The sequence below is a fragment of the Coffea eugenioides genome, chromosome 10 (assembly GCF_003713205.1).
Source record: "Coffea eugenioides isolate CCC68of chromosome 10, Ceug_1.0, whole genome shotgun sequence".
NCBI classification, from domain to species: domain Eukaryota; kingdom Viridiplantae; phylum Streptophyta; class Magnoliopsida; order Gentianales; family Rubiaceae; genus Coffea; species Coffea eugenioides.
Genome location: NC_040044.1, coordinates 4,478,093 through 4,547,288, shown reverse-complemented (window position 1 = coordinate 4,547,288; position 69,196 = coordinate 4,478,093). Strand labels below are relative to the sequence as shown.

The window sequence follows — 69,196 nt, the reverse complement described above, 5'->3', positions numbered from 1 at the left end:
ATTTGTTGTTATCTGTCCACTTACCAATTAATTAGTATAGTATATGTTGATTTTTGTTGGTAATGAAGTAGAAACTCTACGTGACCTACAAACTCCCATTGCATCAGCTACTAACAATTTCCTCAAAGACAAACGAGGATTCTCAAATTCTGTATATCCGACTGCAACTGCAAAGTTTGCTTGCCACATGATCTGCACATGTGTTCCCCTCACGCTAAGTATTTTTCACGTTGCATAATTTTCTCATTATTTTTCCCTATTTATTTTGCAAAGTATCTGATTTCTAACGTGAAACATGTTTCTTGGAATCAAGTGATATATGCAGGCTTATATAACCAAGAAATGCAACCCGAAATGTTGTACCATGTTATTCTCCTAACTCAAGTTTCTACCTCTGGCAATTCTTTCACCATCTGCGAGTTTCCAGTGTTGTCTTTAACTAGCTGAACTTATAAGCTGCTCTCATCTAGTTTCATGGAGCCTGATCTCTACTCTCATCTCATCTTCTACTTCTTCTGTGTTCTCCTTGTCATCCTCAAAAGGTTGCTGTTTCATATTAATACCGCTAACAAGTTACCTCCAAGCCCGCCTGCTCTTCCATTAATTGGCCACCTTTACCTCATCAAGAACGTGCTGCACCGGTCTCTAACTGAACTATCACATCGATATGGTCCAGTTTTCTTCCTCCGTTTTGGCTGCCGATCTTTCGTGGTAGTATCTTCTCCATCTGCCATTGAAGAATGCTTCACAGAGAATGACATTGTATTAGCAAATCGTCCTCACTCTGTCGCTGCGGACCATTTCAGCTATGACTACACAGCATTCGTCTGGGCTCCCTATGGCCATGTCTGGAGGGCTATTCGCCGCCTCACTAATAGTGAAGTGTTCTCATTCAACAGCCTTCAGAAGTCATCCGTCATTCGGGAAGGCGAAATTCGGATCATTCTCCAATCGTTTTACAGAATTTGTAAGAGAGGGAGTCGAAGTATCGATTTGAATCATTGGGTTTCCGTTTATACGCTTAATATCGCGATGAGGATTGTGGCAGGGAAATGCACAGTTGGTAGGGAGGATGCCGGGAATGAGTTGGGGAAGAAAAAGCGTAAAGAAATCAGGGACATATTTACCACGAGTATTACAATGAATTCATGCGACTTTTTTCCAGTATTGAGGTGGATTGGTTACAAAGGGCTCGAAAGGAGTATGATCTCTTTGCAGAACAAGAGGGATAAATTCTTGCAGGGCCTAGTAGATGAAATTCGACGGGATAAATTGGACAAGGAGAAGAAGAATGCCACCTTGATTGGGAGTCTTCTATCCCATCAAGACCAAGAACCTGACTTTTACTCGGATCAACTTATCAGAAGCATTCTAATGGTATGTGGGCTATGCAATTCTCTCTCTCTCCATGTTTCTGTACTTCTTTCCATTCGAGAAGATCATAGCAATTCTTGAACTTATTAATTCAAATGAATCTCGTAGTTACGGATGATTTCATGTATTTGTTGACTTGACTTCAATAGAGTTAATTGGATAATGGACATACGATTCCTACTAAAGCAAACCCATATAGAGCACGGGAAATCCAGGCCAGCTGATTTTATGATCCTGTACTAGTTCTCTTAGCTGTTGTAGAGTTGGAGTTAGGCAAGATTCATGACGTCTATAGTCCTCCTGATTTTTATTTGCCTTTTTGCTTTTTTTATTTTTATTTTTATTTGCCTATGGTCCTCCTCATTTTTATTTGCCCTTTTGCCTTTTTTTTGGGGGAAGATATTCATGATTTTTGTTGAGCTGTAGTCGTTATCACTCCAGCTGCTCCAAAAAAAAAAATACTCAAGTTCAGCTAACATGAGCAGAAGGCATTTATTTAGTCTTTGTTGAATAAAGTAGGGGTGTTGTTGACTCGAGTTGAGATGAAGTACCACCGTACGTGAACTTGAACTCGATTACTATTAGTGCTACTTGAGTTCGATCTCGAACAAGTATAAAAATTTGATTTTAAACTCGACTCGACATGATGAAAATTAAATTTGAACTCAACTTGTTTGAGCTCGAGTAAACCGCAAGCCTTGTTAGACTCGAGCTACTTGAGCTCGAGTTTAAGTTTGAGTTTTGAGATCAAACTGAGTGGTTTTTTTTCCTTGTTTTTAATTTTTTACATTTTAGATTTATCATATTATCATTTTGCCATTCATCACTTTTTTGACTAAACATTATTTCATGTAAATTTATTAAAATACGAACTCAGAATAGTCATTCTATAATTAAAATATATTATATATAAATAATATAAATGCTCCATTAAACTTGTTGAATATTCGAGTAGTTATTACTAATATTCGAACTTGACTCGTTACACGAAACGAGTAGCTTGAGCTCAAACTTGAATTCGATCAAATCAAATTCGAGCCAAACTTTTGACCAAACCGCTCGATCACCTGCTCGGTCCCACATACCTAGAACAAAGTCCTTCTTGCAGTGTATCCACAAGTATCACTCGTGGGTACTCTCATAGTCTGTACCAATTCCTGCTTCATGGTAATCATACTTTTTCCTTGCTCCATGTATACGAGCAAGCTTTAAAATGATTCCGGAAATACTCGGGACTATTTACTGATATTGGGGATAAGCAATCCTGGAACTTCATGAGAAAGTTGGCTTCTTGCAAATTATGTAGTGGAAGATTACCGCCTAAAGTCCGTGCTTGTTTTTGCATTTTGTAATCTGACCTTAAAGAATGCCTTTTATTTGATAACTGAACTAAATAGTGATTTCTCACTAATACTGCATCTTCTCAAGTGCTTTAGCAAGAATCACAAGTAGTAAGAAGTGCGACTTTGAGTTTTTGGCCAAAGGCCGTCGTAGTTCTGCCAATTTTATAGTCTTGATTGTTGGTCTTTGAGAACACGTTTATTTTTCGGAATCTAACAAAAAAATGCTTCAGATTATGTTTGTGGCAGGAACTGAAACATCTATCGTGACAACTGAATGGGCTATGTCGCTTTTATTGAGTCATCCAGAGGCAATGAATAAACTGAGAAGGGAAATTGACAACAATATAGGACATAGGAGATTGCTGGATGAATCTGATCTTCCAAAGCTTCCGTATCTGCGCTGCATTGTGAACGAGACAATGAGACTGTATCCTCCAGCACCTCTTTTGCTACCTCATTGTCCATCGGAAGATTTCACCGTTGGGGGATATGATATCCCAAAAGGTTCAACGCTTATAGTTAATGCTTGGGCCATGCAACGGGATCCCGAAGTCTGGGAGGAGCCAGAAATGTTCAAGCCAGAGAGATTTCAGGCAATGGAAATGGAGAAAGAAAGGTTCAACTTTGTACCATTTGGGGTGGGAAGGAGAGCTTGTCCTGGAGCCAACATGGGCATTAGAAATATTTCATTGGCAGTGGGATCATTCATTCAGTGCTTTGATTGGAGAAAGATTGAAGAAGATGAAATCAACACAAGCTATACCACCAGAATTACATTGTCCATGGCTAAGCCTTTGGAGGTCATGTGCATTCCACGACAAGAATCAATCCAACTCCTCTCCCAGTTATGAGAGATTTACCCAATATATGCGTTCCAAAAATCGAACTAAGTTATGGGAGAATAACCCAATATATGTTCGAAAAATCAAATTAGTTAGCAGGTAAGTTTAATCCAAGATATTGTGTCTACTAAAGAAAGAAAAATGTACTTTTACTTTTCAAAATAGGGTTACAAGAAACCATCCACGAGAGTAATACAATCAATAGATTATATTATATAAATAGTAGCAATTACAACCAAAAAAAAAAATAATTACAAACCCGTACAGTACAAATAGTGGGATTAGAAATTTACGTATAACGAGCCTCGAACTAGAATCTTTAATTCTTATAATCTCAATTTTGATCACTAAACTAAAGCTATTTTGGGATTTAAGTTTTTTTTTTCCATGCAAATCTAATTTCCAACAACAAACTTAGTCAACAAGATATGAGACATGTACTTCCCATAGACTCATTTCAATTGATTAAAGATGCAAGCGTCATTTAGAAGAAGAAAGTGCCCTTCCGTGTATGGAAACTACAATATCAAAGTATTTTGAATCCTATGTATTAATCAAAAAATACTTGTTGGCTATTTGGATTTCGAATTACAAGCTGAATTTGAAGCTAATTTCAGTAGACTAGTGGATTCAATTCTGCAGAGCTACACAATTCGACGAAACCAAATTTGATTTTGAAAAAAAAAAAAGACTGAATACCAGAAGATTGGAGATTTAAAATTTCATAGCCAAATAAAAAAGAAATTCTACGACCTAATTTGGGGAAGAAGGGCTCGGGTGAGACAGCGGCATGACGCCCCCGGGCAGCTCAGTCGGTCACGCTTTCCTCTTTAGGGGCGTTGTCCGGCCTTGGGCAACCAAAGTTCGAGTCTGCCTGGAGTTACCGTGTCCGGAGTGGAGTGGGGCTTCCTCTCTCGGATCGCAGGAAATTAGTCGAATCCCGTAAAAATTGACCCGGACACTTCTGTGTCGAAAAAAAAAAAAAAAAAAAGACAGCGGCATGACAACCCACTTTCTAGGAGTAGGGCCGTCGAACGGGTCTTGTCGTCTGCTTCTGAGTCTCTGACCCAAAACGAAAAAGAAGAAGAAAAGGTACATGGAAAAGGGCAAAAAAAATACCTGCTCGTGATTCTACAGTAAAAGGTTCTCGGTTACTTAGAGTGTGAGAAAATTTTAGTGTGCAACCTCAAAAATTTATCCGACAAGGAATTTTGCAACCGGAAAATCATTCAAAATGTAACTCATATTTTATTAAATAATTTATTTTATTTTTTACTTTTAAAATATTAACTTTATATCCCTTACAAATTTAAATTAATAAAATTTAGTCTTAATCTAAGATTTTGACCGCTTTTTAACCTGAAATTACTACATGACTGATATGCAGTCATTGTTTATATGCAAAAAAGTTAGATCCCACTCTTTTAGTGGCAAAATGAATATAGATTAGGTCAGAATCTATTTTTTTTAGGAAAAAAATCAATATAGGACAGATAAGAACTTACTTTTCTGGAATAAAAATGAATATAAATCTAGTTATTTGTTTAACTATAAATGGAATCCAATATTTTTGTCCCAAAAAAATGATCATGTTAGGTTATGTGATGGTTTTAGAGTAAAAAGTAGTTGAAAACTTAGAATGAGATCAAATTTTATCAACTTGATTTTATAAGTGATGTAAAGTTATCATTTTAAAAATGAAGGGCAACAAAATTCTTGACGAAATATGATGGACTTTTTAATGATTTTTCGTTTTACAACTCTTTTTTTTCCTAAAGAACCAACATACACAAAAGAGCAAACTACTAAATTCTCCTCATTTTCCGTACTAATCCGTGTATTGAAAGTTCTTCTTGGCATGTTAGTGGAAAACTATAGGGATGGCAATGGGGGCGGGTGCCCGCGGGGGGTTCTCGGGACGGGGGGGGGAATTTTTTCCCCCAGTTTAGAAACGGGGCTCCCCCGCCCCATCCCTCGCCCCGCCACCCGCAAAAAAAAAAAAAATTATATATAGGGTTAAAAACAAAAAAGCCTCCTGTGCTAAACCTAATATACAAATAAGCCCCCTATGGTTTCAAAATATACAACGCGATACCTCATGTTTTGAACTAAGTTGTAATCGTGACGGAAATTGGTAAAATTAACGGGACTGATGTACTGAAAGCTAAATACAAATTCTTTATACTTAATTTTTAGCAAATATTCCTATTGTACCCCTTAGCTCCCAATAAAACTCTAGCGATGCTTGTGTACAGAAATCGATTTTCTACTTGATTGAGAGAAAAAGAAATCTTCTTTTGTTTTCCCTTTTCTCCCAAAAAAACCAAACAACCAGCAGCAATCGTACATCCATTCATACTCCCCTTTCCAGTATCTTTCCAGTTTTTTACGTCTGCACTCATGAGAATCCCTATTTGGGTTCTCTTGCTCGTCACTCTCTGATTCTTTTCCACTCCACTTTTATACGAAAAGACTCCAGACTCATTCTTTTCTTGAATTTGTGTCCCTGATTTTTTTCTTTGTCTGCATTAACTGCTCCAGCCTTGAATTCTAACGCCTTCTACTCATCACATTGATCAATCCTGTCTGGGCTTCGGTTTTTTTATCGATATTTCCATTTGGGTTTTAGTGGGCTTCTGTTAAATTTTCTCTTTTGTGATATTGTTTCCCCCCTGAATTCTTCTTTTGCTGCAGTAACTGCTCCAGTCCTTAATTTCAGCTCTACAATTCTTACTGGGTTTTTGTTTCTTGATCAAAATTTTATATGCGCTTTCCTTGAATTTCGACGATACCAGGGAATTAGTGGGGTTGGTGGCTTAAAATCATCAGTCTTGAAAAAAGCCAGGAGCCAAGAAGATATAGGGAAATGAAACATGTCTTCGTCGTTGGGGAAAACAGTGTCAGCTTGTTGGCGACCTTTGAGTCAATATGTACGTGTGAACAGGGATGATAATAGCAACCGCAATATTAACAATGAAGATGCTAGTATCACTATGTTAGGCGAGGAAGATGACCCCTCGATTTGGTACAAAGATCTTGAGAAGCATTTTTGTGGAGAATTCTCTTTTGCTGCGGCTCAGGCCAACAGTAATGCTTTTAATATACTGTAATGCTTTTAATTTGAATGAGGAGTGAACTGGTGCATGTTTGTTCTTTTGCAAAAGTTTTGGCCAAGAAAGTTGCTAGACTGAAGGAAGAGAGAATGGAGAAAGAATAATTTGACTGTGTTCAATATGCTTTTGGTTATTTATACAAGGGTATTTTGGTCCTTTCATCAGTTCTCGTTAATTTTACCGATTTCCGTCAGGGTTACAAGTTAGTCCAAAGCATGAGGTATCGCGTTGTATATTTTGAAACCACAGGGAGCTTATTTGTATATTAGGTTTAGCACATGAGGCTTTTTTGTTTTTAACCCTTATATATAATATGTAATTTAATTAGTTATAAGCTTATGATAATGATATTATTAGTTAGATGTATTATATAATGTATATTAGTGTATGTAATATAATTGATATTATCAATTATACGAATAATTAGACATGTCTACTAATAGAATTTATTAATTAGTTATACTAAATTTACTAATACATTTATACTAAATTTCTAATTACACTTAATAGAATAACACTTTTTTCTCAAAAAAAAAGCACAAACACAATAATGAATTAGTGATTGTATTTGTACCAAAAGTGAAAACTTAACTATTTTAGTTGTATTTATTTCATCATGTTGGATTGTATTCAAATAACTTTTGTTTGATTGTTTTTATGAGTTTCAATTGTAAAATTAAAATGAATAATAACTTGATGATGTGTTGATATTTTAGTACTTGATTATTTATTAAAATTTAACTCTAATAAAATTTTATTAACCCCGCGGGAAAAATTTTATTAACCCCGCAGGTACCCCCGCGGGGAAAGCGGGGCGGGGCGAGGGCGGGGCGGGGAGAGTGGGAGGCGAGGGGCGGGGCGGGGGAGTTTGTAGGCAGCGGGGCGGGGGAGGGGGAGGGGTCCCCGCCCCAACCCCGCCCGTTGCGATCCCTAGAAAACTACCGGTGACTTTGACTCTTCCTTGATCTAGAGTCAAAATCTGCAAGCTTTTAATTTTAAAAGACCTTTTTTCTGCAATTGATTGATGTCGACAATTATTTGAGATATTTCAATGTGTAATTCTTGCCAATTGCTTGTCTGAATTAGTGAGCTTATATACATCAAATGACAAAGTTCCTCCCACAATTAGGTCATGAATTTCCTGTTTCATGAATAATTAACATTATCCAATAACCAATAACTTTGGCCTTATCAGTTTGACCTTTTAGCACACCTCTGTTCAACGCAAGAGGGGACAAAAATAGCAGAAGTTAACGAAGAAGTCTCTGTGTGATTTTCAGATTTAGGCCATGGAGAATCTCTGCTACTACCTCGTCACCATCTTATTGTGTTCTTTACCTTTACTTCTCATCTCCAAAAGCTTGCTTTTCAACCATGTCAAGAACAAGAAGTTACCACCAAGTCCACTAGCTCTGCCAATAATTGGCCATCTTTACCTTATCAAGAGCTCACTCTTCCGAGACTTGACTTCATTATCATCAAGATATGGTCCAATTTTCTTTCTCCAATTCGGCCGCCGTTCCTTTGTTGTTGTGTCATCTCCATCCGCCATTGAAGAGTGCTTCACCAGGAATGATATCATACTTGCAAACCGTCCTCGTGGCATGGCAGGGGACAGGTTTTCCTATAACTATACAGTCGTTGGGATAGCCCCATATGGCCACTTGTGGAGGGTTCTTCGTCGCCTCTTGGTCGTTGAATCTTTCTCTTTCAACAGCCTCCAGAGGACTTCATTTATCAGGGAAGAAGAAATTAAGATGATTCTCAGGTCAATTTACAGAATTTCAAAGAATGGAAGCCTAATAAGAGTTGATTTGAACCATTGGATTTCAGTTTTTACACTCAATGTTATCATGAGGATGCTTGTTGGACGATGCTCCATCAGAGAGGAGGATGCTGGAGAGGAGTTGGGGATGCAAATAATTAAAGAATTCAGGGAAATGTTTGCTTCAGGGATTGCGCTGAATTTGTGTGACTTCTTTCCTATATTAAGATGGATTGGCTACAAGGGACTGGAAAAGGAAATGATCTCTTTGCACAAGAAGAGAGATAAACTCTTTCAGGGTTTCATAGACGAATTTCAATGTTCAGATACTCTGCTGGACAAGGATAAGAAGGCATTGATTGCAAATCTGCTTGCTTGTAAGGAAAAAAAATCTGATTTTCTATCAGATGACATCATAAAAGGTTTTGCGTTGGTAAGTGCAAAATGTAATTTCTCCGTCTTTCTTACTTCATGAGCTTATCCCACTTTGCTAAGGCAGTGAAATTTAGACTAGCAGAATATACTCTTTGCCCACCACCAATCTGCATTTAACTTGTTTCACTTTCTCGATTGCTATCTTCAGCAATATAATGTTAATATGGTTATCAATTAAATTCATTACGCTCCAGTGAGGCAACAGTAAGAGCTCTATATGAGCCTTTAGCAATTGATTCTTTGCCTGTGGGAGCTAACTAATAGAAGGCGGCATGCATCAGTTATAGCCTCTTCGTGTGAATATATTACCTATTCAAAACTATCCTAAAGATACATGTCAACATATATTGTACTGGGGCGAAAATTACTCCTACAATTATATCGGACTGACCCCGGAAGAATCAGGCAAACTTGTATTAACATGTCCTGGTAGAGTGACAAATAAAGCTATTCTTAAGAAGAACATCTTGTTAAAGAATTCTTTTGGAATCGGAATAAGTGTTAAAAGAATTTTATTTTGATGTTATTTCAAGAGTAAAGGTTGATAGTTTAAATAGACTTGATCTAACCCGATCATTGAAAACTGTTTATCAATCGATTCTTCTTAAAGAGAAGCTAGGATCCGTTATAGGTGATAACGAAGTTTTGGAGCTTGTGAATTCCTTTATTTTCTCTTGGCTCATTCTGATTATGATAATGAATTAGAAATAGACTCATGTGGAGTTAGTGTTCCTCCAACCGGCTTTCTTACAAAAGTCCTGCATAATTTAGCATCAACTGACTTGGATCATGAGTTTAATAAGTTGTATCCGTATATAGCATAGAGTCGTTATGCCATACTTTGGATTCTGATACTAAGATAAGATTAGTAATCAAGGTCAAAATCTGATACTTTATGCTTAGTTTTGTTATGTGTTATGCTAGTGGATAAGATTTCTAGCATGAAATTTTAATTAGCAAAATTCGTGAAAACAACCACCCTTAATTTCACAATCAATCTTATGAAATGATAATGGCTTCAGCCTTGATGCATTTGAGCGCATTGGTTGTCATTTGCCATCATCCTTTCCCTTGCTTGTGCTTGGCAAAGCTTTTCAGAAGGATGATCCTGTTGGACAACGTATTTAAAAGCAACCTTTCTGGGATTAGTTCCGACCCTAATTTTAGCCATATTTATTTTGACTAACAAAAGCAACCGTTGATTCAGATAATGCTTACAGCCGGAAGAGAAACGTCCACACTGACCACTGAATGGGCTATGTTGCTTTTACTGAATCACCCGAAGGCACTACAGAAACTAAGGACTGAGATTGACAACAGCGTAGGACATGGAAGGCTGGTGGATGAATCTGATATTCCAAAGCTTCCCTATCTTCGTTGTGTTGTCAATGAGACATTGAGACTGTACCCCGCGGCACCACTTCTGATACCTCATCATGCATCTGAAGACTGCCGAGTCGGGGGGTATGATATTCCAAAAGGTACGATTGTTTTAGCTAATGCATGGGCCGTGCATAGGGATCCAAAACTCTGGGAGGAGCCTGAGAAATTCATGCCAGAAAGATTCGAAGGGAAGGGATTAATGGATAAAGAAGAGTTCAATTCCAAGTTTTTACCATTTGGGATAGGGAGGAGAGCTTGCCCCGGAGCCAATCTAGGCATTCGGAATGTCTCATTGGCAGTGGGTACATTCATCCAGTGTTTTGATTGGGATAAAGTTGAAGAGGATGGTGAATTGGACGTTAACTTTAGCAACAGAATCACTCTGAAGAAGGCTAACCATTTGGAGGCCATATGCGCTCCACGCCAGGAATCAATCCAACTTCTCTCTCAACTTTGAAAGCCAACTAGAAGCAGTGAATTGTGGTAGCAGAAGCTATCATGTTGTTATCATGAAGTGGCAGGCAAGACTATTCTTAATTATTGTACTAGAACTTAGCCATCCTTTGTGTATAAAATCTTTATTTCTGTTTACAACTAATATTCGATCTGTGTGTTCACATTAAACAACTTGCTTAATGCGCATAATGTGCAAAAGGAATAAATGTACACATCTCTCAAATCACAAGTCACTTTAGCCAAGTTTTGTGCGAGAATTTGTGACCAAATCTAAAAACAATGCTAACTTTTAACAACTGTACCTATTGTCTTAGAGTGTTTGTTTCTAGGGGAATGCAAGTATCTTAGTGACAAAATCCAACGTTGGTGGAAGGTCATACTAATTCTGTGGCAGGCAGGAAGATATCTATGGAATCTCCTCTTTTGCCATCTATACATATCAGGCTAATGTTGCTGTCGCTTTGGCCATTGATTTGATTACTGCCTATATCAGATCGATAAGAGTGAAAGTGTGAAACTTACATAGCTACATCACTTGCCTTTGCTTCTCCAGCATGGCTTTGGATTCAGAGGTCCTCTACTGGACATTAATCTTGATTACTATTTCCAATAATGTCGATTGATATGTTCTCGGCAAAGTTGCCCGCGGACATTTGTCAATATGTGCCAATAATGAGGTGGCTTGGTCTTGGGAAAACGTATAGGAAGATGTTGAAGAATTACCAGGGGAAGTTTGACGATTTCATGCACGATCTGAGTGAGGAAAGTTGAAGAACTGAAGTGATTCAGCCTCATCACCTGATCAAAGCAAGACCATAATCCAATCATTATTGTCTTTGCAAGAATCTGACCGAGTTCTACACCCTGGATATTGTCAAAGGAATCGTACTGGTAAGACTTCTAGTATCTATCTGCATCACAAGCCAAACAAGATCATCGCTGTAACTATTGGAACGTTCCTTAATTTTTTCAAGTTAGGTGATGCCAACAACCACATCTATTCTCTTGTTTTCTTTCAATTGTTTGGATAAATCTTTTATCTCCTAACAGTGCCTATATTAGTGGGTTTAGATGCACGTCACATATACAAAATTTAATGTTCAAATTCAAATTAAAAATATTAATCCCCATCATTTTGGAATCATTATTATAGGGTTGAAGTCATTCAATTATTCCAGCAAACTAAATTGAAAAAAAAAATCTTCAATTAGACTAAATTCCAAAGAAGCCTAACGGTTCATTAGATCAGAGATTCCAACATTTAACCTCATTTTGTCAGACCCCTGGGTTTGAGCTCGTGGAATACAGAGAAGGGAAGTGAACGGCAGAGGAAGATTTGGGGAAGAAAAGGAAAAGTGATGGGAAAGAAAAGAGAGCCAAAGCAAGAGAGAGAAAGTAATTCAAATTGTATTAAGTCTGATAATCTTTCCTTCTATTACACTTGCTATTTATAATGGCAGCTAATAGTAGAAACTAAACAAACGTGAGCTAACAGAATAACTAATTCTAACTAACTACCAGAATTAGTCCAACGGCACCGTTTCATGTCCTAGCCCTTATTTTGTTTTATCACTGAAACGCATACACTAAAGAATAAAACGACAAATTATGCCTTAAGTTCCTGACAATCTCCTCCTCATAAAGAAAGCTTGTCCTCAAGCTTTAAAATCTGGAAACATTTTATCAATGAAACTTTTATCCTCCCAGGAGGCCTCCGAGTCTGGCAAATGATTCCACTTGACAAGATATTGTATAACTGGTTGCGAATCCCGCATGACAACCCTGCGTCTAAGCACCTGCTCTGGTTGCAACAAACATTGATCTGAGGAGTCCAACTCTGACAAGACAGCTTCAATAGGCTGACTGCCACCAATCGGCTTCTTAAGAAGTGAAACGTGAAACACCGGATGAACTCTAGCTCCAGGTGGTAATCGTAGCTTATAGGCTACAGCCCCCACCTTCTCAATAATTTGGAAAGGCCCATAATACTTGGCCAACAGCTTTAAGCTCCTTCGGATGACCACAGTTTGTTGCCTATAAGGCTGTAACTTAAGGTAAACCCAGTCCCCCACCTGCAAAGTTCTTTCTGTCCTGTGTTGATCAGTATAGTGTTTCATTCGGTTTTGAGCCTGAGCTAAATTGTCCTTGATTTGTGACGAGATTTGTAGTCTTTCCTGTACTATATCAGCAGCAGCTGGTATCACAACGTCATGGAAGGGTCCCAAAGGAAAAGGCGTCGGCTTGTACCCATATAATGCCTCAAAGGGAGAAAGTTGTAAATTGGTATGGAAGTTGGTATTGTACCAATACTCCGTTGTAGATAACCACTCACTCCACCGTGTTGGATGCTCACTACATATAGATCTTAGGTACGTTTCCAGGCATTGGTTAACTCTCTCGCTCTGCCCGTCGGACTGTGGGTGATAGGAAGAGCTGTAATGGAGTTTAGTTTCCAATAATTTGAACATTTCCTGCCAGAATCCACTGAGAAACACCCTGTCTCAGTTGGACACGATGACTTTCGGCAACCCATGAAGCTTATACACATTATCAAGAAAAATCATAGCTACCTGTTGAACTGAATAAGGATGAGAAAGTCGCATAAAATGGCTGAACTTAGTGAAGCGATCCACTACCACGAATATAGTATCAAACCCCTGCGATAAGGGCAACTGTTCGATCAAATCCATTGTTATTTGGGACCATGTATACTGAGGAACTGGAAGTGGCTGTATCAGCCCGGGGTAAGGGACATTTTCGTGCTTACTCTGTTGGCATATGTCACAAGATCTCACAAATTGTATAACGTCCCTCTTGATTCTGAGCCAGTGAAATAGTGCTTGCACTCTTTGTAGACACCCTTTTTGACCGGAATGTCCCCCAACTGCAGAATCATGCAACGCCTTGATAAGGTTACCTCTGATCCCTTTAGAAGTCCCCACGTACAATTTGCCTTTGAACTTCATCAGACCTTTGTCCAACTGATAATCTGAGTTTGAAGAAGGATCCAGCAGTAGTTGGGGAATGAGCTCCTGGGCCACAGCATCACCTACGTAACTATCTAATAATTCTTGTATCCAAGCTGGCTGCACTGACGAAATAGTATTCAAAATTCTAGACTCGGTTGAACACCTCTCACTGTGATCAGCTATCCTTCGCCTGGATAATGAGTCCGCCACTCCATTGTCGATGCCTTTCTTATAATGGATCTCGTAGTCCAAGCCTAACAACTTAGTCAGCCATTTGTGTTGCAACGGATGTGTGAGTCGCTGTTCCAATAAGTATTTGAGGGCTTGATGATCCGTTCGAATGATGAAGCGATGTCTGACTAGATAATGTTTCCATTTAGTGACAGCCAACACCAATGCAAAGAGCTCTTTCTCGTATACTGACATACCCAGATTCTGGTTTGCTAGAGCTTTGCTAAGGAACGCTATGGGATGTCCTTGTTGCATCAGGACTGCACCAATGCCCATTCCGCAGGCATCCGTCTCGATGACGAAATGAATCTCAAAGTTGGGCATGCTCAATATGGGAGCAGTCGTCATGGCTTTCTTTAAATCTTCAAAAGCCATTTGAGCTTCAGAATTCCATGTGAACCCGTCCTTTTTCAACAATTGCGTCAATGGTATACTGATTACCCCGTATCCTTTAACGAATCTTCGGTAATAGCCTGTTAAACCCAGGAATCCTCTCAATTCTTTTACTGTTTTGGGTGCTAGCCAGGAGAGTATGCACTCTATCTTAGACTTGTCCATGCTTACGCCTTTTTCAGATATCACATGTCCTAAATACTCCACGGAAGTTTGGGCAAATGAGCGTTTAGATCTTTTGCAGAATAGTTGATTGTCAGCCAGGACCCCAAGGACGATTTGGAGATGTTGCATGTGCGACTCGAAGGTGGGACTGTAGATTAGGATATCGTCAAAAAATACTAACACAAACTTTCTCATATATGGCTGGAAAATCCGATTCATCAAGGCCTGGAAGGTAGTTGGGGCGTTCGTCAATCCAAACGGCATGATCAAGAATTCGAAGTGACCATGATGCGTTTGGAAGGCAGTTTTGTGCGTATCCATTGCTTTAACTCTCAGTTGGTGGTAACCTGCTCTAAGGTCCAGCTTAGACATGTACTTCATCCCATGCAACTCATTCAAAAGTTCATCTATATTCGGTATGAAAAATCTGTCTTTAACAGTCAGCTCGTTTAGCTTTCGATAGTCCACACATAATCTCCATGAGTTATCCTTCTTATTGACCAGCAAAACAGAAGATGCGAAGGGACTACTACTGTGAATAACAACACCATTAGAGAGCATCTCAGTCACTTGCTTCTCAATTTCAGTTTTGTATGCGTGAGGGTACCTGTAAGACTTTAGTTTGAAGGGTTCCGCTCCAGGTTTGAGAGTGATTTGGTGATCTAGCTCTCTTTCTCCGGGGGCAGACCTGTCGGGGTGGCAAATACTTGTGAGTACTGTTGTAGGACCGCTTCCACCTGCTCAGGAATATCTCTTTACTGGTGCCCCCGTGATTCGGCTTGCAAGGCAGCACAGTGCCTGTGCTTCTCTTGTATAAAAGATCTGAGGTCCTTACCTCTTACCAGCTCCATCACAGGTTGGTTGATAAGCCCTTGTAAGTGCAACAAACTTCCACTGCTGCTGAGAGCAATACTGAGACTATGAAAATCAAACGTAATGGGACTGAATTGGTACATCCAATCTACCCCTAAAATAATGTCCCAATTCCCTAAATTCATCATCTTCAAGTCAAATTGGAACTGATAGTCCTGTATTAGCCACTTGACTCTTGGACAAATTGCCCCACTAGTAATATCCGTACCATCTGTCAAGGTGACTGTGAAAGGAGTCACCTCTTGATGAGGTAAGTACAAAGACTTCGCAAGACCGAAGTGAATGAAGCTGTTTGAAGCTCTAGTATCCACCAAGATTTTTATTGGTAGTCCTCCCATGTTACCCAGTAGTATAATAAACTTCCTACTCATGGCTCCATTCAAAGCATTCAGAGAAACCTCAGCTAATTCCCCAACTCTTCCAATGCTTTGGTCTTGTTCCCCTTCAGCATCCTCAAAATCCGTTTCATCCCCTTCTTCCAGATCCACACAGTTCAAGCTTCCTGACTTACAACGATGCCCAGCACCAAACTTCTCACCACACCTATAGCACAGGCCATGTTTGCGCCTATACTGTATCTCCTCAGCAGAGATCTTATTAAACTCTCTTGCCACGTTTTCTGACTTGTTGGTGTTTGGAGTGATTGCAGGAATACGGTAGGAACTGGAGGACTTCTGATTATTAGGTTGATTCTTGAACAATCCGAATCTGGATTCTAACACAACTTTACTAGTACTTCGCGATTGTCTGGCTTGCACTTCTAAGGAACACTCTTGTAGTTCAGCTATTTCGAAGGCCTTCGCTAGTGATTGTGGCTTAAACATTTTCACCATTGGTCTAATTTCCTCTTTAAGGCCACTGACAAAACTGGAGACAAAATAGAGCTCGTCTAATTTAGGATTTCTAAGGAGCATGAGAGTTTTAAGCTCATCGAATTTTTCCTCATATTCCTCTATTGTTCCATTCTTTTGAAGCTTATTGAATTCCTCTACCATATCACGAGAGCCTTTACTGGAAAATCTTTCGCACATTAAGTCACTAAACTCTGTCCAAGAGAGGTGAGGTCTTTCAAGTTTCACTCCTTGAAACCAATTGTCGGCCTTCCCCTCAAGAAACATTTCTACCATTTCTACTTTTTGGTTATCAGGAATCTGGTAATTCAAGAAATATTTCTGACATTTCCTAAGCCATTCCCTAGGGTTACCAGCAGCAAACATAGGCATTTCAAGTTTCGGCAAGATAGGATGGAATTGCTTACTTCGATTCTCTGGTGGCGCACAATGGGTACCATTTTGATTCCCTAGCTTCATGTGCAGCGGTGGAGTTGGCAGCAAGGGATTTGACGCTCGCGATTCCAGCTCAGAGCAACCTCTTTCCTTCAACATCACAGTCAGCAAGTTGTTGAACTTCTGCTCAATCGAGCTGAACCTTTGATCCAAGTTACCCACCAGTGCTTCCAGTCGCGAGCTTTTCTGCTCTAGTTCCTCCTGAAACCGCTGTTGACAAGAGGCCTGCATGCTGGCCATCGATTCCACCACCTCCTGCAAACGGCTGTCTTGCTTCTTGATATGTTCTTCCAAGGTGCGGTACCGAGTATTTTCCGCCATTTCCGTATCAATTGCAGCCAAGGATCGGCTGCTTTGATACCAAATGTCAGACCCCTGGGTTTGAGCTCGTGGAATACAGAGAAGGGAAGTGAACGGCAGAGGAAGATTTGGGGAAGAAAAGGAAAAATGATGGGAAAGAAAAGAGAGCCAAAGCAAGAGAGAGAAAGTAATTCAAATTGTATTAAGTCTGATAATCTTTCCTTCTGTTACACTTGCTATTTATAATGGCAGCTAATAGTGGAAACTAAACAAACGTGAGCTAACAGAATAACTAATTCTAACTAACTACCAGAATTAGTCCAACGGCACCGTTTCATGTCCTAGCCCTTATTTTGTTTTATCACTTAAACGCATACACTAAAGAATAAAATGACAAATTACGCCTTAAGTTCCTGACACATACCTTCGACTAAGTGTTTCTTCTTTATAAATTTTGTTTAGGCATTGGTCACAGCTGGAACAAGTACTTCTGAAGAAGCCATGGAATGGGCAGTGTCTCTTTTGGTAAATCAATAGCGGAAAAATCCTTTATTCTGCTATTGATTGATGTCCCAGTTTTTTGAGACTACCGTTAAAGGCATACTTAATCTATGTGCAATTTAAAAATAATTAAAATAAATTAACACTGTATGAATTTTATTTTTCACATACATACAATTTATATAAATTAAAGAACTCTGATTTATAAGTCTATAGTAATTTGGTACTTAAAATACTTAAGGCCATTATGAGTAATTGTGTAGGTAAAATATGATTAGGTCAGTAAGGTAAAAATTAGATTTTATAAGGATATAAAAGAAAGTTCAAAAATTAGCAAAAACAAAAAATTTACACCAACGCCACTCCTCTAGCTTTATTAGATATATATTTCAATGTATAATTCTTGCCAATTGTTCATCTCAATTAGTGAGCTCATAGACATCAAACGACAAAGTTCCTCCCACAATTGCGTCAAGAATTATTACGCATTATCCAATAACCAATGACTTTGGCGTTATCAGTTTGACTTTTTAGCACACGACTAATTGCACATTATCAATGCAAGAGCGGACCAAAATAGCAGAAGTTAACTAAGAAGTCTCGTGTGATTTGCAGCTTTAGGCCATGGAGAATCTCTGCTACTACCTCGTCACCATCTTATTGTGTTCTTTACCTTTACTTCTCATCTTCAAAAACTTGCTATTCAACCATGTCAAGAACAAGAAGTTACCACCAAGTCCACTTGCTTTGCCAATAATTGGCCATCTTTACCTTATCAAGAACTCACTCTACCAAGACTTGACTTCATTATCATCAAGATATGGTCCAATTTTCTTTCTCCAATTCGGCTGCCGTTCCTTTGTTGTTGTGTCATCTCCATCCGCCATTGAAGAGTGCTTCACCAGGAATGATATCATACTTGCAAACCGTCCTCGGAGCATGGGTGGGGACAGGCTTTCCTATAACTATACAGCCGTTGGGTTAGTCCCATATGGCCACATGTGGAGGGATCTTCGTCGCCTCTTTGTCGTTGAATCTTTCTCCTTCAACAGCCTCCAGAGGACTTCAGTTATCAGGGAAGAAGAAATTAAGATGATTCTCAGGTCAATATACAGAGTTTCAAAGAATGGAAGCCAAGTAAGAGTTGAATTGAACCGTTGGATTTCTGTTTTTACGCTCAATGTTATCATGAGGATGCTTGTTGGAAGACGCTGTATCAGAGAAGAGGATGCTGGAGAGGAGTTGGGGATGCAAATAATTAAAGAATTCAGCGAAATGTTTGCTTCAGGCGCAGGCATTGCGCTGAATTTGTGTGACTTCGTCCCTATATTAAGATGGATTGGCTACAAGGGACTGGAAAAGGAAATGATCTCTTTGCACAAGAAGAGAGATAAATTCTTGCAGGGTTTCATAGACGAATTTCAATGTTCAGATACTCTGCTGGACAAAGAGGAGAAGGCAGTGATTCCAAATCTGCTTTCCCGCAAGGAAAAAGAATCAGATTTTCTATCGGATGACATCATAAAGAGTATTGCTTTGGTTAGTGCAATATGCAATTTCTCTCTGTTTTCCTTACTCCATGAGCTTATCCCACTTCAGTACTTTGCCAAGGCAGTGAAATTTGAACTGGCAGAATATACTTATTTTTTTCCGCTTTATCTGCATTTACACTTGTTATGAACTCATTATTTTGCAGAACTTGTTTCACTTGCTCAATTGCTTTCTTCAGCAATATAAAGCTAATATGGTTTTCAATTGAATTCATTAAGTGATAGGGTGTTAATTGTTGGTTATTTTATTATTAATCTCCCTTTTTATCCTTGCCAAATATTGCTTAATTGTTAATATTTACTCACATTTGGTATCTGGACTTAATTTCAGGAATGAAGCAGAAAACTACCAAAAAGGAGGGACTTTATGGAAAATATGGAGACTTCTAAGGGTTTCAATTCTTGGGCCCTTGAATTGGTGGGGACCACAAGCTAGTGAAAGGCATTTAGTCATTTGGGCTCTTCAAAAGAAGTTACGTAGAGAGACTTGGAGAAAGAAGTACTTTGGAGGCTTTGTCCACATGTGTGGGGACCACCTAGATAACCCTTAGTCATCTTTCTTTTGATTAAAGAGGGATAACGTAGGGAAGGAAAGGGACACATCTAGGGCTTTAGTTTTAGTTTTTTAGTTTAGTTCTAGTTTCCTTTCTTTGGACTGGCATCTGACACACGCCAGGTGTTCGACAATATTCCCCAACGGGGAGATTTTCTCATGAGGCGTGGTTAAGTTTTTCTAGTCAAGGGGACAACTGACGATTTGGTTCGACAACTACTGTGAGATCGAATCTGTTTTAATTGTTTTCTTCATTTATTGGTATTTATATGTTCCTTGATTTTAATTGCTATGGCCTTGTGTATGATTGATTAGTGCGCAATAATTAATTATTCATATAGGCTATTTTTGCTAAATAGGGGTAATTGAATCCGTAATTGTTCGTTATCTTTATCTCAGTAGCAACTGGCGTAATTGGATTTATGTCTGGGGAACATATGATCTAGCTTAAACAAACCCTCGTAGCGTGTTTGTTGGTTAGGATTGGGCCTTTCTAATTATTAATGCAATCTAGAAATTAAATCCTACGGTCGTACCTAGGGTTATTTTTGGGTTAGAGAAATAGCTAACGGTCGTACCTTAGCTATCGAGAAATTAAGGAAGGGTTGGTTGTTTATCGTGTGCATGACAACTATAACTAATCTATTGCTAAATGTTGGAATTATTTCTGCATCAATGATCAGTGCATGAACCATTTCTGATGTGTACCCTTGGCTGGAGTTTCCCCAATCATTTCTTTTAATTAATTATTTTCTGCAGTTAATTTATTTAGTTAGCATTTAATCCAAAACCCCCCATACTTTGGACTCTAGAAGAAACGAATTATCCCCAGTCCCTGTGGATTCGACCCTACTCACCGCTATATACAAAATCTGTATTTTTCTCGAGTAGGTATTTATTATTGCACAGGTTCGGCACCTGTCAATTTTTGGCGCCGTTGCCGGGGACTGGTGTCAGATTAATTTGTTTCTTTTTGAGTTCACCTTGTTTTCATTTTCAATTTATTTTTCTTTTTTTTTTATGGCTGCTAACATTCCATATTTTGATGATAGACTGGACTTTGTTCCTGAATGGGGTTATGAGAGTCATGTTTTTCCTAATGATCAATGGGCTGTTGCAAATTGTGGAACTTATTTTGACTCAGGTTATTCAACTGACACATGCCCCGCATTTCAAGACAATCTAAGTGCTCCAATTGATACTTTCGGAGATTTTCCACCCCAATATCAAATGCAGTATGACCCTTATTCAAACGGGTATGATCAAGGATGGTGGGATAATTCCAATTTTGATTATGCGACCGGACCAATGGATTTTCAACAGCAAGAGTCTCAGCAATCATCCTCCGTGTCAGGTATGTCTCTTGAAGAAATGATGGGATTACTAATTGCTAATACAAATCGATTTCATCAGGAGACACAAGCGAGTCTAAATCGATTTCATCAGAAGACACAAGCGAGCCTTCGCGACCTGGCGGATCAAATGCGTCAATTGACATCCAGGATAGAGCGATTAGCTTCTCACCGTGAAGAATTGCCCTCACAAATCAATATCAATCTTGAAGGAGATGAGAGTGCAATTATCTGGCCAAATGACATGGAACTGCAAGAGTTTCAAGGGAACGGATTTAAAGATGCAGTTGAAAAGGAAGTTGAAGTGCAAAAAATGAGACTCCAGGATCAACTCATTCAAGTGAATGAATCCAGTGAACAATCTCCAAATGCGGTGACATCCCCTCCACTCCTTCATCACTATTCTCCTGACTCTTACTCTTCAATTCCTATTAATGAAATTGACTTTATTATACCAGACAATTTTGAATTTCATGACAGGAATAAATTAAGAGTGGCGATGGCAAGATATCTTGTGCCAATAAATGCAAGTGAGGGAGGAGTGAATGGAGAATGCAAATTATCATCGACTCGTTTGGCGCCATTTACTAGTCCATGGAAGCCCGTAACTCGTATGCCCAAAGATTATTCTATCTACGAGGGCTATCAGGACTATGTAGAGGATGAAGCAATGAGACGAGCTACAAGATTTTATCCTCCGTGAACAAGCATAGCATGTCTAGCCAAAGACATTAAAGAAAGGCGCTTTTTGGGAGGCAACCCAAATATTGATTTTATTATTTTTAGTTGTTTATTTCTTTCGTTTTGTCGTTTCTCCATTGGGTAGTATCAAGGCTAATATCTCTTCCACTGTGACCAGGAAGTGAAATCTTGGCGTGCCCGCGCGGTGTTAGTGTTTTCTGAGACCAGAGGACGAAGACCAATCTTGGCGTGCCCGCGCGGTATTGGACGACCCAAACCATGTTTTTTATCAAAAAAAAAAAAAAAAAAAATTATTATTATTATTATTGTTTATTATTATTACTTTAAAAAAAATAATTTCAGATTTCAGATCTACGTTCAGATAGTTTTTGAAAAAAAAAAAAAAATTTCCCATTTTTTTTCTTCTTTTTTTTTCTTTCCTTCTTTCCTTCTTTCTTTCTTTCTTCTTCTTTCTTTCTCTCTTCTTCCCCGCTACTTTCCCCTCTTCCCCTTTTCTTTTCTTCTTTCGACCGCCATCCTTTCCCCCCGAATTATCAATTCCCCCAATCATCAATCTCCACCACCACAGCAGCTCCACTCCGCAACCAAAGCCGCATGACCTCCGCTGCCCACGCCGCGCGCCGCCACCGTTGCTGTCTGCCCTCCACCTGCGCACGGCACCACCAATCTCTACCCTCGCAGTCCAGTCAGCCTCCCTCAGCAACAGCTCCAAGCTCCAGCGAGCTCTCCACAGCTCGCGCGCTACCCCAGCGCGCCGCCCTCACCATGGCACCAGAGCAACACCAGCGCCGCCGTCCAGCCCTGAGCTCCACAGCCCAGCGCCGCAACAGCTTGCTGCTGCCTCCAACCCCACACGACGCACAGCGCCCGAACTGCCATCGCCGCTCGCCACCAGCGCACCTCTGCAGCCACGCGGCCCAGCCGCGTCTCCCCTCACCAAGCCGCTGCAGTCCGCCGCTAGCTCCTCTTCACGGCCATCAACTGTCCAGCCGCGCCATCCCACCTGTCGATTTCTGACAGGTGGAGGTATTGTAATTTCCTCCCCAATTAGTTTGACTCCCTGCAACTTGTGGTTGGTTTCTGGATGGTTAAAGGAAGGTGATAATTTGGGCATTTTCTGGGCCAATTTTGGTTTGAATTGAGTTTAATTGCTGCTAGATTGTTGTCCGTTTGATTAATTTTTCCCTGTGGCTCACCAGTGGTACTGGTTGAGGTCCTTTGCCTATCATTGTTGCCGCTATTTGAAGATACTTGCGTATTTTACAGTTTAAGTTTCCGCGGTTGAGTTGCTGCCATTGAATTTAATTCTTTCCTGTCTGTGCACCAGTGGTACTGGTTGCGGTGTTGCTTGAAATTCTTGAGATTTGATTGAATTATATTCGGTTGTCGCTGGAAATCGAATTGGATATTTGACTGTCCAACTGGAGACAGTTGTTGGGATTTTGATTGGGAATTGTGTCCTAGTATTGTGGGTATTTTTCTGCGTTCATTTGTTGAATTGGGATATGAAGGTGCCATTTGCACCGGCCTGTTGAAGTAGTTGCCTCTATTTGCCTTGTTTCGGGGCTATTGTTCCATTTCCTCTGCTTATTCTGATTTGATACATCTAGTGAGATTGTTAGGCTGATCTTATTCTGTTTTTGCCTTAATTGGGAACACCAGTGGGAAGTACCGTTGCCCGATCCACCCCTTTTTTTGACGATTTCAGGGAAGTACCGTTGCCCTTCTCTTTATTTTTGTTGTTGGTTTATCACATTGAGGGCAATGTGTGATTTAGGTGTGGGGGGGTCAGTTTTGGGTGCTAGTATTTTTAGTTTTTAGGTTCTAGAGGTTTTTCCTTTGTTTTAGTTTGATATTTATCTCCTTTTTCGTTTATTTTCTTTTCTTTTTTCTAGTGGTCAGCTCTTCTAGAACTACCAAGTTTTGATGCTGGATTGTTGCCTCTAATTCTGCTATTGCCAAGTTTTAGTAATAAAAGGATATCAAGTTGATGTGTTGAGTTCAGGAACATCTCTTTGGTGAATATCAATAATTGCTTAACTTTTTCAATTTTTGTTAACTTTTCTAGGCATAGGGAATGATTGTTGGCATTTTTCATGTGAATTGGTCCAATTATTAATTTTAGTTCTCCATGTTTGGAAATTTGAGGCTGGCTGCTGTTATTTTTGTGATATTTTCTAGTTATTGTGGTATGTTATCATAAATAAGAGGTGACTGTACTCCACTAGTTGTTACTACTGAGTAACCGGGGATCTTCACCTAAAGTGTCGATTCTCGCGTCAAAAGGTAGTAGTTGCTATGAGTGCGTGGTCCCGTAGCAATTAGAGTTGAGTAACCGGGCTCCTCCATCTATCAAATGTTGGAGTTCGCGTCAAAAGGCTCTAAGGGCTATAGACTAAGTCTTTTGTTACTCAAAAAAAAAAAAAAAAAAAAGAGAAAAAGAAACAAAAACAAAACAAAAAGAAAAAAATAATAAAATAAAGATTGTGTTAGTATGTGAATAAGTCAGCTTGCCAGTTTGTGATCTTAATGTCGAGATTTTGGTTAATAGCTGGACCATTTACTGATAAATGTGAGCAACCATTCCTTTATCTTAGATTAGTTTGCTTTAAATTGGAGGAGTTGGTGGTTAGGAGGCTAACCGAGGTGGTTTTTCTTGGATCTTGACCTGTGCCGCTTGATATATGATTTTCTTGGTGTCTTGGCAATACGGTAGTTGGAGTAACAGCCATGGTCAAATTTTGGTGTTCGATTGTGGTTCTCATGCTTGAGGGCAAGCATGATTTAGGTGTGGGGGGAATTGATAGGGTGTTAATTGTTGGTTATTTTATTATTAATCTCCCTTTTTATCCTTGCCAAATATTGCTTAATTGTTAATATTTACTCACATTTGGTATCTGGACTTAATTTCAGGAATGAAGCAGAAAACTACCAAAAAGGAGGGACTTTATGGAAAATATGGAGACTTCTAAGGGTTTCAATTCTTGGGCCCTTGAATTGGTGGGGACCACAAGCTAGTGAAAGGCATTTAGTCATTTGGGCTCTTCAAAAGAAGTTACGTAGAGAGACTTGGAGAAAGAAGTACTTTGGAGGCTTTGTCCACATGTGTGGGGACCACCTAGATAACCCTTAGTCATCTTTCTTTTGATTAAAGAGGGATAACGTAGGGAAGGAAAGGGACACATCTAGGGCTTTAGTTTTAGTTTTTTAGTTTAGTTCTAGTTTCCTTTCTTTGGACTGGCATCTGACACACGCCAGGTGTTCGACAATATTCCCCAACGGGGAGATTTTCTCATGAGGCGTGGTTAAGTTTTTCTAGTCAAGGGGACAACTGACGATTTGGTTCGACAACTACTGTGAGATCGAATCTGTTTTAATTGTTTTCTTCATTTATTGGTATTTATATGTTCCTTGATTTTAATTGCTATGGCCTTGTGTATGATTGATTAGTGCGCAATAATTAATTATTCATATAGGCTATTTTTGCTAAATAGGGGTAATTGAATCCGTAATTGTTCGTTATCTTTATCTCAGTAGCAACTGGCGTAATTGGATTTATGTCTGGGGAACATATGATCTAGCTTAAACAAACCCTCGTAGCGTGTTTGTTGGTTAGGATTGGGCCTTTCTAATTATTAATGCAATCTAGAAATTAAATCCTACGGTCGTACCTAGGGTTATTTTTGGGTTAGAGAAATAGCTAACGGTCGTACCTTAGCTATCGAGAAATTAAGGAAGGGTTGGTTGTTTATCGTGTGCATGACAACTATAACTAATCTATTGCTAAATGTTGGAATTATTTCTGCATCAATGATCAGTGCATGAACCATTTCTGATGTGTACCCTTGGCTGGAGTTTCCCCAATCATTTCTTTTAATTAATTATTTTCTGCAGTTAATTTATTTAGTTAGCATTTAATCCAAAACCCCCCATACTTTGGACTCTAGAAGAAACGAATTATCCCCAGTCCCTGTGGATTCGACCCTACTCACCGCTATATACAAAATCTGTATTTTTCTCGAGTAGGTATTTATTATTGCACAGGTTCGGCACCTGTCATTAAGCTACAGCGAGGCAACAGTAACAGCTCTATATGAACCTTTAGCAATTGATTCTTTGCCTGTGGGAGCTAACCAGTAGAAAGTGGCGGATATCAATTATCACTTCTTCGTGTAAATATATTACCTGTTCAAAACTATCCTAAAGACATATATCAACATATATTGTGTTGTGGACCTGTGGTGAAAATTTCCCTTATAATTATATTGGAGTTATCCCTAAAGAATCAGACAAGCTTGTAATAACATGTCATGGTAGAATGATGAATCAAGCAATTCTTAAGAAGAATATCTTGTTAAAGAACTCTTTTGGACTTAGAACGAGTGTTGAAAGAATTTTATTCTGATGTCATTTCAAGAGTATAGGTTGATGGTTTATATAGACTTGATCTAACCCGATCATAGAAAACTCTTGATCAATCGATTCTTCTTAAAGAGAAGCTAGAATCCGTTATAGGTGACAGCGAAGTTATGGAGCTTGTGAATTCCTTCCTTTCCTTGTCTTATTTTGATTCTGATAATGAAGAAAAAATAGACTTATACGGGGTTAGTATTCCTCCAACCGGCCTTCTTACAAAAGTCCTGCTTAATAAACTTTGGATTCTGAAACTAAGATAAGAGTAGTAATCGAGGTCAAAATCTGATACTTCATGCTTACTTTTGTTATTTGTCATGCTAGTGGATAAGATTTGAGTAGAAGATTTAATTAGGAAAATTCCTGAAAACAACCACCATTAATTTCACCAAAACAATCTTTTGAAATGATAATAGCTTCAGCCTTGTTGCATTTGAGCTCATTGGTTGTCATTTTCAATCATCCTTTCCCTTGTTTGTACTTAGTAAAGCTTTTTCAGAAGGATGATCCTGTTGGACAGAGCATTTAAAAGCAACCGTTCTGGGATTCTTTCCCACCCTAATTTAACCATATCTATTTTGTCTAACAAAAGCAACCCTTGATTCAGATACTATTTACAGCAGGAAGAGAAACATCCACACTGACCACTGAATGGGCTATGTTGCTTTTACTGAATCACCCGAAGGCACTACAGAAACTGAGGACTGAGATTGACAACAGCGTAGGACATGGAAGGCTGGTGGATGAATCTGATATTCCAAAGCTTCCCTATCTTCGTTGTGTTGTCAATGAGACATTGAGACTGTACCCCGCGGCACCACTTCTGCTACCTCATCAGGCATCTGAAGACTGCCGAGTCGGGGGGTATGATATTCCAAAAGGTACGATTGTTTTAGCTAATGCCTGGGCCGTGCATAGGGATCCAAAACTCTGGGAGGAGCCTGAGAAATTCATGCCAGAAAGATTCGAAGGGAAGGGATTAATGGATAAAGAAGAGTTCAATTCCAAGTTTTTACCATTTGGGATAGGGAGGAGAGCTTGTCCCGGAGCCAATCTAGGCATTCGGAGTGTTTCATTGGCAGTTGGTACATTCATCCAGTGCTTTGATTGGGATAAAGTCGAACAGGATGGCGAATTGGACATTGACTTCAGTAACAGAATCACTATGAAGAAGTCTAACCATTTGGAGGCCCTATGCACTCCACGCCAGGAATCAATCCAACTTCTCTCTCAACTTTGAAAGCTAGCAAGAAGCTATGAATTGTGGTAGTACAAGTTGTAATCATGAAGTGGCAGGCAAGACTATTCTTAATTATTGTACTAGAACTTAGCCATCCTTTGTGTATAAAATCTTTATTTCTGTTTACAACTAATATTCGATCTGTGTGTTCACATTAAACAACTCGATTAATGTGCATAATGTGCAAAAGGAATAAATGTGCACATCTCTTAAATCACAAGTCGCTTTGGCCAAGTTTTGTGCGAGAATTTGTGACCAAATCTAAAAAACAATACTAACTTTTAACAACTGTACCTATTATCTTATAGTGTTTGTTTCTAGGGGAATGATAGTGACAAAATCCAACGTTGGTGGAAGGTCATACTAATTCTGTGGCAGGTAGGCAGATATCTAAGGAATCTCCTCTTTTGCCATCTATACATATCAGGCTAGGATAGTTTCCTCCTCAAATGACCCGAAGGACCAGGAAGATCCTTAGACCTAGGTTTACGCGGGCCTCCAATAGCAGGTCAAACTAATCTATCCGATAGACATGCAAGCTTCTTCGTCTTCAGAATCCTTGCAGTATCTTCCCCCTCCTCACCGATGCTATCTCCTATAGCTGAGACAGATATCCGATACCTGAGGGAGCGAGCTAACCTATCAGCTAGGCAGTTCATTTCTTGTTGGTATTGGCCCTTTCTTCGGAAATGGGATGAGGGACTGGGGTGCTGTCGCTTTGGCCATTGATTACTGCCTGTGTCAGATAGATAAGAGTGAAAGTGTGAAACTTACATAGCTACATCACTTGCCTTTGCTTCTCCAGCATGGCTTTGGATTCAGAGGTCCTCTACTGGACATTAATCTTGATTACTATTTCCAATAATGTCGATTGATATGTTCTCCGCAAAGTTGCCCGCGGACATTTGTCAATATGTGCCAATAATGAGGTGGCTTGGTCTTGGGAAAACGTATAGGAAGATGTTGAAGAATTACCAGGGGAAGTTTGACGATTTCATGCACGATCTGAGTGAGGAAAGTTGAAGAACTGAAAGTGGTTCAGCCTCATCACCTGATCAAAGCAAGACCATAATCCAATCATTATTGTCTTTGCAAGAATCTGACCCTGAGTTCTACACCCTGGATATTGTCAAAGGAATCATACTGGTAAGACTTCTATCTGCTTCACAAGCCAAACAAGATCATCGCTGTAACTATTGCAACGTTCCTTAATTTTTTCAAGTTAGATGATGCCAACAACCACATCTATTCACTTGTTTTCTTTCAATTGTTTGGATGAATCTTTTATCTCCTAACAGTGCCTATATTAGTGGGTTTAGATGCACATCACATATCCAAAATTTAATGTTCAAATTCAAATTAAAAATATTAATCCCCATCATTTTGGGATCATTATTATAGGGTTAAAGTCATTCAATTATTCCAGCAAACTAAATTGAAAAAAAAAAAATCTTCAATTAGACTAAATTCCAAAGAAGCCTAACGGTTCATTAGATCAGAGATTCCAACATATAACCTCATTCCTTCGACTAAGTGTTTCTTCTTTATAAATTTTGTTTAGGCATTGGTCACGGCTGGAACAAGTACTTCAGAAGAAACCATGGAATGGGCAATGTCTCTTTTGGTAAATCAATAGCGGAAAACTCCTATATTCTGCTATTGATTGATGTCCCAGTTATTTGAGACTAGCGTTAAAGGCATCCTTAATCTATGTGCAATTTAAAAATAATTAAAATAAATTAATATTATATGAATTTTATTTTTCACATACATACAATTTATATAAATTAAAGAACTCTGATTTATAAGTCTATAGTAATTTGGTACTTAAAATGCTTAAGGCCATTATGAGTAATTATGTAGGTAAAATATGATTAGGTAATTAAGGTAAAAATTAGATTTTATAAGGATATAAAAGAAAGTTCAAAAATTAGCAAAAAAAAAAAAAATATTTACACCAACGCCACTCCTCTAGCTTTATTATATAGACTAGTGAGACGGCCTGCGCGTTGCGCAGGAACGCTAATATTTCCCGTGTTAAGTTGCTTAATTTTTAACCGTTATATATTTCTTATAATGTACAGAGTTATATAATTATTATAAGTCTGACTTGAATTATAAAATAATAGTGCGGTAAATTGGTTGGGTGAATATAGTGTTAATAGTTTGTGAAGTATGGAGGATATTTTGTACTATAGTGGTTAATAAAGTACTGTAATTCAGACAATGCAGTGTCGACATTTTGTGTGGTATGATTTGTATAAATTATGTAGTCTGGATGAAATAATTATAAAGATACCCGTCTATATTTATGTATATCTCTATTACTCACTAAATTCCATAAATATGGGCCTATTTCCTTTTTTTTTTGCACAAATTAAAACATTTAATCAATATAATCACAACAATTATTTTTCTTTCATATTTTTGTAAAATGCCGCTCACTAATATTAGATCATTAATCCACATTAAGATCCATGTATTATACATTGTTTTTGAAATTTAAAGTACTTTAATTTTTTTAATGTAAGAAACAATCTAATTAATCTTGCATGTTTGACTAAAAGAATAATAAAAAAATAGCATACAACATTGCTTTTCAATTTAGAGCAATTTTGAGCCATTATGAAAAATGAATATGCTAAAAATTTTATAATAATTATATATATACATTAAATATGGATATTTATTTAACAATATAAAAGTGAGAGTTGCCCTATAAACAGTGTTTTTTTGTCGAGCGGTTATCCTGCAATTGTTATTAGATATCCAAACTATTAGTAAATAACAAACTAACTATTCTTTTTTATAGAATGAAAAGAATAAGAATAAAAACAAGGGCATTAATAATTTGTAATAATTATATAGAGTAAATATGGATATATAGACTAATATATCTTTATAATTGTATGTTTTAAAAAGTAGTAGGATTAGAAACCATTTTTAGTCCAAACCCTTGACACCTTAACCGATTTTGGTTATTTGTGATAACAATGTTGGACTTCTCTCTCTCTGTTTTTTTTTTCTTTTTCTGCTGTTCAATTTTTAGGAATCGTGCAGTCAAAAGTTACTCCTGAACATGCTAAACAACCACTGCATTCAACAATTTTACAGAACACTATTTTATTTCATTTTTTTTGCAATATATGCATTGATCTTTTTTGCAAACAATTTTATTTCATGTCACAGTAATAAAATTCATTTTTTAAAGTCACTAATGCCAATAATAATTTATTAATTATTTCCTCAATAATTGTGTCTTTACAGAACACTTAACAATTTTATTTCATGTTAAGCCAACAATAATTTATTAATTGTTTCCTCAATAATTGTGCATTTACAGAATACTTCAAAAGCAAATAATTAACCACAAAATTAACTTTGTACTAAAAATACAAGACTAACTTTTAAATTTTGTTTAAAAAGTAAAAAATATCACTAAATTCAACATTCCAACTTAAAGAGCCTAAATAAAAAGGTATATAACAACATTAAATCACATAAATATATTGATTGTATAGTTAGATGTAAGGAATGTAGGCAACAAAGAATATAAAAGGCATCGGATATTTAGTAAAATAAAAGAATATAAATAAGCATGAATAAAAGTAAAAATGGGAAAAATTTAACAAGCATCATGATTAAGAGGAAGGAAAATGTGGGAATTCTCATCTTGTAATAGGTTTCCAAATGACATGAACAAATCAAAAGTACAAAACAGTAGATTACTCAAAGTCAAAATGGCAATTTTCCAACGGAGAAGAGGAGGGTTTCAAAGAAACATGTAGAAACAAAAAGTGAGGCATCCACAAAAGTGAACAATGAGTCAACAAAAAATAGGGTCAGAAGTAGGGGTGTGCATCGAATTCGAATTCGGTAATTCGGAAGTTTGAATTCGAAATTTTTCGAAATTTTGGTACCTGGTAATTCGACCGAATTCGATTTCGAATTCACCAATTCCGAATTCACCAATTCCGAATTCGAATTCGTACCGAATTCAATTCGGAATTCGGTAAATTCCGATTTCACCGATTTCACCGAATTCGGAAAAATTTATATATTATTATATAATATAAAATTTATAATATTATATAATATTATATAAATTTTATAAATATTATATAATATTATATAGTATAAATTTTATATTACATGTATAAAAAATATATTTATATATTAAAAACGAATTTGAAATCGAAATCGAAATTCGAATTCCGATTTGAAAAACTCCATTACCGAATTCGAACCAAATTCGAAATATATGAATTCGAAAAATCCGAATTCGATTTCGATTTCCAATTTACCGATTTCGAAAATTCCGAATTCAATTCGAATTCGATCGGTAAATCGGAATTTTTCGATTTTGCACACCCCTAGTCAGAAGACAACAAAATTGCCAAACAATCAAGCAACTATAGCATGCAGCTTTAACGAAGGAAAAAAGGAATGGCATAACTGAAAAATAAGACAAACCTAAGGCTAAACTAATACTCAAGAATAGCTAAGATGGCCTATCTCTGCGGATCACAATTAGGCAAAAATGATGCAAACAAAGAGGAACAAAGAACAAATAAATTACAAAGAAACCACTCAACTATAACATGCATCTTTCGGTCTCCTGAGTAAGGCAGAAACAGGAAATGGCATTAGAGAAAAATGAAGGACTACTAAGGCTAATTCTAATGACATAAGGAACTGCCAAAGACTGATGCAAATGGAGTTGCCGAAAAGCCAACAAAACCAACAAATAGAAAAGCCATCAAAGTTGCTGAAAATTACGTGATAACCGCTTGACCAAAATGGCACTGTTCATTCTCCAACTCCCGCTTTTATATAGTTAGATATTTCAATGTATAATTCTTGCCAATTGTTTATCTCAATGAGTGAGCTCATAGACGACAAAGTTCCTCCCACAATTGCGTCATGAATTTCACGTTTCATGAATTATTACGCATTATCCAATAACCAGTGACTTTGGCGTTATCAGTTTGACTTTTCAACACATGAATAATTGCACATTATCAATGCAAGACAGCAAGAGGGGACAAAAATAGCAGAAGTTAAATAAGAAGCCTCGTGTGATTTTCAGCTTTAGGCCATGGAGAATCTCTGCTACTACCTCGTCACCATCTTATTGTGTTCTTTACCTTTACTTCTCATCTCCAAAAGCTTGCTATTCAACCATGTCAAGAACAAGAAGTTACCACCAAGTCCACTTGCTTTGCCAATAATTGGCCATCTTTACCTTATCAAGAACTCACTCTACCAAGACTTGACTTCATTATCATCAAGATATGGTCCAATTTTCTCTCTCCAATTCGGCTGCCGTTCCTTTGTTGTTGTGTCATCTCCATCCGCCATTGAAGAGTGCTTCACCAGGAATGATATCATACTTGCAAACCGTCCTCGGAGCATGGGTGGGGACAGGCTTTCCTATAACTATACGGCCGTTGGGGTAGCCCCATATGGCCACTTGTGGAGGGTTCTTCGTCGCCTCTTTGTCGTTGAATCTTTCTCCTTCAACAGCCTCCAGAGGACTTCAGTTATCAGGGAAGAAGAAATTAAGATGATTCTCAGGTCAATATACAGAGTTTCGAAGTATGGAAGCCAAGTAAGAGTTGAATTGAACCGTTGGATTTCTGTTTTTACGCTCAATGTTATCATGAGGATGCTTGTTGGAAGACGCTGTATCAGAGAGGAGGATGCTGGAGAGGAGTTGGGGATGCAAATAATTAAAGAATTCAGCGAAATGTTTGCTTCAGGCGCAGGCATTGCGCTGAATTTGTGTGACTTCGTCCCTATATTAAGATGGATTGGCTACAAGGGACTGGAAAAGGAAATGATCTCTTTGCACAAGAAGAGAGATAAATTCTTGCAGGGTTTCATAGACGAATTTCAATGTTCAGATACTCTGCTGGACAAGGGGAAGAAGGCATTGATTGCAAATCTGCTTTCCCGCAATGAAAAAGAATCAGATTTTCTATCAGATGACATCATAAAGAGTATTGCAATGGTTAGTGCAATATGCAATTTCTCTCTGTTTTTCTTACTCCATGAGCTTATCTCACTTCAGTACTTTGCCAAGGCAGTGAAATTTGAACTGGCAGAATATACTTATTTTTTTCCGCTTTATCTGCATTTACACTTGTTATGAACTCATTATTTTGCAGAACTTGTTTCACTTGCTCAATTGCTATCTTCAGCAATATAAAGTTAATATGGTTTTCAATTAAATTCGTTAAGCTACAGTGTATATGAACCTTTAGCAATTGATTCTTTGCCTGTGGGAGCTAACTGGTAGAAAGTGGCGGATATCAATTATCACCTCTACGTGTCAGTATATTACCTATTCAGAACTATCCTAAAGACATATATCAACATATATTGTATTGTGGTGAAAATTACCCTTATAATTATATTGGAGTTATCCCTAAAGAATCAGACAAGCTTGTAATAACATGTCATGGTAGAATGACAAATCAAGCAATTCTTAAGAAGAATATCTTGTTAAAGAACTCTTTTGGACTTAGAACGAGTGTTAAAAGAATTTTATTCTGATGGTTTATATAGAGTAAAGGTTGATGGTTTATATAGACTTGATCTAATCCGATCATAGAAAACTCTTGATCAATCGATTCTTCTTAAAGAGAAGCTAGAATCCGTTATAGGTGACAGCGAAGTTATGGAGCTTGTGAATTCCTTCCTTTCCTTGTCTTATTTTGATTCTGATAATGAAGAAAAAATAGACTTATATGGGGTTAGTATTCCTCCAACTGGCCTTCTTACAAAAGTCCTGCTTAATAAACTTTGGATTCTGATACTAAGATAAGAGTAGTAATCGAGGTCAAAATCTGATACTTCATGCTTACTTTTGTTATTTGTCATGCTAGTGGATAAGATTTGAGTAGCAGATTTAATTAGGAAAATTCCTGAAAACAACCACCATTAATTTCACCAAAACAATCTTTTGAAATGATAATAGCTTCAGCCTTGCTGCATTTGAGCTCATTGGTTGTCATTTTTCATCATCCTTTCCCTTGCTTGTACTTAGTAAAGCTTTTTCAAATGGATGATCCTGTTGGACAGAGCATTTAAAAGCAACCGTTCTGGGATTCTTTCCCACCCTAATTTTAACCATATTTATTTTGTCTAACAAAAGCAACCCTTGATTCAGATAATATTTACAGCAGGAAGAGAAACATCCACACTGACCACTGAATGGGCTATGTTGCTTTTACTGAATCACCCGAAGGCACTAAAGAAACTAAGGACTGAGATTGACAACAGCGTAGGACATGGAAGGCTGGTGGATGAATCTGATATTCCAAAGCTTCCCTATCTTCGTTGTGTTGTCAATGAGACATTGAGACTGTACCCTGCGGCACCACTTCTGCTACCTCATCAGGCATCTGAAGACTGCCGAGTCGGGGGGTATGATATTCCAAAAGGTACGATTGTTTTAGCTAATGCCTGGGCCGTGCATAGGGATCCAAAACTCTGGGAGGAGCCTGAGAAATTCATGCCAGAAAGATTCGAAGCGAAGGGATTAATGGATAAAGAAGAGTTCAATTCCAAGTTTTTACCATTTGGGATAGGGAGGAGAGCTTGTCCCGGAGCCAATCTAGGCATTCGGAGTGTTTCATTGGCAGTTGGTACATTCATCCAGTGCTTTGGTTGGGATAAAGTCGAACAGGATGGCCAATTGGACACTGACTTTACTAACAGAGTCACTATGAAGAAGGTTAACCATTTGGAGGCCCTATGCGTTCCACGCCAGGAATCAATCCAACTTCTCTCTCAACTTTGAAAGCCAACTAGAAGCTATGACTTGTGGTAGTACAAGCTATCAAGTTGTTATCAGCCAAGACTTGTACGAGAACATAGCCATATTTGTGTTTACGACTAGTAATAGTTATGTGTGTTTCACGTTGAACAGCTTGAATATTGTGTACGATGTGCAAAAGTAATAAATATATCCCTTAAATCGCAAGTTACTTTCACCAATTTTTATACTAGACTTCGTGACCTAATCTAAAATACAATAATATTAACTCACAACAACTGCTCCCTTTATATCTTATATATAGTGTTTGTTTCTAGGGGAATGCAAGTATCTTAGTGCAGCTAACAAGTACAAATCCAACGTTGGTGGAAGGTCATACTACTTCTGTGGCAGGTAGGCAGATATCTATGGAATCTCTCCTCTTTTGCCATCTATATATATCAGGCTAATGTTGCTGTCTCTTTGGCCATTGTTAACTGCCTATATCAGACAGATAAAGTGGAAGTGTGAAACTTACATGGCTACATCACTTGCCTTAGCTTCTGGAGCATGGCTTTGGATTTGGAGGTCCTCTACTGGACATTAATCTTCATTACAATTTCCAACAATGTCGACTGATCATATGTTTTCGGCGAAGTTGCCCACGGACATTTGTAAATATGTGCATATAATGAGGTGGTTTGGCCTTGGGAAAAAGTGTAGGAAGATGTTGGAGAATTACCAGAGGAAGTTTGATGAGTTCATGCACGATCTGATTGAGGAAAGTCGAAGAACTGAAAGTGGTTCAGCCTCATCACCTGATCAAAGCAAGACCATAATCCAATCATTATTGTCTTTGCAAGAAGCTGACTCTGAGTTCTACACGCTTTTCCCCAACATCTGCACTTATTTCTCCGAGACCCAACTTAATTGATTGAGTGTAGTTCAATTCTCAAGCAGTCGTCTTTTCTCCCTTTCTCTTTGTAAGGATTAGAGCCAACCCTAAAAAAAAAAACCACCTGGTATTTTCATAGGAAACATGAGGAATGCCTACTCTGATAAATTAGCCAATAGATTATAAAATACTACTCCAGTAAACAAGTTTCTGTAGTAAATCAATCTCTTTAGAAACCTCTTGTCCACTCAGGATGTTCTAAACTGAATTTGAACCTTGGACTTGGTTATTAGATCATCAATCTCAATCATCATCATCATCATGGCTATTGTTAATACTTAATAGCTATAACTTTTTATTGATGACACGAATATACAATTTGCTCAACTGTCGACCACCTGCTGGCTACCGTACAGTTTCCTCGCATTCAATATTGTGTTGCATTTCTTTCGTTCTGGGCTGGAAATTAGCATCTAAAGCTCCACAATGCACAAACCCGAAAAAAGACACTACTATGGTTGACAACCAAATTAATCAGTGGAGTCGATCCAGTCCCCATGCGCTTCATTTAAGATACAAGACTCTTCATTTATTTGTCTCCCGCATGAATTATATAGATATATGTCCATGTCGAGTCGAGTGGGAGAAAAGTAACTAAAGGAGACCCAAGCAATAAAGCCTAAATACAATTTGATGCAGGTGGAGTTAGCCCAAAAAAATAAAAGGATCTTCCTTAGGCTATACACGTTTTAAAGAGCAGCTAAAGGTTGACGAACCAACAAACGATTAAACATAAAATATAGAGTTTCATGAGAACAAGCAAAAACTTTCTATGTACGTTTTGTACATTGTTTTGCTTCACCAGTCAACTGTTTTCAGGTTGAGAAACAAGCTTATTTGCTTTCCTGCTTATACACGCTCAGTAATTTAAAAGAACTGACAAAATCGAGGTTGAAACAGGATAAAGCAGTATCATTCGAATAATACTCTAACCATAGCAAGAATTAGCGTGACAAACTTATTTCCTCATAAAAAACTAGTGTTTGAACAAGAGAGATATTAAGTTTGTTGAGACAATTAATCATTTTTTTATGTCACATACATTAAATTGCTACACTATATTTTTCTGCAACAATTTAAAAAATTACAATCCAAACAGGCTGTCCAACTTTCAACAGATTGTCGAACATTTCTTTTTCCGTGCCTAAACGCACTGGCTATGTCTTGTTTGGAAAGAAAAATTACTACGTTTTCCGTGAATATATTTTTTAATCATCTTTTTACTTCACATATATTAAATTTCTACAGTAATTTTTCTACAAAAAATTGAGAAAAATGCAATCCAGCATATTTTATTATGATGTAAAGATTACTTGTGAGTGAATTATAGGCTCTTTCTACGATCCATGAGCCATCACTTCTCCGTCTCACAAGGAGAGAAAAGTGGACATTCATATGGAAATCGAATAACTAAATAAACTAAAGGACATAAAAAGTAATTTCTTAACAGACAAGGAGAAGTTAATTATGTCTTGGGCTGAATATGAATCTTAGACGTCCGTATTAAAATTTTCTATTACCAACCACTACCACTATCATGCTACTGTCCAAATTGCTATAATTTTGGATACAATTTTCTAACTTGTCCACCAACCATCCTACCATTTCTTTCTGGACAATTTATCTTATCCATTTTGTCATGTGCTCCACATTGTCAACTGAAGCCCTGCAAATCCGAAAGGAACACTGTGGTTAACAGTGTAGTTGACCCAAAAGAATCAACAGAGTGGAAGCACCGTGCAGTATTCATTTATAATAGACATGTGAACCCTGCAAATGGATCCATATCTTTCCTTTTTTTAAAAAAAAATTATTGCTGTTTTGGGTCCATATCATTCAATGTCTTTGCTTGTATTTTTGCTTTTGATCTTTTTTAACTTCTTCTTTTGATTCAGGGAAATGATCTGTCTTCATTTGTTGGCAAAACTTTACGGAGCATTACTTCTTAGCAAGTTGTATCTGTTACATATATATATATATGTATATGAGAGAGAGAGAGAGAGAGACCAAATACTTATCAAATAGCCATAGAGATGTTGCCTGGGCAAAGAGAGGGGAAATTGGGCAAGAATGGAGTTGACTTATTCTCTTACTGCATGCCTTGCAATTTTCGTTCTATTCATCTTCAACATTTTGCTAAGAAAACTAGCATCTTGCGCAAAAAACCAACCCCCAAGTCCACCTTCACTTCCTCTTATAGGCCACCTCCATCTTCTGAAAGAACCACTCAACCAGACTCTACAATCACTTTCGGCTAAGTATGGTGAAATCTTGCTTCTCAGGCTAGGCGTCCGTAAGGCCCTTATCGTCACCTCACCATCAGCAGTCGAAGAATGCTTCACCAAGAACGACATCATCTTTGCGAACCGCCCTCGAAGCCTTTCATCAAAACACTTCAGTTACAACTACACCACCATCAGCGTAGCCCCTTATGGAGATCATTGGCGAAATCTTCGCCGTTTAGCAGCATTGGAGATTTTCTCTCCAGCTCGTATTGCTGTTTTCACAGGTACTCGAAAAACGGAACTGATGCTGCTATTAAGGGAACTGATGCACAAGTGTAATGAAGGTGGAGGATCAACAAAAGTGGACTTGAAGTCTAAGTTTGTTGAGCTTGCTTTCAATATTCTTTCGATGACTATGGCTGGAAAGAGGTATTATGGAGAGAATGTGGCGGATGCCGAGGAGGCGAGAAAGGCGAGGTTTTTGATCAGGGAAATGCTTGAGAATAGTGGAAGGTCGAACCTTGGGGATTATCTGCCTTTCTTGAGGTGGGTGGATTTTAAGGGATTGGAAAAAAGATTCACAACTTTGATGCAAAGGCTTGACAAGTTCATGCAGGACATGGTGGATGAGCGTAAGCAACTTTTAGCAGCTGGTAGTAACGGAAGTGCCACCATGATAGATCATTTGCTCTCGTTGCAAGAAAATGAACATGAATATTATTCAGATGAGCTGATAAAAGGAATTATAATGGTAACTTCTTCATCCTGCAATCTTCATTTAATGCTTTAATAAATAAATAAATAAATAAATATATTTTTTGTTTCTGATGTTTTTTAAGTTGGAATCGAATTGTACTCCCTCTTGTCTTCTTTTGAATTTTGAGAATCGGAATTCAGTAATGTGTTCCTATTGATAGTTGCTCATATATTTAATACTTTTTTTTTTTTTTGTCGAAACGATAGATGTCCTATAACCTAATCTAGCCTAGTCTAAGGGGAAGGGGAGGGGGTTCGATGTGAGTACAAACTCCATCAATGAAGGTCAATTAAGACCGCCACAAATTGTGGCAAATTTGTGGGAGGCAGTGATTGAACCCCTGACCTCCAGCATCACCTTTAATGGTGATGACCACTGGACCAAATGGCCAGTGGCGCTCATATATTTAATACTTAAATGGTACAACTCATGTCATTTACAAGAAGTTAAGGGATACATGAGTACAAAGGTAATGATTATGTTTTGTTGAAGGTGACAAATAGTTTAGACCATGTAAAAGTTTAGAACACAAAACTTTTAGGATTACTCCCTCCATGTGATTAAATGTTAATCCTAAAAGTTTTTTTCTTTCAGTTAATCCTAAAAAACACTAAAAATTGTGTCATCTTTTGATTTTTCAAATCTACTCTCACTAAAGTATACTAAAGATAATTACTTTAGTTTAGTAACTTCTAATAACTTTTACTTCCAAATTTTTTTGTTGTAAAAAAAAAAAATCATAACTTTTTTCTTTTGCAAAAGAAAAAATTGTCTGTTTCCGTCGAAAAATATTGTCGTTTTCCGTGATCACATTTCCCTATCACCTTTTTCCCTCACATATATCAAATCGCTACAGTAATTTTTCCATGAAAAATGACGGAAAATGCAATCCAAACACAACCTTATATTTCTAATAACTTCCATAGGGTGTGTTTTTCCCATTAGTTTGTACTCTGTAGTGTGTGTGTGTGTGTGTATATTAGTTACAGCCTTACAGGCCAATTTGACAATAGACAATTTATGTGTAGAGGATTCCTACCTCAATAGCTCGGGGGAGTCAACTGAAATTATTTTATACCTCAAGTATGGCAATTTGTGTAATATTCTGTTCATCTTGCAAATTATACAGGTATTATTGATTGCTGGAACAGATACACTGTCAATAAGCCTGGAGTGGGCAATGGCTCTGCTCCTCAACCAACCTGAAGCCATCAAGAAGATCAAAGCTGAGATAGATGCTCATGTTCCAGAAGACAGGCTTTTAGAAGAGCAAGACTTGCCAAACTTGACTTATCTACACAATGTAATCAAAGAGACCCTGCGTTTGTATCCACCAGTTCCCCTTCTGATCCCTCATGAGGCCTCTGAAGACTGTACTGTTGCGGGATATCATGTATCGAAAGGTACAATGTTGCTGGTGAACTTATGGGCCATCCACAGAGACCCCAAGCTCTGGGAAGATCCAACTAAGTTTATACCAGAGAGGCACCAGGAGAGGAGAGACGATGGATTTACAATGCTTCCTTTTGGTGCCGGACGGCGAGGATGCCCTGGTGCGGGGATAGGAACTAGGGTGCTTGGATTGGTTTTAGGAACACTTGTTCAGGTGTTTGAGTGGGAGAGAACTAGTGAAGAGATGGTGGACATGACTGAAGGCAGGGGCTTTAGCATTCCAAAAGTCAAGCCCTTGGAAGCTATATGCCGACCTCGACAAGCAATACTTCAACATCATTCTTTAGTGCCACGTTGAAAATGAATGCTAAAATTAAGGATATTGGAATAAGGAATATAAGTTTTGCTTATAAATCATCAAAACTGTGTTATTGAGTTCCACCGAAATGGTGAAATGGGATATGAAACTTTTTTTCAACTTGGTTATTTTGTTTTCCATGTTTTCTTTTGTATTCAAGTCCCTGTATTTGAAAAGAAGGCACCAAATTAGACAACCCTGGGCCGTCTAGCTCTGCAAATAACAGGTCATCTACATGATCTATTCAAAGTTTGAAACAGCCCATTCATTAGACTTTAGATGGACTCTGTCAAACCTATGGTTCTCCTATGGTTCTAGAATCTAGGCAGCAGTGGTACTTTCTTGCTTGGTTACCAACAGGGAATTCAGGCTAGCATCCTTGGCAAGGTGCTCCAGCCCTATTGGCTTTTTGGCAATTTGACATCTCCCCTTTTCGTTGCATGGTACGCTAAGTAGCCATAACAGAACTACACAAAAGCAAATTAGTGGTGTCAATATGTTCTCCAATCTCATCCTCTTAAGTTGACAAATTGAAGGTGTACTCTTTCTAAGAAAAGATATTCAGTCTTTTCACATTATTCTAGAACTATAAAATTTTCTTACCACCACCATTTTGACAAAACTGAACCAAATGCAAAAAGTAGTGGTAGTTTCTTCTCCAGATGCAGTAGGAAAAGCTTCACAGTGGGTACATTCATCCAGTATTTTGATTGGGATAAAGTTGAACAAGATGGTGAATTGAACATTCCCTTTAATTATCTGCAGAATCACTCTGCAGAAGGCTATCCGTTTGAAGGCCCTATGCATTCGGCGCCAAGAATCAATCTGACTTCTCTATCAACTTTGAAAGCCAACTAGATGCTGTGAATCTTGACAGTACAAGCTATCAAGTTATTATCAACGAGTGGCAGGCAAGAAAAACTTGCTGAAAAAAAAAACCGATGTCTCCTCTTCATCATATATGTTTCAAGCTGCAAAGATTCCCAATCTACAGCATGGCACGTTTCTTTCTTTGTTTTGGGTTATTATACAAATAATCCAATCTTTTTCTTATAGTCGATAGCTGGTGGTGACTTTTATTTATCAGCATCTCAAGTCCTCAACTCAAAGTTGAGTTGTTTCCCTTTGACAAAGCAGGATTTTTGCAAATCAGGCTCACAGTGAATTGTTTTCCATTCTTACTGAGTCATTGGTATCTGAAGAAGCGCTGAGCTTCCCCTGACCGAGCTGACCTGATGAGCTCGGGGTGCTGAGGAGAAGAGCGTGTCCTAAGCCTGCAAAGCGAACAGGAGAGTGATCTAACAGGGGAGCCCCGAAGTCGTCTCCGAGGGCACTCCGACGATCAAGTTAGTTTTCCGGTGAGTGAGATTCACGGGAAGTAAAGCAGTCGGGAGTAGTTGATGTATAGTGAGCGTACCTTGTGTAGTTGGTGTGCGTTACCATTTATACCTGCTCCAGAGTCCGACCTCCCGTACGTTTCGGGGCTTGCCCGGTATGACCTCAATTCCGCGCTGAGGGGGATTCTCTCCGCTCTCTGCGGGATTGTTCCCTGGACCCTTTCGGAGCCCTAGTGGCGGTGTGTCCCAGGACGGTTGTCCGGGGCCTGGGGTCCAGGCCCAGCTCTTCCCTTCCTGGGCTGTCGCGTGTCTAGACCCAGGACGGGGCCTCCACACTAGCCCCCTAGATTAGGTTAGACCTCCAGACAGACCTAATATATACCTCTGCTACGTGGGAGACCAGCGCCGCGCACCGCTCTGCCAGGGTCACCTCTGGCACAGTGCTGTCACTAAAAAGCTGCGCCCCTGTCTTTTCAGTTGTCGCGTCTCTTTGGTCTCCGTACCGTTCAATTTCAAGCAACCGTTTTCCCCTAATTTCTCCTCCTATAAATAAGGGTCACCAGATTTCACTCGACTCTATTTGTCATTTTCTCCTTCCTTCGTGCATTTTCAATTTCCAGCAACAAGGCTTCCGGTTTCCAGTGCCCAGATTCCGACGATTCCCCCATCTTTCCAGTCATCAGTAAGTCCTTTTCCTTCTCCTTCCGCACTCCCTTGCCGCCTTCTGCTTTTTATGTCGGATCGTTTCAGTGTTACTTCCTCCGCATCCCAAATTCCGGCCCGTCGCAGAGCCCCCAGAATCCTCATTTCTTCCTCATTTTCGTCCTCATCTTCATCGTCGCCTCCTCCTCCTCCTCTCTCTTCTTCTGCTTCTAATCCTCACTCCCCCATTCCTGACCTGCTCGAGCCCATCGATATTATGAGTTCCCCATCTGCCCACTCCCCTTCTGCCCGACTCCTGGAGGAAGTGGCCGAACTCGATGCCTTCATCGAGCAGCAAGCCACTTCTATTCCCTCCCCCAAGACTCCACATGACTCCCCTGGCGGAGCTCAGGGGGGAGTCGGGGAGGACAGGGACTCTTCCGAGGGGACCCCTGCTTCCGAGCAGGGGGATGATCCTGAATTCAACTACGGTCACCCCGACCAGCAGGAGGTCACCCTCTCACCCGAGACGGTGGCCGAGCTGGCTGGGTCTTTTTCCATTCCTCCAGCCTTCGAGCCGCGGGCCGCCGGACCCGACGATCGAGCCTGCCGACCCCCCTGACTTTGTAGTCATTTACAAGGAGCAGCTGCTCGCTGGGCTCCGGCTCCCCATTCCTCCAACCCTGGCGGAGATCCTGAGCTACTGGGGGTTCCGGATCACCCAGATCCACCCTAACTCGATCAGGATCATCATTGGATTCCTGATCTACTGCCAGATCTGCTCCATCCCCTGCTCACTTTCCCTCTTCCGGGCCTCTTACATCCTCAAGTTCTCCCTCCCTGGGTGGTACTATTTCTCCCGCCGAGGGGCTAGCCAAGTCCGGGGGGGAAAGGGCACCCAGGAGCTACTCTATGGGGTCCCTTCTTCCATAAAAAATTGGAAGGGGGACTTCCTCTTTGTAAAATCCACGAACTTTCCCCCAAACGTGTGAAAAGTCGGGGAGGTCGACTCCTACCCCTATCCGAAGGACCTGGACCCCGAAACCTTCGGCCAACTGATGAGCTCCAAGGTGAAGCTATATGCCGCCAAGTTCTCCACAGAGCAAATCTCTGCGGCCGGACTGATGGGGACAATGTCCGGGACCCCCGGAGAGGTGGTGGCCTCCCCTACCGACCTCGAAACCTGTAACGCCGACTCTGTCCCTGTAACTCGTTGTACTTACATATATATATTACATTTTTCCCTACTGACCTGTTTTGGCTGACCTGGCTATGTTTGCTACAGTGAGGAGGCTCCCCAAGCTGCTGGGCGCGCCACCCGAGCAGGTCGCTTCCGCCACGCAACCAGAGGCGGCGAAGAAGGCCTCCGAGGCTCCTCCGACACCTGGGGGCAGCTCGGCCCCGCAGAAAGAGGCCTCCCAATCCCCCTCCAAGCAGGCCGCCAGCAAGAAGAAGGCGGCCGGGCAGAAGAGGGGCCGAGGGGATGAAGCCCCCCACCCCGAGAAGAGGCTCGCGCCAGCCCCAGCACAGCACCCTCTCCTGTTGACGTCGGGGTGTCCTGTCCACCTGGGGGTTGGCTCCGCGGAGGAGCATGCTCGAGAGATGCCTCCCCCGAGCTTGTGGCACTTCCGTCATGTGGCCCCCGTGAAGCCGGGCCAAGCCCCCACCACGCACGACCACCGTCGCTTCTGCCCGTCCTGAGAGCTCTCCATCAATGACCGAGCCCAGTTCCCTGAAGTGGCTCGCGAGCTGGTTGCAGGCTCAGTCCTTCCACGCGACAGGAGGTGGATGGAGCTGGCCAACCCGTCCGAGCTCGAGGACATGTATTTCACAGCCCAGGCTCAGGTAAATTCCCTAACCTTCAGGCCAATTGCGTCCCCGCTTTTCGGCTGAGTCGCGCAACGTGCTAACTTCTTCTTTCTTCTCCTCAGGCCAATGCTGCTGGAGCCGCCCTGGCCGCCCGCTTCTCCGAGCTGTCTCCCGACTTGGAGAAACTGCAGAAAAAGAATCGGGAGGCAGAGCAAAAGCTTGCCCAGGCCCTTAAGGAGACGGACTCCCTTAAGGCCAAACTGGGCAAGGCCGAGAAGGAGTTGGAGGCGGCCCAAGTCCAGCTTAGCTCCACCCGGTCCAAGCTGGATCAGGAGAAGAAGGGCGTGGCGAAACTGAGGGAGGACCACGCCATTGAGCTCTCCGGCACCGTCAGCCGGGAACGCAAGAAGGCTGTTCGGGAGTTCATCTCCTCCGAACAGTTCGTCGAGGACGTGGCTCTCCTCAACCAGCCCATCCTCCAGGTCGGTTTCACGCGGGCCCTGGACCAGGTGAAGGGCCTCAACCTGCCTGGTTTCGACTTGGCCGCGTTCAAGGATTATAACCCTGCCGCCGAGGAAAAGCTAGACTGGCTCTTCGATTGGTACTGCAAGGGGCATGCCCTGAAGGACCTGGTGGGCAGGAGTGACGTGGGGGCCGAGCTGGCGGAGCTTCCCTTGGGCGAGGACGAGGCTCCTGGCAGGGCTTCCGGGAAGGAGCCGGTGGCCTAGGGTAGCGGCCACTCCAGAAACCCTTTCCATCCTCTTATAAGGATGTGGCCACGCCCCGCAGTTCATGATCTCCATTTTTGAATAGCCTTCACCATACGCCTCTCAACATGCTTAATGTGTACCTTCAACTCCCGCCTTAAGCAGGTCGCCAGCGAGAAGAAGGCATAGTTAGATTTTTCTTTCCTTGTATAGCTAGGTAGGCTTTGTAATAGATAGGCTTTTAACGCATATATAAAACTCGAAGGAAATTATCTTGCAATTCTGGCCTACGCCAGACCCTAGCCATCAAAGCCCTGTGCCGGCCTCCCGGGTCGAGCACCAAATAAGTCCACCAAGGCAGCGTGCCGGTCTCTTGGGCTGAACATCTATCACACTTTAAGCTAACCACCAAATTGCCAGAGGGCGACAAACTGGGGTTCCATCAAACGACTAAACTAAATTAACAACCAAATTCTAACGGCTTGGGCGGCATGCCTACCTCCTGGGTCGAGCATCGGACCCTAAGGTTCTCCTAAGCTGCGCCGACCTCTTGGGTCGAGCGGCGAAATTTTAAAGACAATCCTGCCGACCTCCCGGGTCGAGCATCGAGCTCCCAGACTTCTAAAGCTTTAAACCCTGCCGACTTCCTAGGTCGAGCATCAACTCTCGAACTTCAAAGGCATTTCACTGATTCAATATCTTAGTTCGTCCCTTAGCCGCCGACCTCCTGGGTCGAGCGTCAAAATGTCAAAGATAATCATGCCGACCTCCGGGGTCGAGCGTCGATCTCTCAGATTTGAAAGACATTCCATTCGTTACCATTCATCACCACTCAGGGCCCCCCACTAGGACACTTAGTAGTATTATCTGAGTGTGCTAGTATAGAAGTGAAAAGTTAAACGGCATTGATAATGAAAATGGATGCAAAACTTGAAAGCCGAACAATTATTTAATGATAAACTGGTATGAAGATTTCAAACAATACAGTAAGATACCCTGGACCAATCTATTTTGCGAACAACCGCAAATTCGAGAAATGCCAAGTGCGGGGTACCTCTACTCCGTCTAATTTCGCGAGCTTACAGTACCCAACCCGGCTTGTCTCTAGGACCTTGTATGGCCCCTCCCAGTTCGGATCAAACTTGTTGGAGCTATGAGCTCGGCTAACTGAGTTCTTTCTTAGGACGAGGTCTCCTGGCCGGTACTGCGTATTCCTCACCTTCGCGTTATGATTGCGGGCGAGTTAACTTTTATACTTAGCCATCTGTATCGCCGCCTCCTCACGCTTGGCCTCCAGCATGTCCAGGTTGCACCTCAGCTCTTCTTTGTTGGCTGACGCAACGAAATTCTGTGTCCGAGACGAAGGGAGACCGACCTCCGCGGGCACCACCGCCTCCGCCCCATAAGTCAGGGAGAACGGGGTCTCGTGAATGGCTGTCCTTGGCGTAGTGCGGTAAGCCCAGAGGACGCTAGGCAGTTCATCTAGCCAGTTAGACTGGACGAGTTCCAGTCTAGTCTTCAGCCCTTGCAGAACGGTTCGATTAGCATTCTCCACTTGGCCGTTGGCCTGGGGATGACCGACCGAGGTGAAATGTTGGCTGATCCCGAGCTCGGCGTACCAGCTCCTGAAGGGATTTTCGACGAACTGTCGCCTATTGTCGGATATCAAGACATGTGGGATCCCGAAGCAGCAGACTATGTTCTTCCAGAAGAACTTCTGAATTGCCCTTCCAGAGATAGTGGCCAGAGGTTCGGTCTCCATCCATTTTGTAAAATAGTCGATGGCCACCACGAAATATTCGTACCTTCCGGGAGCTCGGGGAAATGGGCCTAGGAGGTCTATTCCCCACTAGGCAAAGGGCCAAGGACTGTGGATGGGGACCATCTCCCGAGTGAGTTGGTGACGCAGCGGGGCGTGCACCTGGCAAGCTCGACATTTCTGAACAAGAGTCACGGCATCCTGAAACACCGAGAGCCAGTAGTAGCCTAGGAGTAGGCATTTTTTGACCAACACCCGGGACCCCATGTGTGCTGCGCACAGGCCTTCATGAACTTCTCGAAGGACATAGTCGCCTTCCTCGGGAGTCACGCACTTTAACCAGGGAGACAAATACGACCTCCTGTAGAGGGTCCCCCCAGCGTAAGCGTACTTTGCAGCTTTGAGCTGGAGTCGGCGAGCCTCGATTTTGTCCCCTGAAAGGACACCCAAGCTGAGGAAGTTCACGAGATGAGTCATCCAGGTGATCGAGCTGTCTATAGCCAAGACCTGGATTTGGTCAATGCTCTTTTTCTTGACCATCTCTACCAAGACTTCCTTGTTCAGGTGAGCAAACGAGGAGGACGCCAATTTCGACAGGGCGTCCGCGCGCTTGTTTTGGGATCTCGGCAACCGCTCGATTTCAAAAGTACCGAACAGGGCTATTTCCTCTCGCACCTTAGCCAGGTATTTCTTCATGACCTCGTCCTTGGCCTCGTACTCTCCGCGAACTTGTTGGACTACGAGCTGAGAGTCGCTCCGGACCTTGATCGTGGCTATACCCATCTGGTGGGCTATCCGCAATCCTGTCAATAGGGTCTCGTACTCAGTCTCATTATTGAACGCTGAAAAATCGAATCTGAGCGCGTAGGTCAGCTCTTCCCCGGTGGGCGAGGTGAGCAGCAGGCCGGCTCCGCTTCCTTCCTTACTCGAGGCTCCATCTACGAATAACACCCATGGCTCTTCCGGCTGTATGTCCGTGAGCAAAGAGCTCGACTCGGTCAGGGTCAAGCTAGCCCCCTCAGTAAGGAAGTCTGCCAAGTCCTGAGCCTTGATAGCGGTGCGAGGCCGATAGCCGATGTTGTGCTCGGCCAGCTCGATGGCCCACTTGGTCATTCTGCCCGAGACTTCAGGTTTTGTAAGTATCTGACGTAAGGGTTGATCCGTCATGACAACAACGCTGTGGGCTTGGAAGTAAGGTCGGAGCTTCCGGGCGGCGTGCACCAAGGTAAGGACCAATTTCTCCGTCGGAGTGTACCGCGTTTCCGGCCCTTGTAAAGCACGGCTGACGTAGTATATCGGCCTTTGAGCCCCCCTGTCCTCCGGCACCAAAACCGCGCTAACGACCTCGTTGCAGGCGGACAAGTATAGGAACAGGTTCTCTCCCTGTTCCGGAGCGGTCAGAGCGGGTAGCTCAGTCAGGTATGCCTTCAGGTCGGTGAAGGCTTTCTGACATTCATCCGTCCATTGAAAGTCCTTAGGTGCTTTCAAGATTTGGAAGAAGGGTAGTCCTCTCACCGCGGAGCGCGAGAGGAATCTATTCAAGGCAGCCATCCTTCCCGTGTGCCGTTGGACTTCCTTGACATTCCTCGGAGGGGCCATGTCCATGATGGCCTGGACCTTATCCGGATTGGTCCGAATCCCCTCTCTGGAGACCATGAAGCCCAGGAACTTTTCCGACCTAACCCCGAAGGTACATTTCTTCGGGTTCAGCCGCATCCGACTTTCCCATAGAATATTCAGGATCTCCCTCAGGTCGGGAACGAGTTGCCGGTCAGTTCGGCTCTTGACGATCATATCATCCACATAGACCTCCATACTCCTGCCGATCTGACTCTGGAACAGTTTGTTGACCAAGCGCTGGTAGATAGCTCCAGCATTTTTTAGTCCAAACAGCATCGTCCGGTAATAGTACGTCCCCTCCTCAGTGACGAAGGAGGTCTTTTCTCGATCCTCCTCGACCATCTCTATCTGGTGGTACCCCTTGAAGGCATCCAGGAAACACAAAATGTCAAACCCCACAGTAGAGTCTACTAACCTGTCGATCCTCAGCAAGGGGAAGCAGTTCTTAGGGCAGACCTTATTGAGATCCGTAAAGTCCACGCACATCCTCCAGGACTGGTCTTCTTTCTTCACCAGGACGGGATTGGCTAACCAGGTCGGGTAGTATACCTCCAGGATGATTTTGGATTTCAGCAGCTTGCCGACCTCCTTCTTGATCACATCATTCCTTTCGGGGGCGAAACTCCTCTTTTTCTGTTTTACCGGCTTCAAGCGAAGATCTACGTTGAGGTGGTGGACAGGCCAAATCAGTCGAAATCCCAAGCATGTCCTCCACCGTTCACGTGAAGACCCGGGAGTATTCTATCAACAGGGCCTTCAAACCCTCCTTCTCCTCGGAAGGTAACGATGCACTGATACGGAGGACCTGGTCAGGCCTCTACTCCCTCAGGGGGAACTCCTCGATCTCGTTCTGGGTGCCCAACTGTCGGGCCTCCTCCCCCGGGATGTAGGGCTCCAGGCTGGTCGTTTGGACGACCACCTTCTCATGTTCTCGGAGCACAGCCAGGTAGCAAGCTCTGGCCACCTCTGGATCTCCGTGTACCTCAGCTATTCCTCCCGGGGTGGGGAATTTGACACTGAGGTGGAGAGACGAGGGGATAGCTCGGAGGGCGTTCAAAGCGGACCGTCCCAAGAACACGTTATATGTGGATTGTTGTTTGACCACCACGAAATTGAGAGGGGATGGTCCGGCATTTGGGCGCCTGCCCTACCGTGACCAGCAGAGTGATCATCCCCTCCGGATTGATGGGCGGTCCGGTGAAGCCCACTAGGGGTGTCCGAACCGTGGTTAACTGTCCGTCCTCCAAGCCGAACTCCTTGAACACCCGGTAAAACAGGATGTCCACTGTATTCCCCTGGTCGACGTACACTTTCTTCACCCGATAGTTATTGGTCACGACGTCTATCACGATGGCCTCATGGTTTTCAGACGCCAGGGGAACCGCATCCTTTGGTCCGAAGGTGATCTCCTCATCCATGCGCAAGCGCTTCAAGGAATCATCCCCCTCGGATGGAGGCCACCGGTTCTTCCGAGCTGCATGACTGTCCCCCCCGTGGGACCCCCAACGATGGTGTTTATCACCCCTGCTAGATTCTGGGTGTCCTGGTCGGGGGAGTTGCCCCGAAGAAAGTCACGCCGCTCAGGGCGGTCGCGACGCTGGCCCTCGCCCATGTCTCCACGGTAGGCGCGTCCTAACTCCTGGTCTGGTCGACCTTGCCGCACGAATCGCCCCAGGAAGCCGCGCTGGATTAGATCTTCAATCTCCCTTCGCAGGGCCCAGCACCCCTCCGTATCATACCCAACATTACGGTGGAAGGCACAGTATCGGTCCTGATTCCTCTTGTTCCGGGGTGTCCCCATCTTAGGTGGCCGTTCTGCAAGGCCTTCCACCTCCATAACGGCCAGAATCTGAGCTCTAGGCCGAGTTAGGGGGTGTAGCCTTTTTCCGGAAGCGGCGGTTGAGCGGGCACTTTCTCCTTTGAAAGCCAATCAAAAACATTCTTTTTGGCCGGGCCATCATTGTTCTCGGTGGGGTTTCCCCGTCATCTCCGATCTCCGATCTCCCGATCTGACTCTCTCTTCAACCGAGCAGCCTCCTCCGCATTAGCAGCTGCGTGCGCCCTGGTCAAGAGCTCCTCCAGGTCTCGTGGAGGCTTCTCGACGAGCTTGTAGTTGAGCTCCTCCACCCTGAGCCCATTCATAAAGACGGCCATGACAACCTTTTCGTCCTTGTCCCTGATCTACAAACTCTCCGTGTTGAAGCGGGTCATGAAATTCCTTAGGGACTCGTCCGGCTTCTACTTGATTGCCATCAGGTGAGTCGCGTTTTTCGAGTAAGTTTTCGAGGAGACGAATTGGGCAGCGAACTGTCTGGCCAGCTCGGGGAAACTTCCGATGGACCCCGGTGCCAGACCCTTGAACCAGAGCCGGGCCTTCCCCTTCAGAAATATGGGGAAGGTTTTGCAGCGGACTTCATCCGCAGCGGTTTGCAGGCGCATGTGCGTCAGGAAGACCGAGAGGTGATCTTCCGGATCAGTCGAGGCGTCGTACAGCTCGATGTTCGGGATTTTGAACCTCCGGGGTAATGGGTAGTCCTCTATCTCTCGGGTAAAGGGCGAGGCGGTGTAGTTGTTCTCGTACAACTGCGGCCGTAGGATCTGCTCAATCTCGTCTCGGACAGGCTTTCACTGGGGGGGTCCCGCGACCGGCTTTTGATAGATCGGGCAGGGGAGCGCTCAGACTCCTTCCACGCAAGCTTCCACGAGGAATGACTCCTTGGTCAGCCCCCAGCGGGCCGGTCGCAAGAGTACCTCTTGCTATCCCCGACCATCGAGACCCGCGGCCGAGGGGGAGTCCGTTGCCGTTTTCTCCTGGGGGCTGGTCCCGTGACTCATCCTCCGAGGGAACGGGAGGTGATTCTCTCTCCTTCCCCTTCGCCTTGGAGGTTTGTGCGCCCCCGGCTTCACCCCCCTCCTTTGCTTGTCGGATTATGTCCTCTAGCATGGGAAGGTTCTCCGTCACGAATTGGAAGATTTGCTGTCTCCGTTCCCCTGAAAGGGCTGAGCCCCCGGCGCCCCGAGCCGCCTCGGTCTCCATTCGCCGGGATCCCTCGCCGGCTCCGGGATCGGTGTTTTCTACGGTTCGTTTGGAACGCGTTCTCGCCATCAGCACAACTACTCGTACCTTTCGTTCCCACAGACGGCGCCAACTGAAGAAGCGCTGAGCTTCCCCTGACCGAGCCGACCTGATGAGCTCGGGGTGCTGAGAGAAGAGCGTGTCCCAAGCCTGCAAAGCGAACAGGAGAGTGATCTAACAGGGGAGCCCCGAGGTCGTCCCCGAGGGCACTCCGACGATCAAGTTAGTTTTCCGGTGAGTGAGATTCACGGGAAGTAAAGCAGTCGGGAGTAGTTGACGTATAGTGAGCGTACCTTGTGTAGTTGGTGTGCGTTACCATTTATACCTGCTCCAGAATCCGACCTCCGTACGTTTCGGGGCTTGCCCGGTATGACCTCAATCCCGCACTGAGGGGGATTCTCTCCGCCCTCTGCGGGATTGTTCCCTGGACCCTTCCGAAACCCTAGTGGCAGTGTGTCCCAGGACGGTTGTCCGGGGCCTGGGATCCAGGCCCAGCTCTTCCCTTCCTGGGCTGCCGCGTGTATAGGCCCAGGATGGGGCCTCCACAGTACCAATATTCGCTCCAAAACGTCGGATAGATTCAGATTTCATATGTACAATGATAGAGATAATAATGTTGAACAAAAATGTGAATCGGGCTGATTCTTTGGACAGCAGTCGGTAGTCAGAATCTAAATTGGGAAGCATACAATGAAAACACGATACAAGATGCTTGGATATGGACAACTTCTTCCAGAAACTTGTTGACGAGGGCCGAAAAATTAGGAGCGAAACGGTTCAGGCAGGTAAAAGCAACAATGAAAGGATGACAACCTTGATAGATGTTATGCTATCACTACAAGAAACAGAACCTGAATACGACGATTCTGATGTAGTTATCAAATCCGTCATACTGGTAAGAATTTTTGCTTCACGATGTCTTGCCAATGGGGAAAACTTATGCTTGTTCTCCTATATCTAATTTCTATTTCTACTTTGGAGTCTATTCTCCGCAAGCTGACTACACTGTCAAGTTTTTCGCTAACATCAACGTTTCTCCATTTTCCTTGAGCTTGCCTCTTTAGTTTTTCCTTGACATTTGTTGCAGCGCACTTATTCAGTAATAATAACACCATAATCTCAAATTCTGATGTTAGTGACTAACATGCAGGCATTTATAATTACTCTTTGTGCAGTAAGATACTTGCTACAAAACCTTCCTTGCTCCTAATTATTACTTGCCTTGTTAACGATGAAAAGATGAATACTGCATCATAAGAGTAGCAAACATATGGGACGACCCAACAAAGTTCAAGCCTGAGAGATTTGATGGTAGGGTAAACGAAGGATATAAGCTGATTCCATTTGGTGCAGGGCGACGAGCCTGTCTGGGGACTAATTTAGGCAGAAGGGTTGTAGCACTTGCCTTGGGAGCTTTAATCCAGTGCTTTGATTAGGAGAGGGAAGGCGAACAGAAAATAGATATGACAGAAGGGACCATGGTTCGCCATCGCGGATCGCGGTCACGTCGCGGTCTCAGTTGTTCCACATCCGTCGCGGCATATCGGTTGAATATCAGGTGATACGAACATTATAACACATTAAAGTTTCCAAAAATTTTGAAAAAATTACTAAAATTAGAAAATACTAAAAAAGACACAATTTAAAAAAATATCGGAGTCGACTCCGAGTTGACTCAGATGTATCGGCCGATATCATGCATCACGAATTCGAATCGATCAATATCGGCCGAGTCAGAGCGAGTCATCGCGGATATGGTGATATCCGCGATTCGGGGATCGGTATCGTATCGGTCCCTTCCGTTCCAGATACGACTCGGCCGATATGGCGAACCATGGAAGGGACAGGACTAACCATGCCCAAGAAAGAGCCCCTGGAAGCCCTCTACAACCTCGACAAACCATGATACATTTGTTATCCCAACTCTGTAAGGGATAACTGCAGTCACTGTAGCCTACTACTATCATTTTCGTGTTGCAGTGGTGCATTGCTTGGGAAATCACAACTTGGAGTCTGAGATAGCAGCAGTAAATTGCTTTCCAACATTGTAGTCCTTAAATGCAAAAGGATGCTTTCCAGTACAAAATACTGCATCTATAGTTGAAAGTTCGTTTGGTTTTGTGAGTGGCATTTATATCTCCTAACCTGAGTAGACAATGGTAGCCCTTTACCACAATACCCCGTTAATACTCTAATCGTTGCAATCGGCCCAAAATGCCGTTTGGTTCCCGCTAGACTTTCGTCTAAAATTATCAGAATTCCTTAAAACATGCACTTTTAATTGTTCAGAGGTCAATCCGAAACAAAATTTAGATCAGCGGCCAAAAGTGAACAAGGTGATAATTTAGGAGCTTCCCAGATTTTTACACTTTCATTAACTCACCAGACATAATGTTCAGAAGATAAATCTCTGATGAACCATGTATAAGTGGTCAGACAGGGGTCTATAAATGAGTGTCAAAAATCAATCCTGAATTCAATCTATACAATCAATTGGGGCTTACAAGTTACAAATGATAATAGGGTTGGGAGAAAATGGGAGCCAATCAGTACCTTAACTTGGTTCTTTTATTCTCCCTTTCCTTCATTCTTCTCAAATTCAGTTTCAGAAAGCCTAAAAATCTACCACCAGGTCCAAAAGCTCTTCCTATTATAGGTCATCTCCATATCGCGAAAAGGCCAACGCACAGATTTATGCACAACCTTTCTGAAAGTTTGGTGATGCTATGTTTCTTAAATTTGGAGTCCGTAATGTAGTGGTAGTTTCTTCTCCAAAAGCAGTAGTAGAATGCTTCACAAAGAATGACGTAATATTTGCTTACAGCAATGATCCTGTTTCTGGAAAAGTGATGAACTACAACTGCTCCACAATTGGTTCATCTCCCTACGGTGACTACTGGAGAAATCTAAGGCGCATTGCAGCAGTAGAATTTATCCCAACATCGACTTGCAATGTTGATGGCCAATATATGGAAAATCTAAGAGCTTGAAGTTATTCATGCTGCGATCTTTGGACAACATTCAGCCTCTATTGTATTTTTGCTGCATTAAAATGTAAATCTCTGAGTTTGCTTTCGTTGAATTTGTTGCTGACAAAAGGAGGACCTTTCTGAGGATGCAGCCCACGAATCCCACCTCTCTGACCTGCAGTTCGAAATGCTGGAAAAACCAAGAACAACCAATTCATCTGAAGACTCTAGGCTGTTCATATCATACAACATTTATAATTCCTAAAACACTGAGCACAAGATTGCTCTTAATAGTTAATAGGCATCAAACTTGAACCTTTACGGATACTCTTTGTTACCCAATTGCTGTCAAAGCTGTAGAAGAACGGCCTCAAAATGTTGCAGCCAAGTCTTCTTACCAGCAATCTTTCACCTTTCAGCAGTTATTTGGTCTCCATGTAAAAACATACAATCAGTCTACATCAATGGCCATAAAAAGCTTGGCTTGAAATTAAAGAAAGGTGGATCCTTGGCAACCTTGACTTCCAAATGATCAATTTTTTTTTCTTTTCAATTTATAGCTTTAATTTGTTTGAGTCCCTCCCCCCCCCCACACCCACCACCCAAAACACATACACAAAAAAAAAAAAAAAAAAACAACAACAACTGTAGCAAAATCAAGCAGGGAAAAATTACAGCAAATGTACGAAAAAAGAGAAACTTGTTCCCATCCCCCTTAATTGAGGGAGGATAAAGAAGAGACAAGCTCAATGCCTTTTCCTCCAACTTGGACGGTTCTTAAGTTATCAATCTACACAGGTGTACTGTCATTTTTAGCTAACCAAAATTTTGCCACCTGGCCCCCGTCCTTTGCCTATATATAGTCCCTCCCGCAGTAATTTCCACCCCCATTTTTAAATTGTTTTCTCCTTCAAACATCTCTCCGGACCCTCCGCCGCAGTAAAAAGGGGAAGCACAGTGAAAATGACCGACAATAATAACGCCAATTCCGCTCAAATTAACCTCGAAGAAACCTCGAGAGAAGAAATTGAGCTCCCGAAAACCCCAACAATGGCTGAAACCGAACAGCCCCAGGTCGACCAAACGGCGTCGTCCGACCCCTCTTCAAAGAAAAGCATCGGAAATGTTTCCTTCAGCATTTGGCCGCCAACTCAGCGCACTCGCGACGCGGTGATCAATCGCCTCATCGAGACGCTGTCGTCTCCCTCCGTTCTATCCAAGCGCTACGGCGTCATTCCGACCGAGGAGGCGTCCGAGGCCGCCAAGAGGATTGAAGACGAGGCCTACGCGGCTGCCGGTGCTTCCGCCTCCACCGATGACGACGGCATCGAGATTCTGCAGATTTATTCCAAGGAGATCTCTCGCCGCATGCTCGATACTGTCAAGTCCAGATCTGCTTCCGCTGCTGCTGATGCTCCGTCGTCTGTATCGGAGAACAAGCCGCAGGAGGATGCCGCGGATGATGGTGGGATAAGCGGGGAGGTAGAAGCTCTCAAAATTGATTCTTGAGAGTTTATCTAGGTTTCTTAATTACTACTATATGGTTAATGTTGCGAGAAATGTGACGTCTTGAGGATCTTCTCTAGGAATTATAGTTGGAGTACTTAATCTACGTTATGTCGAGATCTGGAATTTGTAATATTACTGGAGTTCTTGGGCATATTTTGACTGCCTTGCTATAATGTTGTCTAGCTGGATGTTCCTTTATCATTTTAGTCTCTTTTTCTCTTTTCTGTCAGGAAATGTGCTGGGATGTGTGGGTTGATTTGGTGATTGTTCTGCTTAGGGCTTTCCATAGTTGTTCACGTTGTTAAAAATGTTTGTTGTGGACGGGCTTTAATTAACAGATTGGTAGAAACCGTTAAAAACTACGGCAATGGTATTTCTCCTCCTCCAGCCCCCCTCCTTAAATTGTCTGTTTTTGGTATGGTTGTCTTTTTGTGCATTGAAATGATGGGGGAAGTTGATGAATGTGACAAAAAAAGTGACAGTGCATGTTTGGTGTTTTCTTGATGTGTCATTTTGTTCTGCTGCAGTGAAATATTTCAATTTCTTTTCCCCCTTTGAATTGTCTATATTTGGTATTTAAATATGGTTGTCATTTAGGTGAGTTTAATTGATCAAGGAAAGTTGATAAATGTCACAAAAATTGACGGAGTGGGTATTTATCAGTTATCACAATTGGCATGGGGTTCATGACCTCAAATCCTTCAAATTTTTTAGGGCTTTGGGATTGGTGTTTGGTACTAGGTTCCTGCTTATAGTAACTCTTGCATTATGGTTGGTTGGCAGTGGGAGTTCATAGGTTCAATATGTGACAAGTGTTGTAGCTTTATGCAGCAAGTATTCAGGAAAAATGGATTACAAGATCTTAGCAACAACATTTTTGGTGTTAGAGAATTTTTAAATATTTAAAGAAACTAGAGCTTTATTAGCATATGTCTACATGGTATTCTTTTTTTTTTCAACAAACGTTAACAGTTTTATGTATATGGGTATTAACACTTGATAGTACAAGAGTTAATTACAAAAAGGGGCCACTGCCGTCATTTCCTTCTGTTCTAAGTCTATCAGCTATATTGGAAATCTTGTTCCCATTCTACATCATGCACAAACTTTACAGCAAAATGAGCTAGTGTATGGCTGATTTCGTTTTCTGATCTGGGTACAAAAAAGAAACTACAGCTTTCAAAACCTGTTCTTAGTTCCTGAATGTCTTCCAAGATAGTTGCAACATTGTATTCATAGTTATTGCAGCTGTTAATCTGGTCTACATGGTATTCAATTAGAAGGTTTTGCTCACGGTCATTGTTACATGAGGCTATCTAGGTTGGTTTTATTAAGGTGGTTTTTTTTTTTTTGGGTGTAAAAGTGGTTTTAGACCAAGGCAGGGGTGAGGGTTGAAGGATTCTTGTACACTAAAAATATATCTAGTCTTTTTTGCTTCTCTAGCTTTGGGGATAAAGTTTCCTTGGTGACCAAGTTGATCTGGTGATGTTAAATGTAGCAACTAAAGTATGCTTTGAGGAGGGACTCTAAGACTAGAACTTCTTTGGTTCTCCTCCTTTGAGTTCACGAGGAAAAACATAGATCTCATTCCATGTAATAAGCTCAGTTGATGGCTAGGATATTCAGCCTTGCTGATGCTGGATGCACAACAGTTATACATTTAAGTTTCTTTTTGCCTGTGTACAATTGCAAATCAGTTTGTTGTTGTTTGTCCTATCCTTCTGCTGCCTGCAACCTTTTCCAAGACTGGAAAAAATAATCACACGTTGAGTTGTCTTTGTATATTGGGAGCATGGGTATCTATGTCAATGTTTGGAATTCCCAGAAGGAAAAAGGGGAAACTAGTTTGATGTCTCATTCATGCTACAAACAAGGAGGAATTGATGAACTTGAGCGCTAAGAAAACTTTGTCCCCTAGTTTGAGTACAGCAAGCATAAGTCAAAATATCTGAGGTAAAGCCTAATGTTTGGATTTTTGACTTGTATCAGCAGAGACGTCTCGCACTAATAATTTTTTGGTGGATAAAAATTATTTATGTTGTTGGAGATGCTTTTCTGCTGGAAGCTGGTCTTGTCCTGCGGAGCTTCCTTGTTTGGTTGATAGGTGTAGACATTGCTTGAGAAACTAGGAGTAGCTCACTGGTTGGTTGCATCACTTAGTTAGGAGACATACTCCGCCAATAGTGTATTGCAAAAAAACAATTTACAAGAGGAAAAAGTAAAAGACGGTAATAAAATAGGGAACAGTTTCACAGTATGCTTACTAGATTGTTACTTTCGTATATTTATCTCCATCCCTCTTTGTAATTTTATTAAAATCTTGTGTTACTGGGTATTGGTGATTTTCACTTCAAAGGCTGAGCCTTGCCAGTGGAGTAGGGCAATTACTTGCTCATTCTAAACAAAGTTCATAGATGGAAAGCTTTAGCTTCAAGAGTATGTTGTATAGCTGCATATGCCATCTTTTGCTGACTAGTAGTCAGGATCATTGTCAATTTTTTTTTGGGGGGGTGTTGAGTGTGGGGAATAGAGTATTATTGCCTACTTGTCTGTTAAAAACAAATGTCCAGTCTCAAATTTTCAGTCCTCTCTTTGAGGACCCCAGTTGGAGAAAGCGTTTTCAAATCTCTGAGCTTGAGTTATTATTTTTGTGTGAAAATTACGTTTTGTTTTTTAACAGGCAGTAAATTTGTGATCTGCTGATTATGCTAGATGTGTTGTCTTTTATGGATGACATGTCACGCAATGACAACCAATGTGCTTTCTACAAGTGTTGTAAAAAATGACTTAACCTTGATATTTTATTCTTTTCTGCTTTTCCGCTATTTGTTGGCCGAGGTAAGTGAAATTAAGATGGGAGTAGATGAATGTGCGGCTTGTCTTGCATGCACTGTATCTGTTCTAACACTGGGGGCAAATTTGAGCAGCTTTATGTTTAGCATAACTTTTTTATTCTATGAAATGTTATGCTGAATGATGATTTTAACCAGTTATTCATGCTTTGATTATTGAAATGGTATGTACAGTAGTCTTAATTGATTGAGTTAATTGCTTTTCCTTTACTTTATTTTTCTGGTTAATATGTTTAAAGATGTATTAGACAGTGTTAAGGTTATCGTGATGCTGCATGGATGATTGGGGATATACAAAGGATGATCTGCATATTGACTTCGTATTTGAAGTAAATTTAATTGACTTGCATTACATATTTTTTTATTTGTATTTCTTCCATATAAACCAATGTTACCTTTCATTCGTAAACCCCATGCGTTTCATACAATTCATGGAGATGTTGACAAAGACCTGCCTTCTCTTTGCCACTCTTCTGCTTTACTGCTTCATTGTTTGCTCTCTGTGAGTGATGATTCCTGTGGAAATCTGTCAGGGTCATCAAAGGCAAAAGTTGTTTGCTAATACTTCATGGAAAACCAGAATAAATTTAGCTTGAATATGCTGGTACAGGAAAATTGATATAGAGATATGCATGTTTGATCAAAATTAAACGCCAGTTGCTCTTATACCTACATAACCAACCTCTTTTCCTTGTACCGGTGTATCTTATTTCTCTAAATTTTCAGTGATTTCTTGTAGTCCACTGTTGGTTGTTCCAGTGCTATGGTGACCATTATTCCTCTGTGGCCACTTCTTGTTGATTTTCCTTTCAGTTTTGGATTCGTAATCAACACTTACAGAAAGCTAGTATGTTTATAAGCGTCTTGTGTTTTGGAAGTTAGGAAGACTAAAGGGTAATTAATCTCTATTGAGACAGAGCATCTTATTGCTTGTAGTCTTTCAGGCAACTTCTCATGGCCCACTATTTCCACCATGCATTGTGGAGTTAGGTCCCAAAGTAAAATGATATCTTCCTCTGAAGAGCTTCTCTATGATATATGCTTTGAGCTTATGTTGAGTGTTCTGTTATATTGAGATGGATCTCCATCCTTTTAGGTTGATCTTCAGTAACCTGGGTTTCTTGAGCTTGTGACCGATATCAAATTTAAGACTGATGATGCTAGAATTTGATCGAGTTTTGATGCTAAGAAGCTGGTGATTCGTTCCTTGTTCTCTTCTTATGTGACATCGCCCCTCCCTGCAGATGGGGCCTCACGAGTTTCATTTCAGACAAGTTTTCATTTCAAGCTTGTCCTGGGTGTAATTGAGTTTCGTGTTAGCTAAATTAGATTATGGTGTAATAAAAGTTGAGATGACCATTTTGCCTTGAAATGGAGGAGTATGATGGAACTTGCGAGGTGACAATTACTTGCTCAGGTAAATGGATGCAAGCAAATCTTGTTCATCGAAACTTTGGCCGGGAGCATATATATCTTCCAGTTCCACCTTCCCCTCGTCATGAAATCCTTCCGTTTTGGATCAGTCTCTTACTTCACAATTTTTTTTAAAAATTTATTTCGGAAGACTTTTAGTTACAACACCACCACGGTCAGACAAAATTCTTTTTCACAATCTTCAGATGAGAAATTTGAACCACCCACCATATATGCGTTTATGTCAAACTTTTTTTTTTAGGGGTTGGCCGATTACGATTTTTCCTCGACGCCAAACAGTAAAAGTGTTTCTGTCAGTGTTGACTTTTTCTCTCTAGCTCAATGTTGACTTTTTCTTAATGATGTTGCAACGGCATTATTTCACTTATTGCATCTTCCGGAGAGACATTTGGAGACCAGAGTGAATATTTGCCATTGACAGCAGTGAGAATGGTTTTACAGTACAACCAATGTTGATATGAAAACTACTAGACACCCCTGCAAAATCTTGCAAGCTCTACCAGTTGACTTTACTACACAATTTGGAGAGCTAGTCAACATCTAGCTACTTATTTCTCCCTCCCCGTGATCTCTGTTGACTTAAAAAAAAAAGTAACTGTTGACAATTATTTTCTATTCTTTTTTCTTTTTCCTCTAAGAGAAACTAGCTAGTTGTTGACACTATTGTGGAGGGAAGGTGAGAAAGCACGCAAACGCAGAAGAGCAGTTACCAATTAGTATGCAACACAGTGCGAGATTAAAAATGAAGAAAATGTGTAATATTCTCATTCATCTCTTCTACTTTAATTACATGGTATCACAAGTGTATAACGTAGCAAAGTTAGAAAAATCTTTCCTAGAGAAACAAAGAGGCTAGACTAAAAGAGAACAGAAAAAAAAAAACAAGATTCACGATCTTGTCCAATTCCAAAAAAAAAGGACTTCAATGGCCTGGACCTCTTCCGCTTGGACCGGAAGACAAGTTAGCTGTCGAACTTCTCACTGTTTCCATAGTACTACTACCCCTACTGGAATTGTTGGAGGAAACAGCAAAAGTAGTCATGCCTTTTGAACCAGCCCCTTCAATTTGTTGATCGCTTGCAGCATCCACGCTATCCGTAGATCGAAGGACTCGGCAATGGGCAACATTCAAGAACATACTAACCAGCAGAATCAAAAAGAAAACTGATGAAGAATAGTTCTTCATTGATGTTGAGTTCTTGAACATCATTTCCACCACCAGGTACGACTGCGAGTGCTGATTATCACCTTCAAGAAGGAATAAGCTACACGTACGTGAGATTGTTTTGTTGATGAACTCGATTGGGATGTATGCTGGTCCTATTTATAGTCGAATTTTATAATAAGAGGACGGTGAAGAACTTTTGCAGTGGACCCTAGAAAACGAATATGAAGCGAGCCCCAAGGACCCTTTGTACTTTCCTTATTTGTGCAAAGGAATTTTGAGGTGAGGGGTGAGTAGATATTGGAGTTGGTAGATGGGGTTTACTTTGCAGGACGTTTGGTTTGTGGCTTGGATTTGACTTCATGTTTTCAAACGTTCTGACGATTCCTATTACGTATGCATGGAGCTTTCCCCAAAAGTACGTGATTTACTACTATTCTGTAGGATCGTTTTCTCGTAGGTAATTTCTTCAAGTTCGATTCAAGCCCAGATGGCCTGCTTAAGTTAAGAGTTCACACACCTTTGAACCTTTGATGAGTACGCGGAATTCCACACATGCTACGCGTTCTTTCCTGTTCATATTTCATAGTTCCTTTCTTGTAAGAGTTATTCAAAAATAAGTTCATTTGCTTGGAGAAAACAACCAAACCAAAAATCAGGTGACAAAAAGGTTAGACGGCATGTGGCATGATCAAAGGAATTCAGACACACCCCTACACCTTGGAAAGGGGTTTTTTTTTTTTTTTTGAGTGTTGAACCGTCCACCTATTTTTGGCACTAGCCGGTGCAGCAGTTGTCAAAGAAATCCCTCTGGCTAAAAGCACTACTGTCTTGCAGCCAATCCCTTTTCAGTCTGCATGGGCCATAAAAAAAATATGCGGTAAAATTAGCATCTTACTTGAGCAGTAGTAGTTCTTTTGTTAGTCTTACAGCCGGTTTTTTCTCCAAAATTTGAATTTTGTTTTTCTTTGTAAATCTCGAGAGTGGCATGTACAATAACACGGGAATCATAAAAAAAAACATTTACCAATTACAGCATCAAAACATAAAGTCCCGAATACCTGATTTTATTTTTCCCTTTCTAATTCAATGATTCTATCTATAAATACAAGGCAATTGATTGAGTATGACGTGAAAAGAAGAAGTTCTTAATTTGTTGTGGCTTTCTTGTGCAGCCACCATTTCATGGAGTTCAAGTTTCAACAGCCGAACGTGTTCTTCAGACCAGTTTCTGGGGGAAACGATAACCTCTCGTCAACTGTCCATGGTTGGTCCTACAAAGGTTGAGTTGAATTAGTGCTAAAAGGCAACATGTTTGAGAGTTGAGAGTCATGTTCAAAGGCTCTCTCCTCTTGCTCCAATAATATAACAATATTCTTGCTAGTGTTTGACATTATACATCTTTCTATATATAAAGCATAAAGCATGAGGAGCGAGTTTGGTGCCAAAATTTTGTGCCATTTTTTAGCTTTTCAATTTCACTTTCACAAAAGTAAAGCCAATTTCTATTGGTCTTAATAAGACAGTTAAATTTTTTTTCTTAATTTCCATGCCCGTAAGTTGTGCTTTCTACTAGTGGTAATAAGTGGAGAAAGAAACACGGGGTGCCTCTTCATGGATTTACACACTTTTTACAGATCACAATGAAGACTTTTGTGTTGTGTTGTGTGTGTGTGTGTGTGTTGTGTGTGTTGGGGTGGGGAGAGGGGGGAGGATCTGAGTGATTAATGCCCTTAATACGAAGGTCGGCCTGCTTTGTTTGGATCTCCTGTTTTTGGAGTGTTTTTAAAAAACTAGTTTTTCAAATACAATAAAAGTTACAACAAAGTACTCTAAAAGATAATCTAAAAATTAGTTTAAATTTTTTTAAAATTTTATCAAATATCTCATAATAAAGTGCCAATAAAAAATATTTCAAAATATTTTCTAAAAATATTTCAAAATATACTCTAAAAACTCTGCTACAGCAAAGTTTTTCAAAAACACCCCCAAAAACAGCTAATCCAAACGGAGATGTTTGAAAAAACACAACATCAAGCCGCCTCAATGCTGGATAAGTAGTATGCATCATCTTGTTTTCTACTCTGTTGTTCAAACAGTCAAATATGATGACATTAACGAGGGTTTATTCTAGTCTTTGCATGCATTTCTAGTGCCTGCATCGGTTTAGTACCAAAAGAGTTGTGTAAAGTTGAAAGGTAGCCTGGATAGATTATAAACCTAAGTGAGATTTATTTGGTTCAGAGAAAAGTGCAATAGCCAAAGGAATTAAGCGTTATGTGATAAGCAGATTTTCTAGTTCTTATATGACTGGACATCTAAAGTTAGATTTTGACATGACATGTCTATATTATCATTCTTTCAGCAATCCGAGAACAAATTATATGGGAACGTTTATTTGAATTCTTGGTCGATTACATGTGGGTTGATTAATATACCAAGAATCCTGGGAAATTAAATATATAGTAATAGACAGCAGGCAATAGCTTAGTAATTTCCGCATTCTCAGTTAAAAAAAGAAGTTACTATTAGTAGTGCGATCTAAAGTAACAAGCAATTACCAATGAAATGAACGTTGCAGCCCAATATTCTAAATCAATTTGATTTACTAGTATTGAATATGACTTCAAATTTTCACACTTGGGAGGAGGCTGAGAAGTGGTGAGTTTGCTCACGAAATCTTCTGCGTTACTACTCAAAATAGAATTTACCAGCTCAACTGCCACAAACTTAGGATGTGAATGAGCAAAGTCCATAATGGTTGACAATCTACTGTACGGATTTGACATGCATGCAAAAGTGTATAGACATAGGGAGTTCGTTTGTTTTTCCCTTCCTTTTGCCTCTTCTCACGACCATGCCATATTTTTACCCTTTCTACAGGATTTGACTGGACGGTGGCTCTGTCATAAAACAAAGCTAAAATATGCATTTTATTTCAGCTACAATTCTATTTTGAGTAGTAACACATCGGTTTTGCGGTCTTTGCTAGAAGCATTGCAGATTTCGGGGCTTCCTTTGACGTTGAACAGATTTCGGGGCATGAGCTGTTTGTTGTGTCTTGTATGTATTTGCTGCCGACAAAATCACAGAAATTAGGGATAGAGTCGAAAACAAAGAGTAGACACCAGCTAATAATCAAGAAACCAGCCAGCATCATTCTATTTAAAGGTTTTGTCCCATAATCACACAAGGGCTGTTAAAAAATAATAATAATAATGTGATCGAAATCTTGTAATCCTCTATCCTGCATGCAAGAAAATATGATCTAATTGCTCACTTTTCGATCAAAAGATTTGCAGTTGAACTTGTACATGCCATATTATCACTTCGTACCCGGAGAATGCACTACATACACGCTGTATGATTGATTATAAAATGCAACTAGTTTAATAAATACTTTTTTTTCCGTGAAACTTTCACGTAAGTAAATCACACGAACCTCCCCATCATCTCAGACTTGACTTCTCTTCCGTGAATTTTCTCTCTATTTCTCAGAATGCACGCCTGGATACATGATATAAATTTTCATTTATTAACAACAGTTAAAATTAAAATGATCACATCTCTCTCTAATAAATAAAAACACATGTCATGTCATGCATCTAAACGTGCATTGTGGGAAATGGAGAGAGAATTCGTTGAAAAGTAGCCAAATCCCATAATCCCTGGTTGTACAAGTAAACTCTTTTTCCGCACCCTCAATCCTCAGCTTGTGGCCCATGAGGCAGTCTGTGGTTGAAAATTTTGGTAACGTATCAAAATGTCAACGCTTCGTGATTCACATTCCCCAGCCAGAAATCGGCCGAGCAACGGTGCCAACATTCTCAAACATTCTTGTGACGTATTTAGCATTTTCCATTTCAGTACATTTGGAAGATTTTAGTTTCTAACCAGTATAGATTTGTTTGTTGATTCAATATTTGATGTGAATTGAGTTGTGGTTGTACCTTGGAGAAATTTTAGGAGGAGCAAGGAAAACATGGAGTTAACTTTTTACTGGCGCTTTGGTATAATACAAAAATTCTAGTCCAAAATTAGCTACCATATATGTGTCCTCTTTTTCTTTGCCGGGAAGTCTTTTTGGTTGTTCTAGCTCGTCTGTCTTTTAGGAACTGTTAGGCATCTGCAGTCTGCGAGTGGGTTTCTAGTCTTCCCTCTGATAGCGGGAGGAGCTTGTTTTTCTTTTTGCCTGTTGTATTCGTTGAAAGGAAAATAAGAATCTTACAAAACCTGTAACTTTGAAAATTGCTACTACTCTCGGCCACTACATTTTTCAAATCTAATCATTGATTCCTATATTTTAGGTATTTTCGCTCCTTATTTTAGACACTCTCACTAATTTTACATAAATGTGCATTAGAGCAACCAGAAACTTTTTATTTCTTCATCAATAAACAGAAGAATTAGTTTGCATTAAAATTTAAAATAAAAATCCGCCAATTAGACAAACAAACCTTTCACAGGTTGAAACTCCAAGAATTAAAGGTTCTCGGGTTCAAATCTCCCTAGTCCCCTCCTACTTCTTAAATTTCACCAATCCCTTACTGGACCCAAAAAAAAAAAATGCTCCCATGATTTTATTTGGTTTTATATCTCATGTGGAATTAATGGGTCCTACAATGTCATTTGGAACATGATAAAATTTGTAATTTCTCTATTTAACTAGCTAGTGTCTTAGTTCATACGGGTTGTACCTTATGTCACTTGTGCCTTAATTGACAGTTGAGATTGCAAGAAAGTCCTATTGTACCTAAATTCTTATTTTGTGTTCTAAAACATTTAGCAGATACATCGCAAATATGATTAGTACACATCACTTATAATTTGCAAATACACCAGTTAATTACAACACAGGTGACCATGTCTCCTGATTGACCTTGTGACTAAATCCAATGGCCCTACAGAATATTGTTTTCCTGCTGCAAGATATATCTAATCTAAATGAAACCAATAGCAGAAAGCTATACAGATTAGTTGTAATAGGAGAACAATTTGCATGGCCAGCTGCACATCGATCGACCTCCAACCGTAATTAGGGGAAATCTTGAGAAATTCTTTCTGTACAGGTGTTGGGGTTCTGATCAACGACAAAATCTGAATCTTGCATGGGTCGCAGTTTGAATAGGACTCCGAGAAGAAGCATCTGCACCACCAGCAGCAGACCTCTTAAAATCTACCTACGAATTTTCAGCTGGCTGGCGCATTCCATGCATGCGGAACACAACCATTATGATTCTACAGAGAGAACTAGAAAACAATCCCACTGGTAGTAATTCTCAACTGTGCTTCTTGACAGTTGACATTATACCTGCAGCGGCCTTAAACTACCGGCCAGCCATAGCACCGACCACAAATTCTTTCGTGGGGAAGCAAAGGGATCAATTGAGGGGCCTGCCTAATTTTCCTTAACAGTTACCGATGGAATGTGATCACAAATTTGGAATAATTATCATTAAACAAGTCAGATTACTGATCATGTCAGGCGGAGTTCTTTGAATGCCAAATTTTTAAATGTGATTTACTAATATTACTAGATATCGACTTGGATAGACATTACGAAGACATGTGACTAAGTTGATCTTCTTCTTCTTCTTCTACTATGTATTTATGACTAGTTTTTTTTTTTTCTTATTTTCCCCATTTTCAAAAGGTGGCGACACGTTTTTCAATATAGTATATATACTCGTAGCACTTGATGAAGAAATCAGCTGCAAGAAGCAATACATTCGAGAGAGGCTGCCTGCAGATTACTGCGTCCGTTCAAGAAAACATGAAGCAAACTCATGGTTTCCTCTTATTCAAGACAACTTCAATCATCGTTTTCATGTTATTACTGTCATCCTTGATGATCAATGTCGATGGCTCCAGGCACCTTAAACATCGAGGTCCTTCACAAAAGTTGGATTCAGCTGATGAACAAACGTTTGTTCTAAAACATTCAAAATCAGCGACTTTTCACAGCTACTCGTCCTCAAAGGGAACAGAGTATCGAGCATATTCTGGCCCAAGCAATGGGGGAACCGGTCACTAGTATTCGCAGATGCCATGCCAAGTTTCTATTGTATCTTTTTGTGTGTTCTTTCCCTTTCTCTCTTTTTATTTTTTTAACTTTCAACAGTCCCATTTTTTCAATGGAATGGAAAGTTCAAAGTACTTGGCTGTTCTTTGGTTATACTACATAAGAGTTGACTTGAAAATTTTCAATTTGAGCTCGATGCAGGCACTTGCCGAGAATTGAAGTGAAAGCCCAATAACGACTGGGCCTTTTGCATTTCTCAGATCTCCAAGGAAACGATTGATTGAGTAAAACGAATGGACAAGGGGGGCTTGATTCTACAAAACTCATAATCTCTGGGCTGCTTTAATTGCCTCTTTAGATCGATCCAGTTGTGATCATCATCATGAGCACGGCAAGCTCCGAATTAGGTGTTGCTTACAAGAATTTTCACAAATCGTCCACTACCCCGTTTGGACAGATATTTTTCGACGAAAAATTATGTCATTTTTCGTGATCACATTTTTCAATTACTTTTTTTCTTCACATACATCAAATCATTACAGTAATTTTTCTACAAAAAAATCCAAGAAAATGCAATCCAAACAAGGCCAACGATGAAAAAATGCTTCAACTTTGATATTAGTGGTGAGACTCGAGTACAAGAACTCCTTTTGTTGAAAAAATGACTCGACTTTATTAATTGATCTATTTTGATTTGACCACATTTTGTTGCAAACTAGCCACATCGTAGCTTTGCCCACAAATTGATTCCTATAATAGCAGTAATAATTTGATAATATTCCTTTGAAGTTAAGCGTGAACAACTTTAGACTAGAAATAAACTTCATTGTTCGAATGTTCCAAATAGGTAAATTCAATGCTTCAATTCCAAACTCTCTAAGAAATTTAATTCTTGAACCAAAAAACCAAAATAAACTCTTAAATTTCCCACGATCAAGCCATTGTAGCGCTATGCTCTAGCTTTCTTGGGGGTTTAATCTTATTTTAGTTTGCGTTAATGGATGACAACTGATTATTTATTGGGTAACAATGCAATTAGCCAAATGATACCACATCTAATTAAGCGATTGGTAGCTGTTGAAAGTAGAAATTGCCAATGGGAGTGGGCAGAAACCTTGCAGCTATGCTAAACCTACTGATTCTTCATGGTAATCATGGCAAGAGACCAATACGAGGCACTCCCCTAGCTGTCGGTAATCACGATCGCCGGCATGAGTTTTAGGTGAATCCTTAAAAATGCAGTACCACCATAATAGAGAACTCAATACTAGTTTGGACCGTGATTCTTCAAAGACAAGTTTCTACGTTTACTGTAAACATATTTTTCAATCACCCTTTTATTTCACATATATTAAATCGTTACAGTATATTTTTTCTATAAAAATTCATAAAAATAACAATCCAAACGAGTTAGATTTCTTTCGTTCTCTAGAAGATGTCAATTTTGCTATCAAAACCAAGAAAAAGAGTACATATGTCAATTGGAGCCAACGTATTTTCTTTTTGCTTCTTTTTTTTTTTTTTTTTTCGACACAGGGGTGTTCGGGTCAATTCTTATGGGGCCCGACGTCCCAACCCAGCCCGAACGCGTTAAGTGCGCAAAGAAA

General features: G+C 40.8%; 7 protein-coding genes across 7 annotated transcripts; all 7 read left to right on the top strand.

Moving 5' to 3' along the window:
• The first annotated feature begins 402 nt into the window (after positions 1–402).
• On the top strand, positions 403–3,581 carry LOC113749838 (isoflavone 2'-hydroxylase-like). The gene is made up of 2 exons (XM_027293706.1): positions 403–1,377; positions 2,948–3,581. The coding sequence occupies exons 1-2, from the start codon at positions 475–477 to the stop codon at positions 3,566–3,568; spliced, it is 1,524 nt and encodes a 507-aa protein (XP_027149507.1). The 5' UTR covers positions 403–474; the 3' UTR covers positions 3,569–3,581.
• A 4,233-nt stretch (positions 3,582–7,814) lies between these two features.
• On the top strand, positions 7,815–9,050 carry LOC113749289 (cytochrome P450 81E8-like). Its single transcript, XM_027292976.1, has 2 exons — positions 7,815–8,870; positions 9,021–9,050. Exons 1-2 carry the CDS (start codon positions 7,962–7,964, stop codon positions 9,048–9,050), a joined length of 939 nt encoding a protein of 312 aa, XP_027148777.1. The 5' UTR covers positions 7,815–7,961.
• Positions 9,051–9,782: 732 nt separating this feature from the next.
• LOC113748863 (cytochrome P450 81D11-like) lies at positions 9,783–10,853 on the top strand. Its single transcript, XM_027292443.1, has one exon. It carries the CDS (start codon positions 10,083–10,085, stop codon positions 10,710–10,712), a length of 630 nt encoding a protein of 209 aa, XP_027148244.1. The 5' UTR covers positions 9,783–10,082; the 3' UTR covers positions 10,713–10,853.
• Positions 10,854–18,014: 7,161 nt separating this feature from the next.
• On the top strand, positions 18,015–27,372 carry LOC113748861 (isoflavone 2'-hydroxylase-like). Its single transcript, XM_027292441.1, has 2 exons — positions 18,015–18,968; positions 26,607–27,372. The coding sequence occupies exons 1-2, from the start codon at positions 18,054–18,056 to the stop codon at positions 27,237–27,239; spliced, it is 1,548 nt and encodes a 515-aa protein (XP_027148242.1). The 5' UTR covers positions 18,015–18,053; the 3' UTR covers positions 27,240–27,372.
• Positions 27,373–32,290: 4,918 nt separating this feature from the next.
• LOC113748862 (cytochrome P450 81E8-like) lies at positions 32,291–35,221 on the top strand. The gene is made up of 2 exons (XM_027292442.1): positions 32,291–33,252; positions 34,414–35,221. The coding sequence occupies exons 1-2, from the start codon at positions 32,338–32,340 to the stop codon at positions 35,044–35,046; spliced, it is 1,548 nt and encodes a 515-aa protein (XP_027148243.1). The 5' UTR covers positions 32,291–32,337; the 3' UTR covers positions 35,047–35,221.
• A 2,805-nt stretch (positions 35,222–38,026) lies between these two features.
• Positions 38,027–40,688, top strand: LOC113749286 (isoflavone 3'-hydroxylase-like). The gene is made up of 2 exons (XM_027292974.1): positions 38,027–38,932; positions 40,068–40,688. The coding sequence occupies exons 1-2, from the start codon at positions 38,027–38,029 to the stop codon at positions 40,686–40,688; spliced, it is 1,527 nt and encodes a 508-aa protein (XP_027148775.1).
• A 14,804-nt stretch (positions 40,689–55,492) lies between these two features.
• Positions 55,493–56,317, top strand: LOC113748951 (MFP1 attachment factor 1). Its single transcript, XM_027292559.1, has one exon. The coding sequence runs from the start codon at positions 55,571–55,573 to the stop codon at positions 56,114–56,116; it is 546 nt and encodes a 181-aa protein (XP_027148360.1). The 5' UTR covers positions 55,493–55,570; the 3' UTR covers positions 56,117–56,317.
• The last annotated feature ends 12,879 nt before the right edge of the window (positions 56,318–69,196 follow it).

Excerpts from the sequence above, each read along its gene's own strand:
- LOC113749838 (XM_027293706.1), top strand. The coding sequence starts at position 475 with ATGGAGCCTGATCTCTACTCTCATCTCATCTTCTACTTCTTCTGTGTT. Across the intron at positions 1,378-2,947 it reads TTATCAGAAGCATTCTAATG|ATTATGTTTGTGGCAGGAAC; the intron begins GTATGTGGGCTA and ends AAAATGCTTCAG.
- LOC113749289 (XM_027292976.1), top strand. The coding sequence starts at position 7,962 with ATGGAGAATCTCTGCTACTACCTCGTCACCATCTTATTGTGTTCTTTA. Across the intron at positions 8,871-9,020 it reads TCATAAAAGGTTTTGCGTTG|CAATATAATGTTAATATGGT; the intron begins GTAAGTGCAAAA and ends TGCTATCTTCAG.
- LOC113748863 (XM_027292443.1), top strand. The coding sequence starts at position 10,083 with ATGCTTACAGCCGGAAGAGAAACGTCCACACTGACCACTGAATGGGCT.
- LOC113748861 (XM_027292441.1), top strand. The coding sequence starts at position 18,054 with ATGGAGAATCTCTGCTACTACCTCGTCACCATCTTATTGTGTTCTTTA. Across the intron at positions 18,969-26,606 it reads TCATAAAGAGTATTGCTTTG|ATACTATTTACAGCAGGAAG; the intron begins GTTAGTGCAATA and ends CCCTTGATTCAG.
- LOC113748862 (XM_027292442.1), top strand. The coding sequence starts at position 32,338 with ATGGAGAATCTCTGCTACTACCTCGTCACCATCTTATTGTGTTCTTTA. Across the intron at positions 33,253-34,413 it reads TCATAAAGAGTATTGCAATG|ATAATATTTACAGCAGGAAG; the intron begins GTTAGTGCAATA and ends CCCTTGATTCAG.
- LOC113749286 (XM_027292974.1), top strand. The coding sequence starts at position 38,027 with ATGGAGTTGACTTATTCTCTTACTGCATGCCTTGCAATTTTCGTTCTA. Across the intron at positions 38,933-40,067 it reads TGATAAAAGGAATTATAATG|GTATTATTGATTGCTGGAAC; the intron begins GTAACTTCTTCA and ends CAAATTATACAG.
- LOC113748951 (XM_027292559.1), top strand. The coding sequence starts at position 55,571 with ATGACCGACAATAATAACGCCAATTCCGCTCAAATTAACCTCGAAGAA.